Source organism: Malania oleifera, chromosome 10, assembly GCF_029873635.1.
Source record: "Malania oleifera isolate guangnan ecotype guangnan chromosome 10, ASM2987363v1, whole genome shotgun sequence".
NCBI lineage: Eukaryota > Viridiplantae > Streptophyta > Magnoliopsida > Santalales > Ximeniaceae > Malania > Malania oleifera.
This window is the reverse complement of record NC_080426.1, coordinates 47,696,101-47,758,637: the sequence shown is the minus strand read 5'-3', so window position 1 is coordinate 47,758,637 and position 62,537 is coordinate 47,696,101. Positions and strand designations below refer to the sequence as shown.

The following is a 62,537-nucleotide window of genomic DNA, read 5'->3' as shown; positions in this document are numbered from 1 at the left end:
GTGGCCCAAAGGTGGGACCTGACAATGGTTAGCCGACCACTGCCAAGTCAAAAGTATAGTCTGTAAGTCTGATGGGTCTGTCATACCTGGTCCGTACACCAGGGGCGCTCACACACTTATTATAAACCACATCGACCATCCAATCTCACTCCACTCCATACATCGGCGTTAACACAAGTATCATGATCATGATGACCATGGACACATAGCAACGGTACCGTGCAAGTGCTAGCCTAGACCAAGCCAACCAAGTTCTTATATCATATAATATATACTGAAACCGTGATACATGGATATCTCATATCATTAATTATCAGATCAATCATATCATTTTGCATATATACGTATATCATGAAAAATCATTGGCCTATACGCCAGTATTTCACATTTTACCATAGTTCGGCCCGTACGTCGGCAAATCATAGCACAACCCATACGCTGGCAAATCATTTCCATAGCTCGACCCATACGCCAGCAAACACATCCATAACTCAGCTCGTACGTTGGCAAATCATACACATAGCTCAGCCCGTACGTCGGCAAATCATACATATAGCTCGGTCCGTACGCCAATAAATCATACACATTTGGCCTGTATGCCGGCAAATCATACACATAGCTCGGCCTATATGCCGACAATATATCAAAATCTCGGCCCGTATGCCAATTTTCCATTATAAAAATCCGTATCATTAGCACATTCCCAGAAAACAGTATTTCATAATAATTTCTACTCATACCACACTAAATAGGTTTTTCACATATTCAACATACCATTATTTTCAACAGTATTTTTCCAAATATAAATCATATATAAATATATTTATTTCCTGAAATCAAATATTATAACAATATACATATTTTCATAAAATACTAGCTTAGTTTACCCCCTTACCTGATTCTTGAAAAGGCCCTAAGAAAATTTGTCCCGCACCCGCCAGGTTTCCCGTTCAACACCCTGAAACCGGAATTTCCTAGAACTAAAGTTCACTATTTCTACATGTATAACACTTCCTACAATTGTCAAATAACCAAATACTGAGTAGAAAACCTTACCCTGGATTTGGCATGGTTTCCAACTCAGCCCCACCGACGATCCACTCCGGCAGACTTGAAGAGAACTTTTCCAGGATCGTCGTGGTGGCTTTAGATCGTCGAACCGGCGAAAATCTGGCCCGAAATCGAAGAGATAAGGAGGAGAAACCAAAGGGTAAGAGAGAGGGAAGTTTTGCGCAGAAAAAATAACTAAAAATCAAATTTAATCCCTATTTATATTGCGAGATTCATCGACGAGCCACGTCACCTCGTCGACAAGTCCTGTAGAAAGTTCATTGACGAATTTCAACCCTCATCGACGAATTTCAGACTTCCAAAAATTATCTCTCGGTATCTTCTCGTCGACGAATCCTATCCTCGTCGAAGAGCTCCTGTTATACCCTCGTCGACAAGTCCCATGTATTCGTCGATGAGGAGCTGAAAAATTCATTGGGATTATCCTTTCAAAAATGCAACGTCATCGACGAACACAAAGCGTTCGTCGACGAAGTTGACTGCGTCCTTCTGTTCCCATTTCCATTTTCCTTTCTTTTATTATTTAAATACCATTATTCTTCGGGTCGTTACACGCTGACTCGGAAGCACCAAAGCACATCCTGAAGTTTTTATTGTGTATAAATTAATTGTAATAAGGGTTGTGTGAGTGAGTGCGTATTGTAACTCTTGCGATGTGTGTCTTGCATGATTTCTGAATAAGAGTTGAGTCATTACATAAGTATACTAGGACACATGAGCATATAGGATCTGCACAAAAAGTAACAAACTCACAATTCATATTTTTCTAAGTTAAAACAAGAGTTTGTCAAATGAATCCTAAAACTCAAATAAGTTTTCAAAGGGACAAGTTTTTAACATCCTAGTTTTAAGAAAATTTTTATACTTAGTATCAATTGTGTTAAAACAAGTTTTATGTCCTAAAGGTTCAAAGAAAGTCAAGTATATTTATAAAAGGACATACTAAGCATATAAGATATCAAAATGGGTTTTCAAACGTGTTTTATTACTTAGGATATCTTATATATAAAAGGAAACTTATTTGAACAAGTTTTAATCTTCATTAGACTTAATATATTTCATATACTTTTGTCCAAGAATGTTTTGAGTTATTAAAACCCTTTTTGATAAGGAAAAACAAAGCAATCGTCACTACCGTAGTGCAGCATTGAGTCCTAAACATGTTTCCATATTTTAGACATAACTTTTTTTATAAAAGTCCAAATGAGACGATATTAGTGTCCTTGGAAAGTTAAGACAAAATTCCACAACTTTTATGTTGATGACTTCTTCTAATTCAGGGACCTCGTCAACGAAAATAGGGGATTCGTCAACTAGTTACAGTATATGATTAGTCGACGAGTGCAGGGGCCTAGTCGACGAGTCCAACGGGCAGAATGACGCTAACGGGCAGAAAACGGCTAATTTTCCAAATAAAATATCTTTTCTTCCCCTCAACAGCTAGTTAATGGCTCCTAAGGGTCTTGAGCTATAAATACAAGTTATTAGACTTTTTGAAGGCTTTTGATCATTCTTAGTTAAAAATATCTTTCTACACCAAAACCTAAGCACCTAGCACTTTGCATTGTTGTTCTTCATTCACAAGTACTCATTCTCTCTTACTCTTTAATTGTGTTTGATTCATTACTTGAGAGATAGTGTGAGGTTTGCTTTGTATTTAATACTTGCTCATTTTAGGAGCATCATATTATATTTCCATTATCTTCTTGTAAGGTTCTTTGTGGACCATTTGGTGAAGGTTCTTTGTGAACCGAAGAGGCTCTTGGTGAGCGGGTAGGGATTTGTTCCCAAGTTGTAAGGCTTTTTCGCCGGTGAAGGAGATCGTATAGTGGAATCCTTGAGTTGGTCTCAAGGCATAGATGTAGGCTTGGTGCCGAACCATGTAAAAATACCGATGTTGATTTTATCTCCCTATACTCTTTATTATTTGTCTTGTGTATGATTTAAATTTCATATATTGTGATATAATTACTTGCATCTTGCCAAGTGTTTTATTTTGTAGAGAAAGTTTGTAATTCTGCAAAAGAGTCCATCCACCATCCCCCCTCTGGACTATATACTCCTGGGCTTGGATGTCTAACAAGTGGTATGAGAGCAAGGCGCTTGTATTTTTTGGAGTAAAATCCTTAGCGTAAACGATCAATGGAGTATTCGGTGAGCACCCCTTCGCATGGACAATCCGTATATCAACCACCGATGTTCAACAGTTCCAACTACCATGCGTGGAAAAATAAAATGACCGTCTTCATTCAAGCATACAACTTGAATTTGTGGGAGATCATCTCCAAAGGAAACTTCTCAATCACAAAGAAAAATGAGGATATTCCAAAGGCTTTATTGGAACAATCACCAAGCGAAAAAAAGGTTAGTTGAACTCAATTTTAAAGCAATGCATATTATTTATTGTGGTTTAAATGATGTTGTACATAGTTTTATTTGCGAATGTAGAACTAGAAAAGAAATTTGGGATGTACTTGAAAACATCTATGGAAACCCATCTCAAAATGAACAAACAAAAATATGCATGCTAATTAGAGAATTTGAGTTGTTTAAATTAAATGATGGTGAAGAAATTTCTTTCATGTTCACTCGGTTCACACACCTCATAAACAACTTGAAAGCATTTGGTAGAATTTATTCATTAGAAGATTATATTCAAAAAATTCTTCAATCTTTACCTAAGTCATCTATGACCATTGAAGAAGCAAGAAATCCATAAAAACCTAAGATAGAAAATGGTCTTGTCTTAGAATCATTGTGCTAATCAACAAAAAATAATTGAAGACAATAATATTGCATTCTTCACAAAAGAATTTAAAAAAATTTTAAGTAAGAGAATGCAACAAAAAGAAAAAGAAGAGTCATGCATTGAATGTTGTGATTGTACTAACTCTAGGCATGACATGATAAATTGCCCCCTAAATCAAAATGAAGAAAATTTTCTAAATGGGGATCATAATGCCATAAATAGTGTTACTTGGGATCAAATTGATGGATTAGCCACCGATGATGAAAATTAGAAAGAAGCACATCCTTGCTTCATGGCTAACGAACAAGAAAATGAAGTAAGTTCGGATGAGGAGGATTATGCACCTTCATATGATGAAATTGTGCATAGTTGTGTTAAATTGTTTGATGAATTACTTTTAGTAAAAAGGAAGAATAAAAATGTTGAGAAAAAACTTGCTTTGTCAAAACAAATGGAATTTTCTTTGAAAGAAGAAAATGAATCCCTTAAAAGGAAAAATGAAGAGATTGTTTTAAATTCTCAAAAAGAGCATGAAACTTTAAAATAAAAGATAGAATATTTGGAAGGAAAATTGTCAAAATCCAAAGGCAAGGAGTCTTGTCTTTGTTCTATTTTGAAAGAAGAAAATTGCTCCTTAAAAAGGGAAAATGAGGAGCTTATAAAAAAGACTCAAAAAGACCATGTATCTTTTCAAGTTGAGGTGAAAATTTTGAAAAATAAAATTGAAAATGTTTTGAAGGAAAATAGTATCTTGAAAAAGAAAAATGAAGATCATGGCAAAATAATAAGAGGAAAAGAAAACTCCAAGAAATCTTTGGGAGTTCAGAAAAATAATGTTTCCAAAAATAATTCAAAATCCTCTCAAAAATCAAAAGGTTATGCCTCAATAAGTAAAAATAATGCAAATAAGTCAAGACCGTCACATGAAAACAAGATTTATTTATATTGTGAAAGAAAGGGTCATATTAGATATTTTTGCCCCTATAGAGGAGAAAGAGGCAAAGAGAGGAAGATGGAATGGGTTGTCAAGAAAAGAAACCCCTTGGGACCCAAAGGAGAGTGGGTACCCGAAGTTACCTAGTCTGGTTAAACACAACTTCCTTAGAACCTAGGATTAGGAATTAGAATTTAGGTTGACCTAGGTAAAAAGTTAAAAGGGATATGGTGACTAAGTTTGTGCTTAAAATCTTAAAATCCTAACTTATGCATTTTAAACTATTTAAATTACTTTATTGGAAACTTTTGAAATCCATGCAAATATTGATCTTCAAATTTGAAAACCAATATAATGCTTTAATTGCATATATCCTCAGTTGTTTGGTTTATTTCATTTTGAAATATTGGTTATTGCTTATGGGATGAAATAGTGTGCAAACTTGTTATTTAGAAATATTTTTTTTTTTTTAGATAAATGGAAAAAAAAACCTTGTTCTTCTCATGTGAATTACTAAGGTTTTAAATATAAATTTCTGAAGCTCGCATGTTAGATAAGCCCATCTCTTATGAAGAAGAGATATTTTCGTAGTCACTTAACTTGTTTTGATGATATATGATTGTGTGGATATACAATTAGAATATTTAGATCATAGCATTCATGAAATTAATTTTTAGTAAAAATCATCATAACAACAAGTGGTATTCAAATGAAGTACTAACATGTAATATCTTTATAACATATGTTTTGAATACCTTCCCTTTAGTGGCAATTTGGGAGAACATGTCTCCTAGAGCATTATTAACTTAAGTCTAGTATACCCCTAATGCTATTTGCCAAGTAGTAAGGACATACTTGCTATGCTTAAAGTGCAAGTCATCTTGGACTTAGGACTATTTACATCTACCTTGGATAAAGTAGCATGCACACCCTCACAATCTCTATAGTTAAGTTTGTCATATAGGATTCGTAAGGAATGAAACAATATTTGCTATTGTAAAACATTTGACATCATTCCTCCAAAATGCAAGGCAAAGGGACTGAAAAAGCCTATTTTTAGGAAAAAGGTAGAAACCTTTAATTTCTGATATGAAAAACTTAGGTGTTGAATAAAGGTTCAGGAGCATGCTATAGTAGGTGGATCCATCTCTTATGGACAAGAAATATTCCTTAGTTATATAATTTATTTATTTTTTTAATGATATATGATAAAAATTTTGAAACATAGTAAGTACATCTAGACTATAAGCATATTTTATCCCTCCAAAAGAAGTTGAGTGTTAGGAAAATTAATTATAACAACATGAACACTACGGACCATCCAATCCTAAATTCATCTTTGAATATGAGTCATCACTGAGAAATCAAACTAGTAAAAAGTTTCTAGAAACAATCTCTAGTGCTTACCAAAAGATATCTCATCATGATCATTTAGAAATATCTACCTAGGGATTCTTAGTTATATTGACTCGAAGGTAGAGTATTCCCTCTATGGTTGATTAAAGGGAAACTTCTTAACCTTTGTTAATGCAAAAGCATTCCCTTCCCCGACAAAATGCTACCATAGAAAAATACTTTAGGACCAAATGACACACTTACCATGCTTAAATCTCATGCATGAATTCTTCATAGGAAAAATGTCAATTTTGATTGCTTTGGAACAATTTACTGCATTAGCAAAATAGCCTCGAGTTATACTCAAATCTGATAAGCATCCCCTACCAAGGGATGTGACTCATTATTTGGATGCAAATAAAACCAAAGTAATTCAAGAAGAGGTTTTCTTGACATTGGAATTATCTACCTCTTATCTTAGATTTACTTTGTTGAGATATTTGCTCAACAAAAGCTTTAAGCCCAACAAAATTCTTAGGAAAATTCAATATCATATATTAGAGCTGCTAAACTGCCACATAATTCAATGTCTCTTACCTTTAAGAGGAAAATTTGTCCTCTACAGTGGCAATAATGGAAGCTTCTTATTGACAAGTGATGAACTGACTAAATCTTATCCTTAACTCACTTGAATTAGGTCAAGCATCACTTTGAGATTCAAAACTATATATATATACAAGTCAATAGGATGAAAAGAAATTTTTTGAATAAACTGGGAATTCATCTTATCATTGCCTCAAAACAATAATGGGTTCTCAAAATGAACATTCATTCTTATCTAGGAAACCCACACCCAACCATGAGCATCAATGTGTTTGTGATATGCAATTTGGTTTCAAGCATTCACAATTTTTTTTGGTTGACAGAAAAAGAAGAAAGTTTCTTCTTATACTCTTATTCATCCATTGTTGAATTATCCTTTAATATAAAAGTATTCTACCATATTTTAGTATCAACTCTCAATCTTTAACAAATGGTAATAAACTTGAGAGATCATCATTTGTGAGTAAGTAAGAAAGCCAATGTAGGCACTTCAACTATTATGATTTAGCACCAATAAATTGGTTTTTATATATTTAGCACATACTCACCTTAACACCATGGAAACTAATCTTAATAGGCTCTTAGAGTATTTTTAAGTTAAAATGAATTGCATCTCTCTTTTTGATGATGATCAAAGGGGGAGAAGATTTTTTGTGTCCTATATGTTAGGAATAAGATGTTTGATGTTATGTGTGGGGGTGAAGTGAAATGCATGTGGGGGTAAAATGCATATGGTGATATGCTAAGTTCATTTTGCATATAGCTTTATCTTAAATGAACTATTTTATGGTATGCATGTTTAAACCTCTAATAGATATGAAAAATATAGATAAATATTTTTACTTTATATGCATATAATAAGGGGGAGCAAATGTTAGTCTTATCTAAGAATATGCATAAATTGAGGGGGAGCTTTAAAATATACCGAATAGGAGAACACCAATGGTTTGTCATCATCAAAAAGAGGGAGAATGTTAGTCTTAGAGGCTACATAAGCTTAATTGTCTTGTTTTGATGATAACAACCCATTAGTAGTTCTGAGTAAACTTATCTTTACACAATAAGCCTTAGTAAGAACAAACACAAATGCAAAGATTAAGTAGATTCTTAATAGGTTAGACATCATCAAAAAGGGGGAGAATGTTAGCCCTAACAGCTACATTATCTTGGTTTATATGTTTTGATAATATTAACCTATTTGTTGTTCCTAGTATTTTCCATCCTTGCAGATTTTATCTAGTACAAGTACAAAGTTTCTGATGCACGGAAGTACCAAATTAGAAGCAAAGATTGGCCCGAGTAGACATCAAATAGGAAAGATCAAAAGGACACTGACTCGGAAGCACCAAAGCACATCTGAAGTTTTTATTGTGTATAAATTAATTGTAATAAGGGTTGTGTGAGTAAGTGCGTATTGTAACTCTTGCGATGTGTGTCTTGCATGATTTCTAAGTAAGAGTTGAGTCATTGTATAAGCATATTAGGACACATGAGCATATAAGATCTGCACAAAAAGTAACAAACTCACAATTCATAGTTTTCTAAGTTAAAACAAGAGTTTGCCAAGTGAATCCTAAAACTCAAATATGTTTTCAAAGGGATAAATTTTTAACATCCTAATTTTAAGAACATTTTTATACTTAGTCTCAATTGTGTTAAAACAAGTTTTATGTCCTAAAGGTTCAAAGAAAGTCAAGTATATTTATAAAAGGACATACTAAGCATATAAGATATCAAAATGGGTTTTCAAACGTGTTTTATTACTTAGGATATCTTATATTCAAAAGGAAACTTATTTGGACAAGTTTTAATCTTCATTATACTTAATATATTTCATATACATTTGTTCAAGAATGTTTTGAGTTATTAAAACCCTTTTTGATAAGAAAAAACAAAGCAATCGTCACTACCGTAGTGCAGCATTGAGTCCTTAACACGTTTCCGTATTTTGGACATAACTTTTTCTAGAAAAGTCCAAATGAGGAGATCTTGGTGTCCCTGGAAAGCTAAGACAAAATTCCACAACCTTCATGTTGATGACTTCTTCTAATTCAAGGACCTCATTGTCGAACACAGGGGATTCGTCAACGAGTTGCAATATAAGATTAGTCGACGAGTACACGGGCCTAGTCGACGAGTCCAATGGGCAGAATGACACTAATGGGCATAAAACGGCTAATTTACCAAATAAAATATCTTTTCCTCCCCCCAACGGCTAGTTAACAGCTCCTAAGGCTCTTGGGCTATAAATACAAGCTATTAGACTTGTATTAACATGGTTTTGAAGGCTTTTGATCACTCTTAGTGAAAAATATCTTTCTACACCAAAACCTAAGCACCTAATACTTTGCATTGTTGTTCTTCATTCACAAGTTCTCATTCTGTCTTACTCTTTAATTGTGTTTGATTCATTACTTGAGAGATAGTGTGAGTTTGCTTTGTATTTAATATTTGCTCATTTTAAGAGCATCGTATTATATTTCCATTATCTTCTTGTAAGATTCTTTGTGGACCATTTGGTGAAGGTTCTTTGTGAATCGAAGAGGCTCTTGGTGAGCAGGTAGGGATTTGTTCCCGAGTTGTAAAGCTTCTCCACCAGTGAAGGAGATAGTATAGTTGAATCCTTGAGTTGGTCTCAAGGCGTGGATGTAAGCTTGGTGTTGAACCACGTAAAAATACCGGTGTTGATTTTCTTTCCCTATACTCTTTATTATTTGTCTTGTGTATGATTTAAATTTCATATATTGTGATATAATTTCTTGCATCCTGTCAAGTGTTTTATTTTGTAGAGAAAGTTTGTAATTCCGCAAAAGAGTCCATTCACCCCCCCCTCTGGACTATATACTCCCGGGCTGGGACGTCTAACAAGATTCATATTTAGTGTTTCATTTGCAACCAATATGGACATTACAGCACTCAGTGTGTCCAAAATCCTAGAACTAGGAGGGTAAAAAGAGAAGGCATACAAAAGAATGACTCAGTTGCCATCAACAAGAATGTTTCAGGATCCAGTAAGGATAGAGAAACAGTCGAAGTTGATTTGGTTATCGAAGATTTTCTGGGAAGGACTCCAGAAATCTCAAAGGAAAAAAGAAATATTCTAAAAGGGATAATCAATAATCCAACAATTCCAGCAAATACATCTTTTTCAGTTGGTCTAAAAGAAGTGGTCGAAATATTTTAAGAATTTGAAGTCATTATTTCATAAAACTTCAAAACTGTGAACATGGAAAGTACAACAAAACTCATTCATCAACAGATCAAGCTTAAAGTTGAAATGGATATTCAGCTTAAGAAATATAGCTTCACTACCAGGGCGATAGTGAGTATTTCAGAGTATCTAGAATTAAAACAGTTCTGGATGAGGAGTCGATTGTCTATTCCAAAATTACACATTCCCAGAAATATAAACCATGAATTGTTAATTGCAGTATAAAAGACCTTAAAGATAAGAGAAGTCTAGTTTTTTGGATTCAGCAAAACAGGACAAGCTTTTGATTTCCTGCCATCAATGGTAAAATATGTGTTAAATTTCACTAATCCATTACGGTTATGGTGGATTGGATACATTGAACCAATTGAACTGAAATCAGGAAGAGTTTTGTTTTGGAATCTTTTTCCAGAAGATTGGAAGGACGGAGCAGTCTCAGATTTTCATGAAAAAGAACCAGACTATGAGGATTTACAGAAACAAAGGAAATTCTATGAATTGGTTCAGAATTTGTAGGGAATTTATCTTCTTGAAGCAAGGATGGCTTTGGATTGTATATTCTTCGCAGATCATGAAACTTTGATTGCTATTGAAGGAAAGTACTTCCAGAAATTTGAAAAGGCAAATTTAGCAAAATTTGCAATTGGAGCAAAAAGAATAATTAATCAAATTAAAAATTGGGAGCATCATCTTCCTTCAACCTAGGCCATGAAGAGTGATCTTCAAATTGTACTTGCAGAGTTAGCAAGAAAAGAGCACGATGAAGAAATCATTGGAGCTTTGAAATATCTTTGAAGGTGGACAAGATCTTTATCAGATATACGATTCAGATGATAGTCCAAGTATCATCATATCCCAGGCCAAATTAAGTCGACTACTCAGAAGGGTCATATCAAACATTTATCCAGAACCATGTCATATCCCAAGCCTCGCCGAAAGGACAATTCGTCGGATCATATCAATTGCTTTTGTATTTGTATTTTTATACTTTAGTCAAAAGTTGTTTTATTTTAAGTTGTTGTATTTTGTTTTGTTTTGAAAAGATAAGTCAGCAAAGCATGTGTTGTTCCCTCCTTTATTTAAAGTAATTTTTGCTTTATGTCTACATCAGTTTGGCATCTACTTTTGAGAAAGCAAGTTGTGCTTATCCATTAGTAGTGTTTGCCTATACAAGGGAGCTCCGATCCTTATGTTAAGAGAGAGAAAATTAAGATACATTTATAAAAGTCTATTCAGTTCTAAACATCTCTCTTTAAGTCTTTCTTTTTATTCCAAACACTATTGTGTGAAGGTTGAAGCTCTAAGAAAGCCCAAGGAAGCTTGTTGGAAGGAGCACTCGTAGAGATTTCATTTAGACACCAAGCATAATAGTGAAATACAAAAGACTATCTGATACAATTTCGTACAAAATTAAAAGAGAATGAACAAAATAAGGTAATAAACTTTTATTAATTAATTTTTCTTTCCCCTTTTATCACTCTTATCTCAGTTTTGAGCCGAGGCAAGAAATTAGTAATAGAAAGTCAAACTAAGAACCAGAATTGACTCTGAAAGATGAAATGCACATTTAATATTCTTCAAAGAAATTTGGGCGAAAGTTTCCTGGAAGTATTAAACATGAAAACAATCATTACTTGAGTAAATCCTTTTTTTTCCTCAAGGAAATAAATTAATCCCACACTTCTGAGCATCAAATTTAAGATTTGAATTAAAAAATTTGAGAATTTATACTAAGCAACATGATTTAATTAAATTCACGTATTTAAACTTCAGACTCGGTAACTCGGCAACTGCACAGTAACACCCCATCTCCAAACCAGTATTTCAGACAACATAATCACACAGAATATTTTTCTGGGTTGAACAACTGCCAGTGAAACAGAACTTTTGAAGCCCATTTTTTTTCTTTAAAAAAAATAAAATAAAAGGGAGATTTCATTTGGTCTCCCGGATAAATAACAAACCCAGAACCCAACACCATGCCAATTGAAGATGAAATTCATAAATCACATTTATCTCCAGCTAATACTTCTTACAATCATGCACTTTAAACCCATCCTCCATGCAATGAGTTTATGATCTGCGCGAAAAGATGATTACATCGCCATAAACATGGTCACAATCACGATCCACTATCTATTATACCTAAAGCCTGTGTCTAGCTCATGACCGTATCCCTGGTTATGCCCAGCAATGGCAAAAGGGTTCACTTGCTTCGGGTTTGATCTGAGTTCCATCTCGAGAAGCCTTTGGAGAGCATCTGGATTATTACTTGCACCACCACCATCATGAGCTGAAATGCCATATGAGGGTAAATAAATAGAAGTTTAATAATAATAATTATTATTATTATTATAATAATGAAGTATTTGTGCAAAAAAAATAATAATAATTAAGTGATCCACTGCCTTGCTCAAGCCGGCATCTTCTGCCTTACAGGGCATCTCTAACAAAGCTTTCATCTCATTTTCAATGCAAATATATTCTCCAGATAAAAGTCTATTGAATCCAGACAAGCGATACAGACATCCAGACAAAACCCAAAACTAGATTGCAGCACATCCATTGGTGCTCGGCATTTGGCTGAAAAGTTTAATTTCCTCTGCTATAAGACACAATAACCCTATATTCGGAAGAGGTCTTGGATTTGCATTTGTATAGATTTAAATAAAATGTAATAATAAGTTGGAGAAGAAACCTCCCACCTCAACAAAGAAAAATCGAGCAGAAAGTACTCAAAAGGAAATAAATAGCCAAAGATAATCTCTCAATCTCACTTTCTCACCTAAATGTGTTTTTCAAGAATTAAAAAGACCAGAAGAAAGAAGCACAAACTTCACCAATATATGTGGAAAATAAATTAAAGAAAACCTGGAATCTTATGAGGTCAAACTAAAAATATCCATTACAGTTATATCTTCGTTCTTGATTGAAATTCAACCACTCTAGTACCATAATTGATGAAACTAAATATGCCAAAAGATTGTGGGTAATGGGAGAAATAATGAGCAATAAAATTGAGGAATACATAGGCATGACACTACAGAATTTGTGGCAAAAAAATAATAGCCCTCTTTTGATACAGATAGAGATTACTTAGATTTTTTTATGAAAGCAAAAACGATGGATTTCTATTCCAACTGCAAATTTGTAACTCATTGCGTGCCAAAAAGAAAAATGAAGAAACTGACAAAGCAGGCAAGGGCTTTTACCTGGCAAGGGCATTCCAAGGGTGCCAAAGTTTGGGTTACGGTGACCAAATGGAAAACCTTGCATTGGGTTTGCATCCTGGACAAAGCTAGCTGCATGATTGCTGGGCTGAGGTGGCAATGGTGCACCCCTGGGAAACCCATTTAGTAGGTGAGGTGGAGGGAAGTTGCCTGGCATGTGCATCTGCTGTAGCATTGCATGATGACCGGAAGGATCAAATCCTGATAGCCCAGTATTAGGGTGTTGGAAATGAGGCCGAAGCATATTTGCAGGAAGTTGGTGTGGTGGGGCATCATGATTGATAATGCTCTCTGGAGACGTGAATTTCAATTGAGGATTAATATGATGGGAATCAAATGGATGGAACAATGGCCTTCCATGATTAATCTGAGGATGATTAAACTGCGGAGAAGATGATTGAGGATAAACATTCTGACGTGGAATTTCAGACTCCATCAAATTGTAAGGACCACGCTGAAAAGGTGGACCTTCTTGACCTCTGACCATATGTCGTTCATCTTTAAGGACAACATTTAGAGCTGCCAATTTTTCAGCAATTTCAACTGGCATATTTGGTGAGGACAACAGTTGGGCTTTAGTTGCGTTCACTGGAGAAATAAATGATGAGCATGTAGGATTGACAGGATCACTAATCACAATCAAGCTCTCCTCTTCAGGCAACCTAATGTCAGCCCCCGCATCAAAGCCACCAAGTTTGGATCCTACCTCAGTTCCAAGGTTCATTGATCCCATTTCATGCTGATGATCATTGAATCCTAAGTTGCTGTACCAATCACCTTCTATAATACCCAAATTGGTTTCTTGTCTGTTACTTGACATTAGCAGACTGCTTTCATGACTGGTCTTGTTCAACCCACCAATTCCATCAACTATAGGAGGGAAGAGACCATCATCTACCATTGAAGAGGATAACCCATGAGGCTCTGAAACATCAATTCTTGCAGATCCAACTGAACCCTGCAGCTCCTTCATGAAAGCTGTCCCAAAAAGAGTTTCAAGAGTCAGTGTCTTACTAGGACTACGAACTTTCTCTGCATTTTCCTCCTTTGCATTGTTTGGTGCAGTTTCAATATTTCCTGCTTCAAGAAAATGCAGCTTGTCTGAGGATACCATGTAAACATTTGAGAAAGGTGGCATCTTTTGCATTCTGGTTCCCTTTTGCAGCAATGAGAGAAGCTGTTGGGATGCATGATCATCAATATCAGCGTTTGGCTGCTCAGTCTTTACATCAAGAACCCTCGAACCTTGCACAGATGGATGCAAAGGGGAACTATTTTTTCCAATTTCCGAAAGAATTGATTGCTCAAGGTCCTCACATGTAAGCACTGCTGGGATCGCCTCAGGTTTATTAATATTGTGCAACTGAGCAGAGATCCCAACTGTTGCAGATGACAAGTTAGATGTCACATCCTCGTTTGTAGGTTCAGAGCTTTTTAGGGGAAAATCTGATATGATTTGCTCAGTGGATTTCACATCAGACACTTCAGATAAACCTTTCTCGCCCCCAACAATTAATGAAAGCAAGTCACTTGACCTGCCAGATGAATAATCGTCCACTGGTTTCTTTTCTGTAATATAAAAACGAAAAGAACAAGAATGAGAGTATAATTATATAATTTCACGCACTTCAAGTTGGACGTTATCCAAAAACCAACAGCAAAATGTTAACCCAAACATGTAAATATGAAGTACCTTCTTCTAGAAACCAATGAGCAAACTTTGACGATTGGCTCGTATTGGGGCTCCACATGTCATCTGCTTTAATGTCATGATGCTATTGGAGCACCACAAATAAATAAAATAATAAAGTGTCAAAATTCGTTAACATAATAAAATTTCTACCGAAACTACAAACCAGAAAATATTCATCCAAACCTGTAGCTTTCATTCCCAAGAAGATAAACCTCCATTCCATATCAAAAATGTGAGCACACGCCCAAAAAATAAAATAAAATAATCACACAAGAATACTACACATGTGATCCATACAGTTCAAACTGATCATATACCTAATGAGTCCATGTGTGTGTGTGTTTGTGTACAAGGTAGCAATTAGATGACTAGAAACCAAGTCTACCAAGCTTTTGATACCTTCCCAGGCATCTTGGCTAAAATCAAGAAAAGATGAGCAATCAAAATGATAAGTAAACAAAGGCACAAGCCATTTCTTGTGGCAATTCCCAGTAACTCAAGGTCAACATCATCATCACCGTCCACAATAGCCATCTATTTTCCTCTTCCACTCCGTGCTTACCACCAGTTGTATTTTTTTCATCCTCAATTGCATTCTCTTCCATTCTTATTAGCATTCAAGTTTCTAGTGTACGATTTCTCAAAAAGGTGTAAGTTATTCCAGAGAGAGAGAGAGAAAGAGAGAGAGAGAGTCTGCTCAACTTCAACTTCGTCCACTGCCAGGCCTCAAACTCTCCACTTTGAACACAAGAAAACCCTAAATGATACCTAGGGTTCTCTCAACTAAAGGCTTGTCCATTCATTAGATGACCCACAGGTTTCAGCCCACTATGAAACTCTTTTAACATTGCCAAATGGACAACTGAGCAGAATCATACAATATAAATCATAAATTTGAACCACCTTGAAATATATACATATGTGGGCGCAATTTTTATTTCCTCTTTAGGATATAAAACTTGCATCTGTGAATAGTTGTCAATTTGAGATTGGAATTGTGAATTGAAATTCCAAATTTGGGAACCAAGAATTGAGAATCAAAACAAATTGAATCAAATCATAACATTCAGTACAAGTTTTCAAAATTGATTCCAAATGAGATGCATTAATGATATATGAATAGAAAGCAAACTAGTACAATATATTTAAATTTTGACCCCAAAAAAAGAAATGTATTTCATGTCTATGCTTTCCCTAAACAATAAAAAGGGATGGAGTCAAGAAAATTTAATAGGAAAAAAAATTTATTGTTTAAGGGAAAGGAATCAAGAAAAAATAATAAAAGACTGAAGTTTTGTTGTTTATTATCAATTTTAAGAAATCATCATGTGTATTGCTTCTCTGGTTAAAAAAAAAAATTAATCATCATAACTAAAAAACCACTAAAAAAAAGCCAACTTTTGAATTTTAACACCACCACAAAACATGGGTAACACCTTAGCCAGTGAATGTTCTGCCCCTCCTTTTCAATGGCTGAACATTATAGTCCTCCAAGAGTGTAGAATGATCGGGTGAAGGCATAAGACAAAGTTCTATTTTCTCCTCTTTTTTAGCACCAAACTGAGTTAGACAAGGTATAGAACATAATCATATTTAAAAAACAATAAAATGCGCTTTTTGGAGTTTTAAACCAGTCAGGTCCGTCAGGATGTGGTAGGTCTAGAATCATGTGAATTGATGAACTCAAATCGATTCTTAAGATTCACGGGGTGACTTAATAGATTTGGCAATGATTCGGTTGTTTTTTTACTTGCTTGTAAGATTTGGATCAGTTTGGTGTCGAATTGATATGAATTGAATTGAATCATGAACCTAAGATTCTGACAACTTTGCATGCGTGTAAAACTTGTAGGCATGATACTTACACATTTGACAGAAATTTTCATCTGCTTGCATTCATGATTTGATATTAGACATTCGAAGCACACGGAGAGGGGTGGGGGTGGGGGTGGGGGAGGAGGTGGGGTGGGGTGGCGGGAGGGGGGACAGGAGGTGGGGGTGGGGGTTGAAGCAGGCCAGAGAGATTACTTATTGGAGGTTAGCTGTGGTGAGCTCACACCATAGTAGTTAGAGGCGCAAGGCGAGCCAAGGCGCAAAGGGTCTTTGAAGCCGAGGCGCGAGGCGAAGGCGCGCGCCTCATGAAGGTGAGGTGCACAATTATTTAAATGGTGTAAAATGTCTATTTGGGGTAATTGATATATGAACATATGAAAATATCTAGTAATATTAGAATTTAAAATGCCAAAACATTCAATTACAAAATTGAAAATTTAGCCCAAAAGCATCAATAATTCAACATAGTTCAACATCAAAAGAAAAGAGTACAAATCAAAAAATAGTAGCTAAATTTCAATAAAATAAATAAATATTATGTATTAGTTATAATTTATAAACTCACATTAATTAAACTAAATATTAAAAATTAAAAAATAGTAGCTAAATTTCAGTAAAAAGAATAAATATTATGTATTAGTTATAATTTATAAACTTGCATAAATTAAACTAAATATTTAATTAGTAATTACATATAAAGAAGAAGAAGAAAAAGAGTGGCCAAATTTCAAAAAAAAAAATAAATATTATGTATTAGTTATAATTTATAAACTTACATTAATTAAACTAAATATTACAAATTTAAAAACAGTAGCTAAATTTCAGTAAAATAAATAAATATTATGTATTAGTTATAATTTATAAGCTTAGATTAATTAAAGAAAATATTTAATTTATAAGCTTACATATAAAGAAGAAGAAAAAGAGAAGCAGCAGGCAGCAGGCAGCAGCACGTAGCACACAACAAGCAGGCAGCAGGAAGAAGAAGAACTCACGAGGGCTCCTGCTGGTTGGAAACGAAGTCGCGAAGGGTCGTGCTCCTTCAAAATGTTGAAGACGAACTCACGATCCTGGTTCGAAGCTCGAAGACGAAGTAGAGAAGGCTTCCGGCTGGTTCGAAGGCTCACAGATGAGCTCACGTTGCTGGTTCGAAGGATCGCGAAGGCTCCTGCTGGTTCGAATGTGCAAGACAAACTCACGAAGGGCTTCGAAGGGCCGAGAGGGGCTAGGGCTATGTTTGTTTGAGTCGAATGAGGGCTACAGGTCTGGCTGTGGCTATTTCTCTACTTTAAATGACTAAAAATCCACAAAGCGCGACTCAATGCGCCTGTCGCCCCAATGCGCCTTGTCTCGCCTAGCGTCGCCTCTTGCAGGACACCTCACCTCACCTGGTTTGAGGTGCAAACCTCTTCACTTCACTGCGCCTTGCGCCAGGCACGCTTTTAACTACTATGGCTCACACAAAGACTGTCTCCAGTTAAGGCTCTAACTTTGGAGCCAAACCAAAATGATCAAAGGCAGAGGGATTAATGGTTAAGTTTATGAACATCCTCAGTGGCAGAGGAAACCCTACACGCTCACTGTCAAATGCTTTTTTTCCCACGGTGTCCAACATGTGTTGGATGCATCTACACACTTCCTCGTCTGTGACACAGTGGAGACCGACATCCAACGGAACTTTGAAGTTTCAGTGCTTCTTTGTTTGTAAGAGTCCAACGTCCACACAACTATACAACAACAACAACAAAACCAAGCCTTAGTTCCACTAGATAGGATCGGCTATATGAATCCTTTTCCGCCAATTCATGCGATCATGGACCATTTCTTTTGAGTCCACACAACTAGGTATGTGTAAAATTAATAGGCATGATACTTACACATTTGACAGAAATTTCCATCTGCTTGCATTAATAATTTGATATTAGACATTCAGGGGCTGGGGAGCTTGAAGCAGAGCAGAGAGATTACTTGCTGGAGGTTAGCTGTGGTGAGCTCACAGAGTCTGTCTCCAGTTAAGGCTCTAACTTTGGAGCCAAACCAAAATGATCAAAAGGCAGAGGGATTAACTGGTTAAGTTTACGAACATTCCAGCACCCCCCCACCCTCCCCAAAACCCCACTCCCCCCACTCCAGTCACAGAGGAACCCCTGCATGCTCGAAGTGTCACATGCATTTCCTCAAGGTGTCCAACATGTGTTGGATGCATCTACACACGTCCTCGCCTGTGACACAGTGGAGACCGACATCCAACGGAACTTTGAAGTTTCAGTGCTTCTTTGTTTGTAAGAGTCCAACGTCCACACAACTATACAACAACAACAACAAAACCAAGCCTTAGTTCCACTAGATAGGATCGGCTATATGAATCCTTTTCCGCCAATTCATGCGATCATGGACCATTTCTTTTGAGTCCACACAACTATGTATGTGTAAAATTAATAGGCATGATACTTACACATTTGACAGAAATTTCCATCTGCTTGCATTAATAATTTGATATTAGACATTCAGGGGCTGGGGAGCTTGAAGCAGAGCAGAGAGATTACTTGCTGGAGGTTAGCTGTGGTGAGCTCACAGAGTCTGTCTCCAGTTAAGGCTCTAACTTTGGAGCCAAACCAAAATGATCAAAGGTGATCAAAGGCAGAGGGATTAACTGGTTAAGTTTACGAACATTCCAGCACCCCCCCACCCTCCCCAAAACCCCACTCCCCCCACTCCAGTCACAGAGGAACCCCTGCATGCTCGAAGTGTCACATGCATTTCCTCAAGGTGTCCAACAGGTGTTGGATGCATCTACACACGTCCTCGCCTGTGACACAGTGGAGACCGACATCCAACGGAACTTTGAAGTTTCAGTGCTTCTTTGTTTGTAAGAGTCCAATGTCCACACAACTATACAACAACAACAACAAAACCAAGCCTTAGTTCCACTAGATAGGATCGGCTATATGAATCCTTTTCCGCCAATTCATGCGATCATGGACCATTTCTTTTGAGTCCACACAACTATGTATGTGTAAAATTAATAGGCATGATACTTACACATTTGACAGAAATTTCCATCTGCTTGCATTAATAATTTGATATTAGACATTCAGGGGCTGGCGAGCTTGAAGCAGAGCAGAGAGATTACTTGCTGGAGGTTAGCTGTGGTGAGCTCACAGAGTCTGTCTCCAGTTAAGGCTCTAACTTTGGAGCCAAACCAAAATGATCAAAGGCAGAGGGATTAACTGGTTAAGTTTACGAACATTCCAGCACCCCCCCACCCTCCCCAAAACCCCACTCCCCCCACTCCAGTCACAGAGGAACCCCTGCATGCTCGAAGTGTCACATGCATTTCCTCAAGGTGTCCAACATGTGTTGGATGCATCTACACACGTCCTCGCCTGTGACACAGTGGAGACCAGCATCAGAGGGAATTTTGAAGTTTCAGTGCTTCTTTGTTTGTAGGAGTCCAATGTCCACACTAATATTAGAAATATTGGGATCTGGATTTTTCATGGAAAATTATTTGGCACGCATCATGGTTCTATGAAGAAGTCTCCTCCATGCCAATAGCAACCCCAAGCCTGCAGGAAAACTCTGAAGAAAACCACAATAAGCACCTTGAGCGGCAAGGTCCATGGTTCTAATCCCACTATGTGCAGTTGACTCCCACCCCAGGAAACCAGAGGCTGCTTAACCTGGTGTCATAGTTGTGGCTACTACCATGGTTTTAAAACTCAGACCAGTGACTGACCCAGCGAAGCCATCAGGTCGGTCCGACCAGTCAGCCTGGTGGTTGAACCAATGGTCGAACCGACGATGTCAATATGTAATTATATTCCTAATATTATATGCAATAATATTTTCTTGCAAAAATAATATTACACCATTTACATATATAAATATTATAAAGATGTTAATTGTAATCACAAGTATTAGTTCCTTGAAAGTCAAAAAATAATGACTAACGGCCTTAATTAAAAATTTGAATTACATTTCTTATATTCATAAAATATTCTTTATAGTTTATTATTTTAATTTTGTCCAAAAAATATTAGCTGAAGTTGGTGAATTTGTTCATTTTGTTGTCCTAGTGTGCAGCAATTTTATTATTTCAATTTATTTTTTTATTTTATTGGAAAAATATAGAATTTATTAGCTTGGGAAAAGTAACTTAAATACATAATATATAAAATGTGCTCCATTATTAATGTACCAGCAAATTAGTGCAGTGGTAAGACATGCTCTCTTCCCCATGCATCCTGGGTTCAAGTCACAGGCCTCCTACACTTCTCTAAACATTTTTTTTCTTTTCAAAGCAAAGGACTGGGTTGACCCACCTTCAACCTGGTTCAGACCAGTTCGGACCGGTTTGACCAAGTCATTCCCAGTTTAACATATATCTGCTTCGGGTGAGCTAACCAGACCGGTCTGGGAATTGGTTCCAGTTGAACCGGCTGGTCCGGTCTGAGTTTTCAAACCATGGCTACTACTATGGTGCCCAACGTAACAGGTTCATTGCCAATCACCTTGGTGTTATTTTTTTTTTTTCTCCAAATCTCTTTTATACCACAACATGCAAGACAAACTTCAGTGCATGATACAGTTGACACATTTGATAACTAATACAAATGAAAAATTAAATAAATCTAATGAATCTCTATCTAGTGTCAAAGACTCAAAATGCAAACTCCCTCAAATTTGTAGTGAATGGAACTTGAGATTTTCTGAATAACAGACAAACAAGACAAAAGACAGTTGCTTCCTACAGAAAATATTTCCAAAGACCTTTTTCCAAACCTTCGACCATGGCCACCATTCCAACCTTGTTTCACTAATTCACAATAATGTTCTGGCATAAGCCAAGCCACTTCCAATCTGAAAGCTTTATTATAGGCAGAGAAGCTGCAACATTTAGATGAATGAGAATAGGATTTTGATTAAACAATTTCAGGGCAGATGAAACACTGATGCTTTGGGTCACTTAAAAATACAAGAAGTCTGACAACAGACTTTTCCCTATTCAATGAGAATTTAAAATTTTCAGCAAACAACACCTTAACTGAAGTCAGTGCAAGGTTGTGATGCTGTTCAGCATTTTCTATGGTTTGGTGTGTGGTTGGAGAGGAATGCTAACAATCAATGCTTGTCCCTGTCTGCTTTGGAAGAGGATTGCTTTTTCTTACTTCCTGTTGATCATATGCTACTGGAACCTTTGAAGAAGAATGCTTCATTGATTTCTTACATGATTTTTTTTTTTTTTCTTTATTTCACTTTAGTTCTCTTTCCCACCTCCCTCCTCCAATAAAAAATTAGTAGTAGGACAATAAATACTATCTTCCTTTTTGTATCTCTCTCTCTATATATATAATCTTTTCATTTTTATTTATGAAAAATGACCATAACAATAACAAATAAAATGAGAGGAGGACACACCTAGAAGGTTGCTCAAGCTGGTCAACCTAGGGTAATAGATTCACCAATACGGTGTAGAACAAAAGCACATGTGTGGTAGGGTTTAAGAAAGAGCAGGATTGAGAGTGCCCCTAGAGCATGTAAATAATAATATTGTTGAGAGTGCCTTGAGAGCATCTATATAATAATATTGTTTATGCTTCAATGTCAATATATAATTCGTACTTGTCATGTACTTTTAACATAATTACATGCTTTTGTAGCAATATTTAGGGCCCATTAGTTTTGAAACAGTTCTCATTTTCCATTTTAGCTTTCCAAAAAAATTACAAAAAAGTTAGCTAATTTTTCATTTTTACAACATTTGTATGAAAAAAATGAAAAATAAACAATTTTGACACTTTTTTCTTGTGAAAATAGTTTTATTTTTCATTTATAATTTTTCACATAATTACAAAAAATGTCTCTTCATTTTCCATTTCTCCAAATTTAAAAGTTGGAAAACATCTTTTCATTATTTTTCCAGATTTCCAACTCTTGCTTTGCATCTGAGAGCATGGAATTCGGATCTTGGAAATTAATTTGTACAAATTTTGCATAAAAAATCTTCTAAATCCATATAAATTCAAATTCAAACCCCAAATTTCATGATTCCAAATATTATAAAATTTGGAAAACTAGAAAACAAGTTGCCTTTTTTGTGATTATTTTAAAATCTAAAACTTAAAAAATTAAAAATTATTTTGCACATTCAAACAAATTCTTTATTTTCTACCTTTTTGTACAAATATTACAAATTTTAAAAATAAGCTAATTTTTAATAATTCTTTAAAACTAAAAATTGGAAAATGGAAAATGTTATCCACAACTAAACAAGCCCTTACTTTTTATGTTTCTACATTTTAATTATTTTGGATCAAAATAAAAAATACTAGGAGAATCAGCGTTGATATGCTGCCACATGACTACCCTCCCTTTATCACATTCCTGTACATATAGATTTTTCGTCGAGGACTAATAACAAGTAGTTGCCAAGTCCTAGTAGTAGGAGCATTGATCATGTTCATCACGATGGTTCTATTCTTCAGTTACAGCTTCAGTTCACAGGCTTCGAGCAAGCACGTCTTGAGTGAGAAGTAGTTTTGCAAAAAAATGATTATTGTCAAAATAATGAGTGGCATACAGTAATTGGCTTGACGGGTAAAAATTAAATTCTACCAGCACACAAATTTAGCTGTGATACTTGGTAGAGGTGACCAAGTTAATTCACAGGCACCTCCTGTAGAAGGTTTGGATGGAATTAATATTTTTAAGGATGATGTTTCTAATGAAAAGCAAACAGTAAGGGATGGAGTTCTGCCCACCCCAGTTCAAGAAATTTGTAGGAAGGACCATCAAACTGTTTGTTGGTAACTTGGGCCTCAATTATCTGATAGGAGGGGAAATGGAGTCAGGCTTGATGGTGGTAAATCTAAGGTAAACACGGGTCGGAGGGAATTAGCTAATTTGAAGTGTTACATGAACTATAATGGGAAGAGCTTAAAGAGGGGTTTTCTTGGCTTAATTTTGTTATTTATTTATTTATTTATATCTTTTCTTCTTATTTCCTTTTTATTTTTCCTTTTTCTTTTTGAATATTTAGTATCGTTGCTCTGATTGTATATTCTCTCTCGCAATTCATAAAAAAAATTTGCAAAAGAAACAATATGGAAAAAAAAAAATAGAAAAATAAACCCATAAGACAGCCAAACAGAAGCAACTACCAGAAGAGCAGTTATATTCTCAAGTCTAAAGAATATCCATTTAAAGGCACCATGAGCAAGTGGAGCTTAATGCAAGTTAAAACAGTATTTCTTTAGTAAACCTTTAAATGTAACATTAACAAGGAAGGAAGTCCAATGATTAACTATTAGCAATCAAAACAATAACCAGTGTTGAAAGTGAGTGTGGTACATACAGGACAACTATAGAACCGGCAAAATACAACACAATAATAACAACAAGAAGCCTTAAGTCCGTTACATGAATCCTTTTCTACCAATTCACCTTATTAAGGTCATTTTCCTCTACTAGATTACGAGCTATTAAATCCTTCCTCACTGTATCATATTACAATATTTTAGCCCTACCTCTACCCCTTTTCCATCCCCAAAATAATAACTAACTCACTACTCCTCATAGGTGCACTATAGGCCTAAGTTTCAAATGCCCCCTCCTTTATCTTGTCTTCAATTGGTACTATGCCTAATTTATTGCATATATGTCTATTCCTTAATTTATCTTTTAATGTAATACCACTTATCCGCCTTAACATTCGCATTCCGGCTACTTTTAGTGTTTTACTTTTTATACATGTTTTTTAGTTGCCCAACAATCTAAACCATAAAGCATAGCTGACCTTATAGCCGTCTTATAGAACTTTTCTTTTAATTTTAATGGTATTCTACAATCACATAGCACGCTTGACGCAATTTTGCCCAACCGGCTTTAACCTTATGTGTTAAATCCTCTTCAATTACCCCTTCCGCTAGCATGATAGATCCAAGATATTTATATCTAAAAGTGCTATTAATTTCTAGATTATCAAGTTTGTTTTTCTCTCCACTACTCTTTACATTACTGAAATTATGTTTCATATATTGTCTTATTCCTGCATCTTACTTCTAAAACCTTTAGACTCTAAAACGGTTCTCCAAAGTTCTAACTTAGATTCCACTCCACTCCTACTTTCATCAATCAAGACAATATCATCTACAAACAACATACACTAAGAGATTTTGTTTTGGATATTCCTAGTGGGTTAATCAATCACTAAAGTAAAAATATATGGACTCAAAGTAAAATCTTGATATGCACCTATTGTGATTGGAAAATCTTTAGATTCCTCTCCTACCGTCCAAACACTAGTCATATCATACATATCTTTAATGACCTTAGAATATCTAATCATTAGATTCCTCTCCTATAGTCCAAATGCTAGTCATCACTCTATCATACATATCCTTAATGACCTTATATCTACTACACACCCTCTTCTTTTCTAAGACCCACCAAAGAACGTCCCTAGGAACTCTATCATAGCCTTTTTCTAAGTCAATAAAAACCATATGCAAGTCCCTTTTCTTTTCCTTAAACTTTTCCATTAATCTTCTTAAAAGATAAATAACTTCTATTCTTAATCTCCCAGGCATAAAACCAAACTGATTATCTGAAATCCTTGTTTCTAGTCTTATTCTTTGTTCAATTACCCTTTCCCACAATTTCATTGTATGATTCATAATCTTAATTCCGCAATAGTTATTACAATTTTGAATATCACCTAGTTTTTGTACAAAGGTATTAACTTGCTTTTCCTCCATTCCTCCAACATTTTCTTGGTTTTTTATAATAGTGTTGAATAGATTAGTTAACCAAATACTTCCTCAATCCCCTAAACATTACCAAATTTCAATAAATTTTAACAAGAACTAGGCAGGATACGGACAAAGCATTAAAAGAAAATAAAATAAAAAGCGATAGGATCATAGTTACCTCAATAAAACTGGGTGAGCAACCATTATTTACTGTTATAGCCGTTCCGAAAAGCTTGTCTAAGATTGATGATGACTGATTGTGATCAGGTTCACCAATGAATTGAGTGCCTTTCTCCTTCTCAACCTCAAGCTTTAAAATGTCGTCGTCCTCTAGGGCTTCACAAGCCTCCAAAATATTTGAGATCTCGTGTGATTGGTTATTCATTCTAATTAACTCACTAGAAGCTTCTGAAGCTGACGAAGAGTTCACAATCTTTTCTCCCTTGTCAACAAGTGGAATGTGAATATTCATAGATTCAAATTGCAGCCCACGGAAGCCCATTTTCTGAGCTGGCTGTATTTCCTCTTGATTAGCAGAAGCCTCACTTATAGCAGGGTTATCTTTTGCATGCAGAACCCTATTTTCATGTTTAAGATTTCCTACCTCCTATAGAGCAAACAGTAGAATGCACCAAAAATTTGGAGGAACACAGAAGATGACAATTGACATTAAAATAATATTATGCAATAAAATATAAAAAGGCATTCATCAATATTAGTAAAATATAAGGCAAACTAGTCAGCAACTGATAGAAAACTAAAAAAAATGATGAAATATACAACAAATCAAGCCTTGAATTATCACTAGGTGGGGTTGCAACATGAATCCCTTTTCCGCCAATTTACATGATTGTGGGTGATTGCCTCCAACAATTTCAGGGCTATTAAATCCTAACCATCACATTCCAAGTTGCTCTAGATCTATCCATACCCCTACCCTCACCCCTTCTCCTGCTCCTAATAGTAACTAGCTCACTCCTGGTGGACTATCTGGCCTATGATGTAGAAGCCAAGACCATCTCAGCCCTCCACCCTCATCTTCTATAGAAGCTACCACAAATATGTTCATTTCATAATTCACCTTTTTAACTTTATACAAGTCATCCACCTTAGCATTCTCATTTTGGCAACTTTACATTTTGGATTTGTTGCTTCTTAGCTGCCCAACATTTTGACACATATAGCATAGTTGGTCTTACAATCATCCTATAAAACTTCCCTTCAAATTTTAAGGAAAGTTAGACAACATATAGAAATAAAACCCAATCCCATGGAAAATATCAATTCATGCCACAAATGCTTCTTCCAAAACTCAAACAAGTCTACTGAAGTTTACTCATGGTCATTTCACATTTATGTGGCTAACCTGGATATAAACAGTGAGTTAAGGTAAAGAAGGATCAAAAGCGAAGGCGTGCTCAAGTAAAAAAGTAAAAAGAAAGTGATGTGCAAATGGATGCCCTTTTTTTCCTACTTCTTTCACAAATTTTGTGAAATGAAACTATTAAAATGGAATCAAACACAGGATGAGGGAGGGCCACCTGTATCCCCTAGGCTGCCCATTCGGCACACATTTTAGCATTTGTAATTATTTGTTTAGTTGGGTCCTAATATGTGTTAGTTGTATTAGTGGTATAAGCGCTGAACATGCAAATTATTGTACAGTTATTGTTTTGAATCAGATTGCAGTCTCCCTTTCTTCTTCTTCTTCTTCTTCTTTCGGCACACATTTTAGTATTTGTAATTATGTGTTTAGTTGGGTCCTAATATGTGTTAGTTATATATATTCTAACATCTGCCCTACATCAAATTGCCCTATTTCCTGCTTTTTTTTTTTGCTACGTCTCCACCATCACTGGAATCCTTAGCCCCTGATCCACCACCAGCCAGAATCCCATCGCCGGAGGTCCATTTCTGGCGGCTCATGCACTCCACGTGCCAGCCATGCACGTGGGGAAGTTGCTAAAGTTCCCCTGTTTTGCCCAGACTCGCGAGATACTGCTTCCTGCTTTGAGAACTTTGACTTGTTTCCTAAGATTATGAAGCTTTCAGAGGAGAAATTGAGTTATCAAGCTTGGTTTGCATTCCTAAGATCACATACACCTAATATTAGGCTGCATGAGCAAATTTCAGACTTTTGAAGTGTCGTCAGCATTCAGATCGAGTTCCAACTACTGCTTGAAAGTTGTTTTCTTGAGAATCGGGAAGTAGGGACTTGAGAAATTGTTGGTTTAACATTGGAATTCGATGGCAAACTCAAGTTGTGTTCCAATTCCTTGGCAGGGTGAACCAAACTCTTGCTTTTTCTTGACTATTATTTGTATGACTAGTGTAAATTCGTAGTTGCATACTTCCAAGTTTCTTATTACTCAAAAAAAAGAAAAAAGAAAAAATCTGCCCTTTGTTCTGTAAATTCCCCTAGCTAACTCATCATTGCATCCTTGTTCAAATCCATACATAGTCAATCCCATGTTGCCATGTTATGTGTGACCACATACATTCATATGCATTATGTTCTACAGCTTTCTGTTTGTGCATTGTAGTAATTTTAGGATTCATATCACTCATAGTCAAGTTTAGTCCTCAGCATAATTGTAGCATATTGCATTAATCATGGTCACCAACAAAATCATTGACCCCAACAAACTTGCACCCACTTACACCCAGTCCTTGTCTACCTGCTTAGACACTCTTCAGGAGTCTTGCGGACCAAAATTTTGAGCACCTCACACAACAGTTTGATCAAGTTTTGAGGATGTTAGGTAAACGCCCTGTTGTGGTAGACATAAAGCCATCTGTTAGGCACCCTAACGACTCCCCATATTCAGTAAGGTCAGCCCGGGGTATCCTTCCTACTCCAGGGGTTCCTTTAGTACCTAACAATATGAGTCAGGCTCCAAAACAGACCGGTAGGCCAGTTCAGACCCCCCAGCCTCAAGTTAATCTAGAGTCTAGGTTTGGGGAAGGTAACCTTGAGAAGTTTAATGATGCAGGGTACCAACCTAACCCCAGGCATGCTCCACATTCCCCTATGCAGGGTTGGGAAGACTATGGAGATGTGACCAAAAAAGGTCAAGGTGGATGTGTATGCTTATGATGGGAAACTCGACCCAAGCTCCTTTTTAGACTGGGTATCGGAGATGGAGGACTTTTTTAATTGATAGTATATGGGGTGAGGATAAGGTTCAGCTTTCCAAGATGAAATTGATAGGGCCGGCAAAGAAGTATTAACAAACTGTACAACAAACCCTAGAACAATTAGGTGAACCTCCTATTACCCAGTGAAAAGTGATGAGACAAAGATTGAAAGAAAAATGCATCCCTCCTTCCTTTAGGAGCCACCTGTTCAGCGAGCTCTTGAACCATAAACAAACCACTACTATAGCTAGCTACATTGATCCGATTTGAGGAACTCATGCTCAGGAGTGATGTTGTTAAGGTCACAAATCACAATGTAGCGAGGTTTGTGAATGGTCTTAAGGAGGATGTCAGGTGAGAGGTTGAATTGTTCTATCCAGAGACCTTAGAGGCAGCCTATCAAAAAGCACTTGCCATCGAAAGATACCTCAAAAGCTCTCGTAGTTCTTCATCCAAGGTGAGTGAGTCACGTCAGTCCAAATCCTTTCCTCACCCTAGGCCTACCATCCCACAATCTACCCCTAGAGAGAGTTCTGCGAAGCAAATAGAGTCACGTCATGTTGTTTGCTCTAGTGGACCCAATATTCCTCAAGCTAGTAGTTCATTTGTGCAGTGTCATCATTGCCATGCTAGAGGTCATATTGCTGCCCATTGTCCCAAATGAGCTTTAGCTTTAGAGCGTGTGACTGATGATTTGCCGAATTATGAGGATCAGGTTGTAGGTGTTGTTGAGTACTCGGGAGATGAGGGGGAGCTTGTAGATGATTTTTAGGAGGATGACCACCATGTTAGTGTGGTTAGGTGTCTTATCCACTACCATGGATAGTGAGAAGTGGAAATGGACCACTATTTTCCACACTTTCATTCGTTGTGGAGAGACAACATGTAAGCTTGTTATTGATGGGAGTAGAAGCATAAATGTGATCTACAAGGCTGCTCTAGGAAGATTAAACCTTAAAGGAGAGCCATGTAAGCTTGTTATTGATGGGGGTATTAGCATAAATGTGATCTCTGAGCCTGCTCTACAAAGATTAAACCTTAAAGGAAAGCCATACCCTCAGCCTTTTAAGGTGAATTGGGTAAACAGGACAAATTTACCCATTAGGTGTCTTGTACCTATCCGGATGGGAAATTATAAGGACGGGGTCTATTGTGATGTACTCCCGATGGATGTGGCCCATAACCTGTTAGGGCAATCGTGGTTATTTGATCATGATGTCACTAGTCATGGTAGGGAAAACACTTATGTGTTTAGGCACAAAAATGAGAACATCATTTTGACCCCTACCAAGCCCACACCCAAAGATCCTAAGTGAAGGAACAAGATAGTCCATCAAGCCCCAATTCAAAGAAATGTTCACTTGCTTGATCGTAGGACTTTTGAGCAAGAGAGCTTAAAAAACAAGTGCATTTTAGTTGTCATTGCTCGAGAGGTTCCTTCTGAGGAGCAAGCATCTTTATGTGAGTGCCCACCTGAGGTAAGAGAGTTGCTAGCTGAGTATCCTGATGTTGTGCCTAGTGAGTTAGCTAGTGAGCTACCACCTATGCAAGACATTCAGCATGACATAGATCTCATTCCAAGTTCAAAGCTACCTAACTTGCCCCATTATAGGATGAACCCTAAAGAGTGTGCTGAATTGAATAGCCAAGTAAGAGAACTCCTTGACAAGGGCTTTGTGAGACATAGCCTTAGTCCATGTGCTGTACCAGCTCTCCTAACTCCAAAAAAAGATGGATCTTGGAGGATGTGTGTGGATAGTAGAGCCATAAACAAAATCACCATCAAGTATAGGTTCCGTATCCCTAGACCCAAGGATATGCTTGACATCCTAGTTGGCTCTAGTTGGTACTCCAAGACTGACCTGCGTAGTGGGTATCACCAAATTAGAATTAGACTGAGAGATGAGTGGAAAATGGCTTTTGAGACTCAGGACGGTTTATTCGAGTGGTTGGTCATGCCATTTGGACTTTCTAATGCACCTAGCACTTTCATGAGGGTTATGACACATATTCTACAGTCATTCATAGGAAAGTTCCTACTGGTCTACTTTGACGATATCCTGCTCAATAGTAAATCTAGGGAGGAGCATTTGATACATCTTCATGAGGTCTTTGCCACCTTAAAAGAAGCAAAGTTGTTTGCTAACCTCAAGAAGTGCAGCTTCCTACAAACTAGTGTGCTCTTTCTTGGTTTTGTGATTTCTGCACAGGGAATAACCACAAAGGTTAGAGCCATTAGAGAATGGCCTGAGCCTCCGACTATTGCTAAGGTTCGTAGTTTTCATGGCCTAGCTACTTTCTATAGGCGATGCAAAGGGCATTTTGGCACCATCATGGCTCCTATCATTGAATGCTTGAAGAAAGAAGGGTTTCATTTGATCCCATCAACTGCTAGAGCTTTTAGAGAGGTAAAATAGAAAATGACCGAAGCACCTATACTTAGGCATCCCGGACTTTCGTAGAGTTTTTGAGGTGGCTTGTGATGCCTTTGAGATAGGTATAGGTGAGGTTTTGAGTCAGAAGGGACATCCTATAGCATTTTTCACTTTCAGTGAAAAACTCTCTGATTACGCGTCAAAGTTGCGAAATTAAGTATTTAAATGCATTAATTAAATGTCACTATTTTAATTAAATAATTAATTATGTCCCATATTTTAACCAATGAGCTCATTTGATAATTTTAAGATAACTATCCTATTTTTGTCGGAGATTTACGAATATTCATGTTTAATTATCGCAAGATAATTTTTCGAAAATTTGGAGAGGCCATGCATTTAATGTCTCGGGCCAAGCATGCAATAACAAGGAGACCGGACCATGCAAAATGATGTAAATTGAGGCTTTGAGTGCAAAAACAAAGCTAATTGGACGATTGTGGACAGTTTCGACTCTATTTCATAATTTGGACATAACTCTCATCCGAGCTCCAATTAAGACGACTCGAGATGCTACGAAATGCTAAGAAAAAACTCTACAACTTTCATGTTTTGTGTTTTGAGAGATACATACTGTATAAATGTCAAAATCAAGCTTGAAAGTGCAGGACAGGCCATGTGCTTTTGAATTAAAAGGAAAAGCCCATGTGTGAGGCCCATGATGTGACCACGTGGGAGGCCAAACGCATAAGACATGCGTTGGAATGAAGGGTCAGCCGTGCCTGGGGGGTTCCCTGTTGGTTTGGAAGGCATTGAATGTAAAGGCAATTTTGAAAAGTCAACAAAGGGGGGCTTTATTAGTTTATTATTTCTTTAGGTTTAAAGGTAGGGTTTTTCTTTTGGGTTGAAAGGAGGTCTTGCTTTTGGCTTAGGAGGCCATGTGCAGCAGGAGAGGTTTCTCCAAATTTCCACTCACACGGCTTGCTCTTCTTTCTCTCTCTCTCTCTCGCTCTCTCTCTCACGGCTTGCTTTCTTTCTTTCTTCTCTTCTTCTCTCATCTCTCTCTCTCTCTCTCTCTCTCTTTTCCTGGCATTTAAATACTTGGTTAAATCATTATTGTTAATTTTCAGTTGTGCTTTTATTTTGTCTTGAAATCTTAAATTTTTGTTGGATTATCTTTAAGTTTTTGTCCAAAATTTCAAACGTAGGATTTATTTCTCGTACGAATGTTTAAACGTTGGATTATCTTCCGCAGTTAAATTTGTTATCGTCTATCTTATTGTTTACTATTTCCCGTTTCTTCTCGTTAATTTGATGCGTGTTAGATTCATAGTTTAAGTGTCACGTTATTTAAATTTCATCACAATCATTCAAAAATCTCAAGAAACCGAATCTGAACCATGTTCAGTAGCCTGTTTACACGAGTTTGGAATTAAACTACATTCCCTGAGGAGACGATCTAACCCTTGGGCTAATTATAACACGACTGAACTCCTATACTTGGGATAACCTTTGCGCTGCTCATTTTTTGAGTGAGTCAAGTTTTTAGCGTCGTGAGAGAGAGAGAGAGAGAGAGAGAGAGAGGAGCAAGCCGTGGAAGTGGAAATTTGGAGAAGCCTCTCCTGCTGCGCACGGCCTCTCAGGCCAAAAGCAAGACCTCCTTTCAACCCAAAAGAAAAACCCTACCTTTAAACCTAAAGAAATAATAAACTAATAAAGCCCCCCTTTGTTGACTTTTCAAAATTGCCTTTACATTCAATACCTTCCAAACCAACAAGGAACCCCCCAGGCACGGCTGACCCTTCATTCCAGCGCATGTCTTATGCACATGGCCTCCCACGTGGTCACATCATTGGCCTCACACATGGACTTTTCCTTTTAATTCAAAAGCACATGGCCTGCCTTGCACTTTGAAGCCTGATTTTGACCTTCTTAGCACGTATCTCTCAAAACTCAAAACATGAAAGTTGTAGAGCATTTTCTTAGCATTCCGTAGCATCTTGAATCGTCTCAATCGGAGCTTGGATGAGAGAGTTATGTCCAAATTACAAAATAGTGTCGAAACTGTCCATAATCGCCCGTTTTTGCACTCAACGCCTCAATTTACATCATTTCTCCTTGTTATTGCATGCATGGCCAGAGACATTAAATGCATGGCCTCTCCAAATTTTTGAAAAATTATCCTACAATAATTAAACATGAATATTTGTAAATCTCTGACAAAAATAGGATGATTATCTTAAAATTATCAAATGAGCTCACTAGTTAAAATATGGGACATAATTAAGTATTTAATTAAAATAGTGACATTTAATTAATGCATTTAAATACTTTATAACGCAACTTTGATGCATAATCACTCTCTAATGGCAAACAGAGATATAGCACATATGATAAAGAGTTTTATGCTGTAATGAGATCTCTCCAACATTGGAGATTCTACTGGTTACCCCAAGATTTTGTACTCTTCCCTAACCACCTTGCTTTGCCATATTTGAGTTCGCAAAAGAAGTTGAGTGCAAAGCATGCTAGTTGGGTGGAGTTCCTTAATGAATACACTTTTGTTCTTAAGCATCGTTCCGGTGTTGAGAATAAAGTGTCGGGCCTTAGTAAGGTAGCAGTTATTCTCCATATCTTGAAAGCTAATGTCATTGGGTTTGATTGTCTGAAGAATAAATACTCCACTTGCCCTGATTTTGGGATTATCTTTTAGGAGGTGAGTGAGGGCCCCCGTTACATCATTCAAGAAGGATACCTATTTAAATGTACTACATTATGCATTCCCCGTACTTACTTTAGGGATCTTTTAGTTCGAGAATTGCATGCCATGGGTTAGCTGGTCATATAGGGAGGGATAAAACCATTGCCCTTTGTTGAGGATAGATTTCATTGGCCTTCCTTAAAAAGGGATGTTGCTAGGATAGTGTCTTAGTGCCACACCTGTCAGTTAGCCAAAGCTAAGAGACACAACACTGCCTTTATACCCCTCTACCATTGCCACGCATGCCTTGGAGAGACCTAAGTATGGATTTTGTTCTTGGACTCCCCAAAACAGCCCGGGGACATGATTCAATATTTGTTGTTGTTGATAGATTCTCCAAGATGGCACATTTCATTCCATGTAATAAGACTTTCAATGCATCGCATGTAGCTAAATTGTTCTTTAGAGATGTCAAATTGCATGGGTTGCCAACCTCCATAGTGTCTGTTAGGGATATCAAGTTGTCCAACTACTTGTTGTTTTCTTCTGCATGCCACCCTCAAACTGATGGCAGACTAAGGTTGTCAATCGTAGTACAAAGGTTGTCAACCGTAGTCTTGATGACCAACTTAGGGGTGTTGTGGGAGAAAAACAGGGCAATTGGGACTTGATGCTGCCTACTGTTGAGTTTGCTTATAATAATTATGTGAATAATTCCACAGGTAAGAGTCCTTTTGAGTGTGTATTTGGTAATAAACCATGTGCAACCATTGATCTTGTTCCATTGCCACCAGATGCCTGTATTTCTGAGACTGTTGAGTCTTTTGCCCATCACATTCATGAGCTGCATGCTGAGGTTAGGCAAAAACTTGCTATGAGTAATATGGATTATAAGCTTGTTGTAGATATACAGCGTAGAGCTAGAGACTTTAATGCGGGTGATAGTGTCATGGTTCACATAAAACCTAAGCACTACCCTAGAAATTCATTTAAAAAGCTCCATGCTCGTGCCATTGGCCCTTTCCTCATCCTTAAAAAACTTAGACCTAATGCATATTTACTTGAATTACCTACTCATATGACCATTAGTCCAGTTTTTAATGTAGAGGCTTTGACACCTTACCCAAGGCACTTTTGAGCCTCTTGGTTTGCCATTTGATGCCCATGCAGGTTCAGCCGCTCCTCAGCCACCCTCTATTTCTCGACCATAGGGAACAGTGGGGTCTATTTTGGATGATGAGTTTGTGGCATCTCCTCATGGTGGTTTTCATCGCTACTTGGTTCAGTGGAGAGGTCGGCCCGGGTCAAACGCTACATGGCTTGCCAAGGATGATGTTCGTGACAGCGCTCCTGACTTGCTGGAGTCATATTTGCAGTCCCACTCTAAGGAGCAGAGTTCCTTTCAGCCTGGGGAGAATGATGAAGGACCACCTGTATCCCCTAGGCTGCCCATTCGGAGCACGTATTTTAGGCTGAAGGTTTAGGAAAGACTTCTTAATATTTTTTAGGGATTTTAGTATTTGTAATTACATGTTTAGTTGGGTCCTATTTGTAAATATGTGTTGGTTGTATTAGTGGTACAAGTGTTGGGCATGCAAGTTATTATACAGTTATTGTTTTGAATCAGATTTCAGTTTCCCTCTCCTCATGGTGGTTTTCATCACTACTTGGTTCAGTGGAGAGATCGGCCTGAGTCAGACGCTACATGGCTTGCCGAGGATGATGTTTGTGACAGCGCTCCTGACTTGCTGGAGTCATATTTGCAGTCCCACTCGGCGGCGCAGAGTTGCTTTCATCCGGGGGAGAATGATGGAGGACCACCTGAACCCCCTAGGCCGCCCATTTGGCGCATGTATTTTAGGTTTAGGGAAGACTTCTTAATACTTTTCAGGGATTTTAGTACTTCTTCTTCTCCTCCTCTCTTCTTCTTCCTTCTCTTATCTCTCTTCTAATTTTGTCTCTCACCCCTGTTTTGTTCTGTCCTGTATTCCTCCTCCTCCTCGTGCTGCTGCTGCTGCTTCTTTTCTTCTTCTTCTTCTTCTTCTTCTTCTTCTTCTTCTTCTTCTCCCTCTTCTTCTTCTAATCCTTACAATTATATCTATATATATATGTATGTATGTATGTTCTAACAACTGTCCTACATCACAGGACCTCTTTGAAAGTCTCAACAGAAAGCACAATGGGAATCAAGATTCTGTAGATGGAGGAGGAAAATTCAAGATGTGTTCCCTTAAAAGGTGAGAGAGTGAGTGAATGCACATGCACATACGAGAGAGAGAGGGCAACATGCACAACAGTCATCTCGTTCTTAATTGAGCAGCTTGAAAACAAAGTAGTTGACATATCAAATTCCACCCACTGAATTTAATACAATAATCGTGCTAGCAGAAAGGCATAATTGCAGGCACATATTTGACAAGGGAAATTTTAAATAAAAAAGTTAACCGGTTCACATAGTATGTCAGGACTCAGGAGCCAATGCTAGAATGCCTATTTGTCAACAGAATCTCATGACTTGTCAAAACAAATTTTATAGAACAAGGCAGCAATAACTTACTTCGTAGCCCACTTTTCAACATGGAATTTCTGAAGATCACTCTAGTGGAGGCAAGCATCATCACTTGGAAAATTGAAAAACAAGATTTATACCAAATTATGAAATTTTCCTAGTTAAGAATATGCTTTAGCCCCCACGGTGATAGTATAAAGTGATGGCCATGGAAGAGAGTTGGGTCCAGCCTGTTTAGTGAGAGACTTGTTAATCACTTCTTTTGCAGAATATGAAAGAAGGATAGGGCAGCTCAATGGAAGTGTAGCAAGTATGCAGTTTTATGGGGTCTTAGGTTGGAACGTAATACGCAGATTGTTTTGAAAAGAAGTCGAATCCGTATTTGGTGTGGGAAAAGATTCAGTTCTTGACATCTTTATAGTGTATCAGGTTTGGAATTTTCAGAGAAGCTAGCTTTCAGGATTTAAATAGGGATTGGAAGAATTGGTTGGTTTGATTTCTGTTTTTTTTTTTTTTTTCTTAGTTTTTTTCTGGTTTGCTCCAGATTTTTTTTGGAGAGTCTTATTCTCCCAACTTGTAAATTCTCTTCCTATTAATGAATTTCTTTTGCTATCAAAAAATAAATAAATAAAGTAACAGCCGTTACACAAATCCAGTTATGTTAAAAAAACAACCATTCAAAATACATCACTTGATCAAACAAGAAAACTGCACCCATGTTATAATAAAAGCATTTATTTTTGTTAAAATTACGCTTTCAGTATGTTTTCTATTATTCTTCCATATATAAGACTATCAAAACAAAAATGCAAAATCAGCAAGCAAATTTCAGCGCGTCACAAAACATGCAGAGTCGCAGACATTACCTCTTCTGGAATGGGATGGATTGAAGGTTTTGTCTCAAAATTCCTCTCTAAAACTGTACTCGTAAAACCAGGGGGTACAAGTGGTCGAGGTGCAGGAGCTTGGGAGACAAAGGAAGACTTTCCAGAAATATTGATTGGAGCTAATTGTATCTCAGACTCATCCAATACATTGTCTGCACTGACAAGTTTCTTCTGGTCTTTGGAATCCTCAAACAAAGCAGTAATATCTGAGACAGACTTTTTTTCAGGCTGGTCTAGATTAGATTTCTGCTTATCTTGCCATGCTTTGTGTTGTTCCTTCCTCATCAACTCAAAGGAAGCTGAAAAAAAAAGGTCAAATTAGATCTTGATTAAGCTACCAAATCATTAGTTGCTCAAACTAGAAAATTGTTGAGCAGGGGAGATTCAAAATTGCACACTGAAGGTTATTATACAATCAGTGGCTCTAACACAATCTGGGAGAAAAGAATACTACCTCTTCTCCTTCTCTCTTCTTCAGCTCGATCCTGACTTGTACACTCAGAAGAACCAAAAGTTTCATCATTAAACAAGTCAGTATCTCTTCGTGAGGGAGGGACCGCCTGGGAGAACAAAAAGAAAAAAGAATATGTATTAGTAAAGATTTCCAACTGAACCCATTCATTTTTTCTTTAAAAATTATCTTCAAGAATCACATTGCTAAGCATCTTTAAATTGATACAGAACATCAATATCCAGGACCCAATATATGATCGTTCAGAAAAATAGACCTTGTAAGGGCGAGGAGGATGATAAGGCTCACTGCTCCTGTTGAGCTGGTAGTGATCATTAGCTCGAACTTTTGGAGCTGATGATCCTGCAGAATATCCAGATGGTCTTGGAAAGGATCCACTCCCAAGAAGCCCATCATGCTCAGAAGTTTGCCAAGACCGACGAGATTGATTGCCATAACGCCTTCCTGAATCTTTAAAATAAATAAATAAATTATACACAAGTTTGCAATATATGATGCAATATTTATAGATAAGTAGGCCATCTAATGCAGAAAGCAGCAGCAGGACTTCAGCCAAATGGATGCAAATTACTTCATGACACTGGCAGAATTCAACAATTAATTGACAGAGCATACACAGAACAAAGGCAGGAATGTGCATAACAGATTTATAGAATGGAAAGAAGTCGAACAATGTTTTACTTGAAAGTAGATAACCTAATTTCTTCCTAATCTGCATAATTGAAACTAAAAAGTGGCACACAGCATGGTTTTATGGTGAATGGTCAACCTAGGGATTGGTTCAAGGCTACTTGGGGGTCAAGGCACGGGGACCCTCTTTCATTTTTTGTTCACTTTGGCAGTTGATGTGTTGAGTAGGTTGATTAGCCATGCTCAGGGCCTAGATGTGATTCGCCGTCTTAGGATAGGTAGGGAACAGGTGGTTGTGCCCCATCTACAGTTTGCGAATGACATCATGATTTTCCTCAAAGATAGTGTCGTGAAATTCCTTAAGGTATTTACTTAAAAATTTTTAGATAGTTTGGGGTTGAAGATCAATGTCTAAGAGCGAGATAGCTGGCATAAACAAAGGAAGAGATGAGTCAGGGGTTTGCTGTGTCAGCAGGCTGTACGATGTTAAACTAGCCTTCGAGTTTGGGCCTTCCTCTTGGAGGCGATACTAGCTCTCCTGCTTTTTTGGAGCCAGTGGTGGATAGAGTGGGAAGGAGGTCAGGAGGGTGGAAGAGGGCATATTTGTCCTTAGGAAGCTATATTAATGTGATAGTCTGATCAAAGCAGTTCTTTCTAATCTGCCTGCCTATTTGCTCTCTTTTTAGAATCCCTGTGAGTGTGGCTGCTTTCTTGGAGAGGCTTACGCAAGATTTTTTGTGGTCAGGTACAAGGGAAAAGAAGCTGGCCATCTTTTTGGTTGGGATTGAGTTAGAAAACCTAAGCTAGATGGGATTTGGGTATTGGTAATGTGGTGTTCAAAAACATATCCTTAGTTGGAAGATGATTATGGGTTAATTGGAAGTACGGCATGCACCAAAATGGTTGGGATACTAAAAATATGGTAATGCTTCTCATTCGAGCCCTTAGAAATTTATTTCACAGATTACTCATTTCTTTTAGCCTCTTACCTGGGTCAAAGTTGGTAATGGGAATTCCATTCAGTTTTGGGAGGATATTTGGGTGGGTTGAGGCCTCATTGGAGTTGTAGGTTTCTTCTCTTTATCAATTTTCTTCAGTTCATAATGCATCAATTAATTCCTTTTATTCTTTTGAGGCGGCTCTCTTTCTTGGAATTTCATTTCTTCAGAAATCTCAACAATAGAGATGTTGATGGCTCACTATTCTGTTGAGTGCTGGATTCATTTGTTCCTAAAATGAGGAATGATTCAAGATTTAGGATCCTTCTGGTTCTTTCACTATGAAATATTTCTTCTCTCACTTGTAGAGTTCTTCTAGATATCCCTCTTTTCCTTTGAATAATCAATCATGTTATTAGGAAAGCTAAGGCTCCTTTCAAAATCAAGCACTTTCATATGTAGGAGAAAGAAAGGAATGGTGTTATGGAAGTGTGTTGTGTTTGCTCTCTTTTGGACTTTGCGGATTGAGAGGAATGCTAGAATCTTTCACAGAAATTCAACTTACTCCCCATTTATCGTGGAATACCATTCTTTTCTTGCTTCAATTTGGGCACACGCTTTGGGATTCCTTTGGGGACTTTTGTTTTCTGACCTCCATCAAGACCTTGGGAGAGGGAGGGTGTGCTTTATTGTGACCATTTGTTTGGTTCCTTTAGGAGGATCTCCAATTTTCAGAAGTTTGTAATTCCTTCTCTATTCTTTTAATGATATTCTATTTCAATATTATTTATAAAATAAATAAATAATAACTAAGTCCTACATCTTATTCAACTTATGGGGCGACCCCTCGTAATGTCACTCTCACTCGTTCCTGCTCTCTTTCTCTCATGCAAGATCCTTCCTCCGTCTATGGATCTGATCAAACGAAGGTATGGAGGAGAATCTCCTCACATCATTGCACACCAAAAGCAAGACTTTCAATCAGCATTTGGAAAAGATTGGGGAAGGAGGTTTTGTTCATTTGGAGGAGAGATCCCAAGTCAACTTTGTGGATTTGGATCACTACTTCAACCACATGATGGATATGTGGCTTGTCTTCCTTAATTCACAGCTCGGAGCATTTCTCACAAAACATTTGGTAGATTGCTTTTTTGGGTGGCGTGTAGTTCAAATTGCAAAAGTAATTCTTGGGAGTGGGAGTACAATTGAACAACAAAAGAAACCCTACATTTATTCCAAGGGGCTTGAAAGGGGGAAATTGGTGTAGCTTCAATGAAGCCTTGGAGTCGGTGGGAGGTAAGTAGAAGATTCTTATTCCCAAGGGAGGGGTTGGGAATGAGTCTACACAGCCAAACAGTCATCAAAGTTGGAAGGATGCCTTGGTGGGAGATTATTGCCAAAGGTCCAGCAGGGGGGTGGTGCTGCAGCAACTGTGGAGGTACGGTGCAATCTCCAGCAAATTTGGCAGCAGTCACAGACTTAAATTTCCACGAAATTGTCAAAATTTCCGGTTTCCATCACCTCGAAATCGAAATGGCAGTCAATTTCCGTCTTATATAATTTCCGTCAAAATCTCAACGAATCATCCAAAATTTATCAAAATCTCAAAATTTTAGCGAAACTTGTCGAAATTTGCACTATGCAATGAAATTTCCTCGAAATTCAAATGAAGGATTTAGGAGTGAAGTGAAATTTCTCTCTTAATTTATTTTATTTATTTTGAACAAAACAAAATATTATTACAAGTGATTTTGAAATTATATGAAAAAATAAACTTACAGCAACATTTTATTTAACCATTCATGTCTAAATTATCATTATTTGTATAATAATTAATATTTAAATGATTTATGAATTTCACTTGTATTAGCTGATTCACTAAATATGTTCAATGTACATTATCTTACAAATATGTTTGATGCACATATTATTAACAACTTCTCCACCTCATACACAGCATAGATGCATTTACTTGTAATATATTAGTCCTAAAACTTACATTATTATGTCTATTAATCATTTCTAAAACTTCATAAAAGAATTCCATGCTTTACTACTGATTTCCAATACTTTTTCAAATCAAAATCAAAATTCACATCAAAATCAAAATTTCCATACTTTTGGAGCTTTAAAATTCGAGTCAAAATCGAAATTTAAGACCTTGGTAGCAGCAGATGGTTCAGAGGATATCCCTTCAGCTAGGGTTTGCAATATGGAGAGGACGAAAAATTGAGAACTCAAAACTAACGGAGTGAGCTTAGGGCTGCATGGGCTGGGAATTGTACACGTTACTTTGAACTTGGGTCAGCTGTTGGATGCTTTAGGCTTGAACTATATTTAAAGAGCAGACTGTTCCAACGAACTTATTTTCTCCAAAGCAGGTACAAGACTACCTCAGGCCTTGCACAAGTTCCTTCTGTTGGATATCAGGCCCAAAGCCCATTGAAGAACTTCAATGAACAGCCCATGGTTTCAAGCATGGTATTAAATAACGGCCGTTACGTAACAGAAAAACAGGTCTCCGATACCGTTTCAGGCCGCATTAGCGGCGAGCCAAAAATTCACATGGGTAACGGCCGTTACGGAAACGTAACGGCCGTTACACTAACGTTATAGAACGTAACGTCTGTTACGCAGCTTCGAGCCTTCGAACCCTTACATCTGTTGTCTGCAAGCTGAGTTTAATTCCCTCTTCACTTGAATCACTCTTCGATTCTTCGTCTCCTTCATACGTACAGCTTCGATCTACTGATCTGAAGCTTCGAAATCCCTAAAACCCCCAAAATCTGCCTCGTACAGCTTCGTCTCCCTCAGTCCGTCATTCGTCTCCTTTGTCCAAGAACCCAAAAATCAGCAAGCCTTCGATTCCTCCATTCGAAGCCTTCGATTCCTCCAAAATTTGGAGGCTTGCAGGTTGCAGCTGCAGCAGGCCAGCAGCTCTCTCGCAGTCGCAGGGTCGCAGCTTCCGTGGGAGTGGGAGCCAGGAGTGGGTAAGTGGTAACTGGGAAGTGGGTGGTGGCCAGTGGGTATGTAGTATGTTTGTTGTTTTATTATTTCAATTTATGCTTTATTGCTTAATAATTTATTCTGTTTTATTATTTCAATTAATGCTTTATTGCTTTGTATAAATTGTAAATTTCAGTTTGTTTTAAATTTCAATTTATTTAATTAGTATATAAATTGTAAATTTCAGTTCATTTAATTAGTATATAAATTGTAAATTTCAGTTTTAAATTTAGTTTGTTTTATAATTTCAATTTATAGTTTATATAAATTATAAATTGAAATTTTAGTTTATTTAATTACTAATTAGTATATAAGTTGTAAATTTTGTTTTATAATTTCATTTTATAAATATAATTGGTATATAAATTTAGTTTATTTATTATTTAATTAGAATACAAATTAACAATTGCAAATTATTAATGATTGTATAAGTAGAATTTTTTAATTAAAATAAAAAAATAGTATAAAGTTTTTAAAATATAAAATTTATAGAGTTACTTAGACTCTTAGAGAGTTAGAACCTAGAACTTAGAACTTAGAAACTTAGAGTACAGATTTAGTAAAAAATTATTAACTAATATTCTACATATTTATTTTTTTTAATACCTTGAGGTCCTTGACAATTAATAATTTAATATTAGATCTACAATTTATAATAAATTCTAATTTGTACACAATTAGTCAAGTCTCAACTCTTAAGTGACTCAAGTTCAAGTCTATTACCATTTAAATAATTAAATTGTAAGATTTACAATTTCATATTTATTTTGTTAAATTGTAAATTTTAAAGTAATGTAAATTATTAAAAAATATGTTTTTTTTTTAAACAACGCACTAAAATTAATATAAAAATCATAATGCCTATTAAAAAACATTTGTAGGTTGAATGAAGACCTTTAAAATTCATTAAAAATCATGTATTAATGGATTTCATGCTATATTTTTTGATTTTGGCATGGTTGTGCATGCGTGAAAAAAATTCACAACCGTTACGCCCGCTTCCCGTTATGTAACACTCACGTCTCCCGCGTCCCGCGACACCCACGACCATTACGCAACGTTACCCGTGACCGCGATTTCGAACCATGGTTTCAAGTAAATCTCCTTACAACCAGGCAAAAGCTTGGGAAAGGCTCCAGAGGAGATGTCTGTTGACAGTTGACATGGATGGACATAGCAAACTTGGAGATAATTGTATGACTGTTCAAATCAGGAATCAAGATGATGCAAGCTTTAGTAATGATAAGGCAAGGAAGGATGGGGGAAAAGTCCTAGGTCACCAAAAAGGAAGCAAAACCAAAGGTTTGTACTCGTGGGAGGAAGAAGAGTAAGAAAAAAATGGAAGATTCAATTGAGAAGCATCTCAGGGTAGATGGGAGGCGAGGTAATTTCCTCAAAAAATACCGTGATCGTAATTTTTACATTCGAGGATTCAAATGGGTTGAAAACATTAAATATGCGTATTAAAAAAAGGGTAGTGGGGAAATTCGATTGGAGAAGGTGGGGGGTGATATGATTAGTGATTTTAATTGTGACAAAGGGCTACACATAAATGAGGTTCGTGAACAACTTGGTTATGGATCAGATAATTCTAATTCTATGGGAGCTCATTCCTGGCAATCTTCACCCCCAATGGAGGGTATAGAAAGAGTTATTTTGGTTCGAGGAATGTTGAACTAGAAGAGGCAAAAAACAAGATTGTACAAAATGAGACCATTACTGATTTCGTGTCTCGTATTCAACATATGCTGTATAAAAAAGGTATGTGGTCGGCTGACTCAGAAAGAAAGGGAGTCATCTTGGATGGTGGCATGATTAAGGATAGGAAGGGGCAACAGGAATTGGCTAATTTGCATCATTCCATCAATTACGATGGGAAGGACTGAAAGGAGGTATTCTTAGGTAGTGTTTTGCCTTAGGATTATGTCGGGCTTTGAGTGGTGGGTAATAGTGGTTCAGATTGTGGACAGTTATGGTTCGGGTGATCTTCACTCCTTGTTTTTATTTTCTTTGAGGATTCCTTTCTTGATTGTATCTTCTTTCTCTCTTAATATATCTTCTATTATCTTTAAAAAATAAAAATAAAAAAAGCTCCCAATTATGGGCATTTCTCACAAAGGGAATGTCCTAGATTACTCCATTGTCTACAAGCTGAAATTTTGTACTAGCCAGAGAATTCTTATCCCCAGCCAAACTCAAAATATCAAGAAGATTCGTGCTGAGTGGAATGAGGCCACATCATGTATTATTACAAAAGAAAGTACAGTCAATAGAGGTGAAGAAGTCATTCCAATCTTTCCAGATCCATTTCCAAGCTCCAACCCCATAAGATTCCAAGACTTCCATAGAAGTCCATCCACTACGTTCAAGGCCATATTTTGTAGCAATAGCCTTTCTCCAATGAAGATGCTTTTTCATTCATGAATCTGCAAACCATTTGTGAAGAAGGCTTTGTTGAACATGGTAAGAGATGGGAGACCCAAGCCACCAGTTTGAATAGGTTGCTAGTGGTACTTAACTCCACATCCGTGTTTTCTGACAAGAATCTTATTTGAATATCCTCAAGTCTTTTTACCGCTGAGCATGGTATGGGGAAGAGTGACATATAATACACTAGACTTTTGAGACAAGAGTCTTCCTCCTAGAGGTAATTTCTCTTCCAATCAGCAAGCTTTTTTCACAAATCTCTCAATAATGGGTTCCCCCATTCTTCTATCTTTTAACTTGGTTGCAAGAGGAAGACCTAATAGTTGCAGTCTTATTTCTATTTAGAATCACAAAACCAAAAAAAACAAATATTTTAACAGTCATGAGCTTCCTTTTATCTTTTACTTTTTTATTTTTTATTTAACATTTTTCATTTTTTTGCAATTTTGAAGTTGTTAGAGGGAGGGAAAGGAGGGTTCATAATTTATTCATATGAGGCTTAGGCAAAAGAAACTTGGCCAACAGACCAGCTTCACTGGCAAGTAAGCAACTCTATAGGACCACATGGATATGCTCCTGACCTCTTCTAAAGATAATGAAGCACTGTCAACTCTAATTCTGCTATATTTTTTATGATTGAGGAGAACAAAAATTGCACTAAAGACCGAAATGAGACTCAACACATGTACATGCACACATAAAGAAAAAGAGTGTATCAGGATCTAATCTCAACAAGCATAAAAACAAAAAAAACAGAGGAGCTAATGCAAAAGGATAAAAAGGAAGAGCTCAAGCTAAAGATCGTAGATGAAGTGGTAAATTTTAAATTTGTACATGGTTTCAACATTATAAAACATTCTTATAATATGTTCCTTCCAAAGGCTCCAAAAGACACAAGAATGGAGGAAACTGCTTTTTCAATGCTAGGCGCAAGCTTCCAGTCTATCCTTTCAGGCAGCATCATTCACCGCAACCATACCCCATGCGCGCGCGTGCACACACACAGAGACTGCTGAGTTATTAAACAACGAAGAAGTGGAGTATTGGTTTAGCACTCCTTTATGATACGAAACCCCCTCATGATCGGTTCAACAAAAAAACAAAGGGAAATTATTAAAAATAAAATAAAAATAAAAAAATAAAAAAGAAAGGTAATTTCAAAGGAGCCATAGAGCACCACGTCACTTCACCTAGAATATCAATCATAGTTTCACCCACCAAGGATTGAAGTAGGCTAGAGAAATTCCCATCCTTCATTCCTCCTCACCTAATTAAATTTTCTAGCAACGTAAAGATGCCAACCAAATATAAATGACTCAAGAAAGCAACATAGGCTCATTCCTGATTATTTATAGCCATAACAGCCTCATAATTCCACCGCATCCTAGCCTCTTCACATACAATGTCATCCGAGATCAAAGCACCATCATTACAAATCATAGAAAAAAAGATAAGGGAAAGTCATCTATAATGGCTCTCCTCTCCATGCCAAATATAATGCTAGAATCTCACTCTTCCACCATCAGCAACCTTGAACTCGATATTCTTTCAAACTCCTCTAAAACTCCCAGAATTCCCTTCCAAAGAGTTGCCGCAGATGTGCCGTGCACCTTCAAATAAAATCAATCCCATCACAAACCTCTTGACATGTACTAGGTGCGAGAGCCCATCTCCACCCTCTCTCTCTCTCCCTCCCTCTCTCTCTCTCTCTCTCTCTATCTCTCTCTCTATCTCTCATGGAAGAGCAAATCTCCACGATAGCTTATCCAGCAGAGCTTTATTGAACTCTTGCGACCTTCTAATGCCCAGCACACATTCCTGTGTAAAGCTACAGCCAACCTCCAATTGAATGGATAAATTTTCCTCACTTCTCCCAATCCTCATCAAAAGAAAATCTTTCTAACTCTATACATGCTCCATCAAGTCACCAGGTCAGTGAACGCAGACATGATGTAAGCATGCAAACTAGACACAGTGCTTTTTGTAAGGGTATTGACCTTATAAAACTTTCAAAAGATTGATACCTAAACTCTCCAATAATAATATCACAATCCTTACCTATGGTTCATTCCACAATAGGAAGCTATATCTAAAGACAAACATGGAGACAGAAGTATTCCCTTCATTTCTCCATGGTGAGCTAAGACCAAGCGAAGGAGCTTATACTAGGTCAGAACAAGCTCAAAGTATCCCTCTTTTAACATCTCCATGTGGGAAATCACAGATATGCATTCCCAATCACTACTTTGTAAAACTGAAGCTTCGATTGGAAAATAAAGAACGACAAGTGTTCGCGAATAATTATAAATCATCCACTATCTAAGAAAAAAACAACCAGTGATAAACTTTTCTGAGCTCAAAACAGGTTTCTCTCAACTGTCTTAATTTAAGCTCCATGGGTAAAGCCTTGTGAAGTATGAGATAAATTTCCATACACTTTTTTTATGAAGTTGAAACAAAGTAACGATAATTTTTGGTATCAGAGTACAAATTAAAGAAAATATAACCTTGAATTTTACCTGAATCCCAATCAGATTGGGGGTCGCTATCTCTATCACTTCGTCCAATAGAGCGATTGTCCCACCTTCCATGGATTCCCCGAGAGAAATTACTTAAATCCTCTCTAGCCGGTGGAGATGAACCATATTCATTTCGTTTGAAACTTTGCAATGAAAAACTTCCAGAAATTCTTTGCCGATCTTGTACATTGTGGGAAGCGTCATTGAATTCACTGATTAAAAAGAAGCATAAGCACAAGAGCATAGGTAAAACTAGAAAAGCATAAAACAATTCTGCAGACTGCAAATTAGACATACAGACATTTGACCACTTAAAATTTTGCAGAATACCTTAGAAATGACTGGTCAAATCCACTTGGTAATTTTTTGCATACATCCAACTCACCAAGTGATAAAAGAAAATCCCTTGAGTATGAAATTTTACACTTCCTGAAACATAGCAACAACTTCTTAGAAATGGAATAAGGTGCCAAACTGAATGATATCAGAATTTAAAGAAAACAAAAATCCAACAAAACTGCTTAATTACTTCTGAGGATCGTGATCTGTTTTGAGAGGCTGATCCAGTGACCATTGGTCTTCAATTTCTAAACTCATTCTGCGATGCTTAATAAGAGAATATCACGCTGTGGGCTAATTAAGACACCCCCTTAACCTTTATTCCAGTTCTACAAACAAAGGCTGACTAAACAAAGCTTAAAAACAGGTTAGTCGCCAAATAGGCCCAAGCCCCTTCATCTCCAATCAATGTCTTATTCACAGCATTCCAGCTCATGGACACACAAATTGCACTGATATAACCACTATGCACACCAAGCAAAATTTGCAATAGCACGTTCAAACAACACAATAGTGCTTCTCACCGCCACTAGTGACACATCCGCATGTTTGAGCATGTTATATAAATGACGGCTAACATAAATCAAATAAAAAATAAAATACGATCTTTACAGACTCATATCAAGCAATCCCATTTGATCCACCACAATCTACAATCAAACCCAACAAATATTAATGATTAAATACCACGCGAATAGCCTCTTGCCTAAGTGTCCAGATCTCATCAACCAATGAAGATCCTTAAGATTCGAACACAAATATATATCACCTTTTTCTTAACTCAAGCGTACGAGCAAGAATATTCAGGTACTAAAACGGGAAGTTATCGATGAAAGTTGGTGAATTTGAATATAAACAGCTTCAAACAATTATTATGTGGGACAATTCAGGGTGTTGTTCTAATTCACTAACTCCCAAACTAGGGTTTTGTTGTTTCCCACGCAGAGGCTACCTAAATCATGCAGAGAGAGCCAGAGAGAGAGAAAGAACCACAAAGAGTGTCACGATCAAGCGTCGTGAAAGTGGAAATTAGGGTTCCGATCGCGTTGCTTAATCTCATTTCGCTGGCGACCGGAGGGCGGGGAGGAGCGCTGGACTGTAATTGGGTGTCTCTCTTCCTGCTGCAGAGACAGAGGAGGTAAATTGCAATAAAACAAATAAAAGGATTGAGTTATCGCCACGCTCGTTTACTGTGCGTGGATTGCACGCTTCGCATTACAATTGCATTTTTTTTATGCCATTAAAAAAGCAAAAATGGTTAGATCACCGTGCACACATCGCCGGCCCATGACACAAACCTTTTTATTTTATTATATTAATTAAAAATACTCCATCCGCATTCTTATGAAATGGCATTACTAAAAATTTCACTCTACTCATGAGAATATTTTTATCTCATTCATTAAACTTTTTATATTAATATTTAATTTAATATAAAAATTTTGACAAATATTTTAATAAAATGACAGTTATAGGTCTTATGAATGGGATACCCTTCACGACTTATAAATTTAAAATATTTAACGCTTAGTAGTTTATTAATCGGAAAAATTGAGGCCAACATAATGTCTAAATATTAATTATTATACTAAAATTTTATAAAACAATACTACTATTATATTTATTTAATAAATTAAAAAATGTTAATTAAAATTTTAATTACCTTAAATATTATCACTTTTAATTGAAATTTTAAAATAATTTATATCTTTAACAAACATTATATATTTTTTAAAATAAAAATAATTAACATTTATACTAATCAAAAAATTTTACCTTTATTTTATTAATAATTTTAAGGTTGTGACTAAACTAAAATTTTGGTTTGTTAAAAAAATGTGAATTGTAATTGAATTGTTTTAAATAATGAAATAAAAATTTGGATAATCACCCTTTAGGCTAATATCCAAAAGTTACTTGAACTAAACCATTAGATTTATTCTAAAATTGTAAAGTCATTACAAATTAACATTTTTATTCTATTATAATTATTAATATTGGCACAAGTGGCTAATTTGGTTGCCAACAAGTTTGGTGACTATTTTTAAAAAAATAAGTATAGGCAATCACATTGCAATGTCCCGGAGGACCACCTCTTGCAAGAGGGGAGTATCTCCAAGTCACCTAGACCAAGTGGTGATACAAATACGAAGTAATTATGTAATGTATGAGGGTGAGAAATGGGTCAAATGTACAATACATGGACTTCCCACTAACCTATTTCATGTTATGTGAGATTAGAACATCTATTTAATTAACTATTAATTCATTAGTCTCTAAACTTAAGTCCAAAGGAATTGGAAGTTAATGATTTGTACTATCAAAGTCAGGCTCAAGAGTGCGCTTGTGCGAGGGAAGGATATTAGCACTCCTTACACACTTGTATTCTCAAACTGTTACCAAAGTAATATCGGGTTATTTCAATTTGAGACAATTGATAAACAATTTGCTCCTATTTACCATGATTTGTCAACCTTTGTATTGAATTCACTAGTTTCCTGTATATAATTCCATTTAAAGACATGAGCTTCATCTCTAGAAACTGGAAGAGACACAAACATCTCTCTTCGGATTTTTACTCATGGACTCATTGTGGGTTTTTAGTTATTCAGGTCGGTCCAATAGAGGATGTGTATTTTAACTTTCAAAGAACCTTAAATTTCATGTCAAAGCTTATTCATTTTTAATTCTTTTGTTGCATCCATTTAACCTCCTACAACCACCACAACCTCCTATAATTTCCCTAGGACCCTCTTGACATTGCAAATTGTCCTCCAACTCATAAAACCATCTCTCTCTCTCTCTCTCTCTCTCTCTCTCTCTCTCTCTCTCTCTCTCTTTACTTATTATTATTATTATTATTATTATTATTATTATTATTATTATTATTATATAATCTTCTAGGGCCTCTCGTTCTTTTAAAAATGGCTCACTCTCCCTCAACTCTCAAACTCTATCACCCTCTCTCACATGCTCCTATTCTTACTCCCCGCAATTTAATTTAATTCTAATATATTCCCAAAAACCCAATATGATCAAATCCCCGCAGTTTAATTTAGTTAAGGCATTTGGAAATAATTAAATTTTCATAATTAATTTAAATCCAGGAATATATTTAAAATAAATCCTGACATATTCTAGTACACTTACCCTAACTTTGGAGTGGTGTCTACGACATACAGATTACTCTAACTCTAGAGTGGTGCCTACGGTATGTAGAAGATGAAATTTTCTCGATCAAATCTTTGTAGAGTGGAATTGGGATCCGGGAATGATGTCCATTCTTCAATTTCGCAGAGAAATAAAAGAGAAACTGAGAGAGAGAGAGAGAGAGAGAGAGAGAGAGAGAGAATGGAGAGAGTAAGAGAGCACGTCTGAGAGGGGGGGGGGAAAGGAAGAAGACTTCCTGATTGATCAGGAAGTCTTCTAATATTTTTAATATTATATTATATTAATATATTATTATATTATATTATATTATTCAATCAATAATTATTATTTATTTATTTATTTAAGAATTATTACACTAATCATGTATATATATTTTTGGGGTCGTGACTCTCTCTCTCTCTCTCTCTTCATCTTTTTTCACAATTTTCTCTCTTTAGACACCCTTTCTATGACGACCCGAATAATAATGGAATTTAAATAATAAAGAGGAAGGGAAATGGAAATGGAAATAGTAACAGAAGGAGGCAGTCGACGACATTGCACTTTGGGAGTATTAACCGAGGAAATTTTATCAGGTCCTCGTCGACTAACACAGAGGATTCATCGACGAGGATATAAGAGGGTCTCGTCGACGAAACCAAAGTTCGTTGACGAGAAGATACTGAGAGAGGATTTTTGGAAATCTGAAACTCGTCGACGAAAGTGCAGGTTCATCGACGAACTTTCTACAAGACTCGTCGACGAGGTGACGTGTCTCGTCGATGAATTCAATTTTATAAACAGTGCAAAAAGCTTGGATTTACGCAGAAAATAAGAAACCCTCACACTCTCTCTCTCCCCCTTCGATTTCTCTCTCCTCTCTCTTCGATTTCAGGCCGAATTTTTGCCGGTTCGAGGATCTGAAGCCACCACGACGCTCATGGGGAAGTTCTCTCCAAATCTGCCGCAGCGGATCGTTGGTGGGAGCAAGTTGAAATTCGCCCCGAATCAAGGTAAGGCTTTTTATGCCAAATTTGGTCTTGCTCTGTAGTTATAGGAAATGATATTCAAACGAAAATACCGAAGTTTAGTTCTACGATTTTTTGTTTTCAAGGAGTTGAACGGGGAATCTTGCGAGTGCAGGAGCGAAAATTTTAGGGGGTTTTCTTTCAGTGTCAGGTAAGGGAATAAACTAAAGCAGTGATTTTCCATATGTATTATTATTATTTATCAGTAAATTAATTTTCAGGAAAGCATGCATGATATTTGAATATTATTGAGAAAATGTATGTTATTAGGAAAATACTACTATTATACGGAAAATGTGATTTTAAAATAAAATGTACGAAATTATTCAACTTTGTGTGGCATGAATGTTATTTTTCATGAAAAGTAATGATATGACAAATTTTACGAATAAAGCATGTTTTCAGGAGTTATAAAAAGATGCAGTATATTATGATGATTTTGATAAATACATGATAATTGATTATTTTCAGAATGATATTTATGAAATGATTTTGTCGTGAGGTCGTATATATATATATATATATGAAATGATTTCAGTGCGAGGCCATATTTATGAAATGTTCGGTGCAAAACCGTATTTATGAAATGTTCGGTGCGAGGCTGTATTTATGAAATGATGTTCAGCGCGAGGTCGTATTTATGAAATGATTTTCGGTGAGAGACTGAATTTATGAAATTATGAAAATGCTATAATATCGTGTATTATATGTTATCAGAACCCGAATGTTAGTTTAGTTCAGTTCAAGAGCATGGTACCGTAGCTTATAGATCAAATATCTATGATCAGATTGGTGCTAACCACCCCACGAAGGGGTGGGAGATAGATAGTCAATGTGGCTTTCAATATAAAGTGTAGACGTCCACCTGGCAATCCGGACAAGGGTGTGGCGGGCCCATCGTACTTACAGATATTTTTTACTTGGCAGTGGTCGGCCAGCCATTGTAGGGTCCCGCCTTCGGGCTGCACAACCCGTCATGGGGGGTAATACATGACACCAGCTAGCTATTCATCCTAGGTATGTTTTCAGTATTATTAGCTATAACATACGTTTTAAGAACGATATGATTTATTAGCAAATTTGAAAGTATATGATTATTCAGTATGATATGATGAATGTTTACAGATATATAAAATGTACTGTATATGTATAATTGCATTAAATGTTCATGTTGCCACACAGTTGTATTTAGTTTATTTTCCCTTACTGAGAAGTGTCTCACCCCTGAATTTAATTAATTTTTCAGGAGACCGTGAGAGACCGGCGGGTCATGGCCGCCGTTGAGTTTATTGAGTTACCCCACTAGGAGGGTAAGATTTTGTACTAGGATCAGGATTATTTTGTTGTGAGATCCTAATTATATTTGGAATGTTATAGGAGATTGAAAATAAATGTATGATATTTTGGTGTAAGTAGACTCTAGTATTATGATTTATGGTTGGATTGTTGTAATTTTATACTTACTGCTGCTTAGGTTTCCGCTGTGAATGACAGGTGTCCTCGTTACCCACGAGTTCAGGTTGACTATTTTATTTATTGTGTTTATTTATATATTAAGATAAGCAAGTTGTTACACTTTCTCTCTTATGTTTTGGGCTTATCTCCTAACTGCTGGCCATCTCAAAACTAGAAATCTACCTTCCTTTTTGTCGTTCCATCTCTTTATATATATATATATATTATGGCTATTCCATCCCTATCTAATTCTAAAGGATAAGCTCAAGTATAAGGCTTGTGATGTGTGTATGAATCTTATCCATGAACCCTAGCACATGCAACCAATCAAGAGAAAGTAACTACACAATCACAATGTGGAAGAATAGAAAACCATGCTTGATTTTTTGTTTGAACATATCCAAACTGTAATGCCCCGAACCCAAAACTAGGGTTTGGAGTGTTATACAAATTATATCTCCTGTATCTAATATCATAGTCTCAATCACGTAGCAGAAATAACATCATATCCTCAAAAATATATACCAGAGTTTCTACATCTATATACACCTAAAAAACATAACCCAACATCAAGTATTCCCAAATATTCACAACTCTGAAAACATAAATATAATATAACCCCTGAAAATTTAAAACCACAGTTTATACCCTCTATCTCAAAAATGTTACAACAGCCTCGAGCTCTCTAAGTTCGATCCTGCAGAGGTCTTGAAAAGATGAAATTCAACTATGGAGTGAGACACATCTTAGTAAGGATGGAATACATTAAAGTAGTATGTGGCTAACATGAGATTTGTGTACAGTATACATACATACATATATATATATATATATATATATTCATTACTTTCAAATGAGATCATAATTATAAAACCATTCTTTGCTCCTACTCAAACACATGCGGTATTTTGCCAACGAGAGTTCCCAAGGATTGGGTGATTACCCACCCATACAAGTAGCACCCCTCTACTTTGATACTTTAAGCAACTTACGGTCACATCTGAAGCATATCAGGGCACTTATCTTACTCAGTAAACCCTCAGGTGATTAGTTTATCTCGTACTCACACATCACACAAAGGTTTACTGGCAGAATTTCCCGAGAATAGGGAAGATTACCGCCCATACAAATAAGTTCCCTTTACCCTAATACGTTATGCAACCCACAGCTACACTTGATACCTATCAGGGCACTCGCCTTTCTCAGCAAGTCCTTGGGCAAAGGGTATACCCCGCCCCAAATATATGTAATATTACAATATAGAATACATTTCTTTCTTTACTCTATATTTGTTATCTCTGTATCGTTCATTACATTCATATTCATATTCCATATTCTTATAATCTGTTTTCAAATCATTCTTGTCCATATCATTTTTATTTGCCAATTTCCATTTCTATTGTTCTCTTATATGCCATTTCCCATATTATCAATGGTTAAAATTAAAATTATGCATTTAGAACTCTCTATACCTATCACGACATCCCGAACCTGGCTTAAAGAAACCACTCTCTGGCGAAAATGGGTGCTGCTGCGAACTAGGAAAAATGGATGTGTGATTTTGAAAAACGATATTTTCGTGAAAAACATTGTGTGATGGAGTCGCCACTAACCTTTTGGAGTGCGGTTAGAATATTTGATTGCTACGCCGTTAGGGGTGGAATCGGTCTGCGACACCAAAGTTGGGATCGGGAGTACGGTTACGCTAGGGGAAGGTGTTAGCACCCCCTACGCACCCGTTCTTACGAACGATACCAGATTAATTGAAAATCATCCCCAAAATAAATCTAATAAGCCTGTCAAAATTACTCCCTTTCAAAAATCAAAAGAATGAAAATATTATATAGGTATTCCCTCATAACCGGGGCAATCCAATACTTGGAAGAGTCCATGCCTTTGGTTACAATCATCGGGAAGGAAAATCAAGAAAATAAGGTACAAATTACGCTCCCAAGGGTTTTGAAATCCGTAGGTTTCTCTAAGTATGAAGATACTATTCTGAGAGGTTTTTACAGTTTGTTTGGGATGAAAATGATTTTCTATGCCTAAAAAATATTTTTGTGATTTTTCCTAAGTGTGAAAACATTTTTTTGATTTTTTGTGATTTTTCCCGAACTTTAAAATAGCACAAAATAAAACCATGAAAATCAAAGTATGAAAATATTTATTTTGGATTTTTTGAGAATTTTTGTGATTTTTTGTAGATTTTCTGGATATAATAATAATACACAAGTGAAATGGAGAAAACCGGCGTGAACCGATTCCAGGAATGATGAACCGATCAAACATTGACTAGTTCGGGGAAAAATCAATTTAAGGTCTTGGTCGAAACCATGAATCAACATGCGTTGCCTTACGCGTGGGCTATGTGTGTTCAGGTGTATGCTAGTGCGCTTGAATGATGCATGGTGCATGTGTTAGCATGAATGTATGACCATGTGCATGCATGGATGAGCACGTGCATGAACGCAGGTGCATGTATGAATGAGCATGTGCACAAATGTGCTTGCGTGCATGATGGGCATGTGTATGAATGTGTACGTGCATGAATATTCACGTGTATGAATGAGTACATACATGAATGTGTGTGCACACCGGAATGAGCATGTGCACGAAAGTGTGTGCGTGCATGATTGAGCACGTGCATGAATGCGTGTGCATGCATATGCATGAATGCATGGATACGCACGTGCATGAATGTGTGTGCATGCATGAATGAGCACGTGCACGAATGTGTGTGTGTGCATGATGCGCACGTGTACGAGTGATATGCACGCGTATGAATGATGAGCACGTGTATGAATAAGTATGCATGAACGAATGAGCAATGACACATACGATGTGTGAATGAGCATGCACATGCATACCGACATGGATGGAAAAAAACCTAGATGATAATGTCATGGGTGATATCGGAATGCCTAAGTGTACGTGTGCATGGATGGGAATGAGCATGTTACTACTTGCATTGCATGCATGTGCGTGTGCCTATGTACATGAATGAAAAATGACACTGACGCATGAGTATGCGTATGCGTGTGAGGCACGAATGGTCGTGCATGTATGCATGATATGTGATGGATGGGCGCACGTATGAGAATGCGTAAGCACGCATGCAAGAATAATGATGTAAGTCCTGGACTTGAATACTCATGCCATGCATGCATGAATGGGCAATGACCTACGTGATGATGTCATAGGTGACATCGGAACGCATGAGGTGGGTTGCAAGCACGTAGGTGTATGAGTATATGATTATGTGCATTACATGCATGTACATGCGTATGCACGTGCATGTGTGTTCGAGTGTGAGTGCATGCATGCATGTGCTTGAATATGAATGTGTGTGTATATGTGACCGCATGCATGCATGCATGGGTGTGGGAACGCATATGCATGTGAATGCATGTTTGCATGTGTATGCATATGCATGTGAGTGTATATGAATGCATGCATGCATGTGACTGTGTGAATGAGTGGAGTTACGTGCATGTATATACATGTATATGTGAATGCATGTGTATGTGTATGTATGTGCATGTAAGTGTATGTGAATGCATGTGAAATTGCATGCGTGTATATGTGTGCATGTGGATGTGGGTGTATGTGAATGCATGCACGCATGTGTGTGTGAGTGTATATGAATGCATGCATGCATGTGCATGGATGTGAATGTATGTGAACATGCACGTATGGGTGAGGTCATGAGTGATGATTTACCACATGAATGTACGTGTGTATGGACAAGAAGGATCATGCATGCATGGTGCGTGTAAGTGCGCATATGAATACGCAGAGGTGCTTGTGTGAGTGTGTTCACGCATGCATATGCATCTATATGTGTGAATGAACCATGACAAATAATGATGCAATGCATGAAAGGGCATGCACGTGCTCGGTGTGTGAACGGACATACATATGTATGCATGTATGCATGTATGAATGAATGATAACACTAAATGATGATGTCATGGGTGATGGTGCAATGCATGCATGCATGCACGAATACATGTATATATATGCATGCGGGTATGTGAAGGTGTATGAATGTGTTCAAATAACATGTGCAAGATGTGTGTGCATAAATGTGTGTAAACGACATGTGCAAAATGTGTGTGCATAAATGTGTGCAAATGAAATAATATACAAATAAATGTTAGTATGCAAGTTAGCATGTGTTAGTATGCAAGTTAGAGTACAAGGAATTAAATGTTAGTATACAAGAAATTAAAAGTTAGTATATAGGAAATTAAATGTTAGTATACAGGAATTTAAAAGTTAGTATACAGGAATTTAAATGTTAGAGTCCAGGAAATTAAATGTTAAAGTGCAAGAAATTAAAATGTTAGTATGAGTTAGTAAATGCATGAGTTAGGGTTAGTATGAATGCAAGCGAAGAAATAAAATATTAGTAAAAGTTAGTAAGTTAGTTTGTGAGGGTGTGTGAAAAAGTGGGTGAGCAGTGTGTGTAAATGGCGAGTGAGTGGTGTGTGTAGTGATGTTGGGTTAGTGATGTAACACAGGCATGGTGATGATATTTGGTTGTGGTGGCAAAACCATGACATTAATTTAGCCTATATAACCCCTTAAGAAGCCAAACCTTCTATTGATATTGCAGAAAGCCAGCAGTGTCTTGGGCTTTAGTAACCACAATCAAATCACACTTACTTCATTAAGGCATTTTTGCAAACATCTCATATGCAAACACAACCTATCAACACATTCACTTCATCAAAGCATTTTCACAAACATCTCACATGCAAACACCAACCACCAACACATTCATTTCATTAAAACATTTTGACAAACACCTCGCCTGCAAACACAATCCACCAACACACTTCACTAAAACGTTTTAACAAGTACCTAACATGCAAATATCATCAACAAACACAAGAACCTCATTAAAACATTTTGATAAACACCTAACATGCAACACCAACATGCAACATAAGAGGCAGAACCTCCTTGTAACCCCATGGAATGTAAAGGGGGAGAAGGAGAGCCCACCAAGAATGCCGTGAGTACCGAAGGGGGTGCCGGTGTGGGTTTCCAAAGCGGAGATGGATTTGGTGGTGGTTCGGCGGTTGTGTGGTGCTGGGGGCTTTGGAGATGATGAGCAGAGGGAGAAAGCCGAGAGGTTGCAGCTGGTGGTGCGTGGTTATAGGCGGTGCAGGGATCTGGTGGAGGAAAAGTTTGAGGCTCGGGGCTGTGAGAGAGGACATGAGAAGTGAGGGGTAGATAGAGATGGATTTGGTCGCGGAGGTTTGGAGATGTTGGGTGGTGTTACTGAGGCTAGGGATATGGGAGAGAGCTGCGGAGAGTGAGGCTGTGTATGGAGGTTGGATGATGCTGGTATGGTGGTGATGGTGGGTGGTCGGACCTGCTGGTGTGAGCAAATGGAGATGGCTGAGAGGGGATTGGTGGTGGCTGGCTGTTGGGCCTGGGTTGTACCGCTGCTGCTTGGGGTGATGGAGCTTCAGATCTGGCCGTGGAGGTTCAGGTGGTAGCTGTTGGTGGTTATGGTGGCTGCAACTAGTGGTTATGAAAGGGAGTCTGGATGGTTGTTGGGCTGTGAGAGAGAGATAGAGATGGTGATGAGCGGAAGTTGAGCGCCTGAGAGTGAGCGGGAAAAGAGACCAAAGAGTGGGAGAGAGAAAAAAAACGAGAGAGTTCTGGTAGTGGAGACTGTGAGATCATCGTGAGTGAGAGAAAAGGGGCGAGAAAGAGGTGGCAAGATGGAGCGTGAAGGCTGTTTTAGGGGTGTGAGAGTGAGCGGGAGAGAAGAGGGAGCGAGCGAGATGGAGAGCTGAAGAGACTAGGAGAGACCAAGGGATCCAGAGAGCGCCCGATGGAGAGAAAGAGAGTTGGGAGAGATGATGAACAATGCCGCCTCCCCCCGCCCCCCCCCCCCCCCCCCCCCCTCCCCCTCTGCGTGTACCAGTGAAACGTAGCCTTTATAGGCTTCTTTATTTTCTTCTTTTTTGTGTCTTTTTGTTTGTTTTGTTTCTCCTTTTTGGAGTTTTGGTTTGGCTAATAATAATAATAATAATAGAACTAATAATAATAATAGAACTAATAATAATAATAGAACTAATAATAATAATAATAATACCCTAAATTGATAATAGTAATTAGTAATAGTAAATAATAGTAATGATAATAATATACTAATACTAATTATGATTATAGTAAAAAATAAACTAATAGTCATGAACCTTTTTTTTTTGTATTATTATTTTTTATTTTGTATTTTTTATCGACCCTATCCTCCGAAAAGAGAGACTTGACCGAAAGTTAAACATGATTTCTCAGAAAAAGTAAGACCCGGACTCCATTTCCTTAAAATGCCCAGAACTCGGTCAAAACAAATCGGGACTCGGTAAAAACGACCAGACTTGCTGAAAACGAACTGAAACTCGGTAAAAACAAACAGACTAACTGAAAACGAACCGAAACTTAGTAAAAACAAACAGACTCACTGGAAACGAACTAGGACTCGGCAATGACACCAAGATTTGGCGAAAACGGATCGGGACTCATTGAAAACAAATTAAGAGTTGGCAAAACATACTGATACTCAACTGAAACTCCGAGACTCATGGAAAACAAATCAGGACTCGGTAGACACACCAAGACTCGATTGAAACTCTGAGGTTCTTGGAAGACAAATCGGGACTCGATAGACACACTAGGACTCGATAGAAACTCCAAGGTTCCTGAAAGACAACACGGGACTCAGTAGACACACTGAGACTCAACAAAACCAAACCGGGATTCTGTAAAAATGACAAGACTCATTGAAAGTGAAATCGGGATTTGGTAAAAACAACGAGACTCATTGAAAACAAATCAGGACTCGATTGGGTCTCTCAAAAGGGTCCTCCAATTTCCGGGGCATGAAATCAACCTTATGTGCTGGGTCTTCTTAGGGTAGCCTGGTTAAAATTGGGGTGTCGACAATACCAATTATATCATAATCATGCTTCCGCCCAATGACGGATTGTGCAGCCCGAAGGCTGGAATTAACTCTGGTCAGCCCACCAGAGCTCAATCAACCACACTTTACTGCCTGTAGGTCCGATTGGTGCTCCCACACTAGTCTAGACTCCAGGGGGACACTACCCTTCCCAACACAATCGACTATCACATCTCCACACTCTATCTAAGATGTGTGGGTGCACTAGCTCCCCCAAATATATCTGCAACAGTACTGTGCCCATTTTCCAGTTTACTAGTTTCCAGTTTACCAAAGTTCTCAAACCATACATTGTCATTTAACAATTCCAAACACATGCAGAATAAACCATATCACATTTTTATTCTCAATACATTTCCAGTATTTCCTGCATCTTATATATATATATATATCATAGTTCAACACAGAAATTTCATTTTACTCATGCCACACAATTTATCAACATAATTCATACATTTACCGTAAAATAAACCAATCCACATTCTTCGTGAATATACTGAAAATATACTTTTAATTTCTTACACAATTATCTAGAAAATCTATCATTTTATTCTTCCTTTTTTACAAATAATAACTAGCAACATGACCCTAGGCTAAAAAATTTACATTTTAAACAGTTGGCTTTTTAGAACTCACATAAAAATCATATACATATATACGTAAATTTTCCATTTTTACCACTTAATTTCATAAAAAATCCTAATTTAATATATTCTCCTGACCTGCTTTCCTGAACTACGCCAACATGAACCCCAAAATGATGCATGTGGCGCTCACCCGAATCCTGGACCAAAAACCCTAATTTAATCAAATAAACCCCAAATAACCTACTATTTCAGCATTTCCTCAACCTATAAACCTCAAATAAACTTTTAAAACCCCAAAAATTAGGAATCCTAACCCTTACCTCAACCTTAAAGTGTTCCCTGAAAAAACCCAGTTTAGAAATCTTTTCCGCTAGATGTGTAGAGAATCACCCCTAGAACACCGTAGCGGTTTCCGTTTGTTGATTCGGGCTGAATACGGGCCAGATTTGAAGAGAGAAAGCATAGGAAACCATTATAGAAAGAGAAAAATGGAGAAAAACGAGTTTCTTCACGAAGAAGCAACTTTGGATCTTTTTATACACGATGTTGCCATGTGGCTTCGTCGACGAAAAGACAGGATTCATTGACGAACCACAAAAGGGACTTCGTCGACGAGAGGATTCATTCATTGATGAAACTTAAAATCTGAAATTTGCTCACTTAGGATCTCTTCATCGACGAGGTACTGAACTTCATTGACGATCTCTAGAAGAACACTCGTCGACGAAGTCATGAGATTCGTCGACGAGGTCTGCTGTTCTTTCTTTCAAAATTTTCCCTTTTCCCTTTATTATTTATTTATCTACTCTATTTATTATCTTTCCTAATTATTTTAATAGTTATAATTTTCTAGGTCTTTACACAAACTTATCTTTTGGCTTGACTCTCTACACTCCCCAATGGAGTCACCAACCCATCAACACTTGCAAATCGAGATTCAATGCCTTGATGGGGATGAGGACCCTAAAAATGAATTTTCGGTAAGAGTTTTAATCATATTGACCTATTATTTTCCTAAGTGTGTTTGAGTTCACCTGATTACTACATATTAGTTAGTTTCTAGCAAAACTTAGGTCCTTTTGGGAGTATAATTGTGTGATGGAAAGGTACTAACACCTAGGGTTGCAAACGATCCTAGTTAAGCCAAGCTATGGTAGGCATGAGTTCGAGATTAACTCGAGCTTAAAGTTTCCTGCTCCAGTTTGGCTCTTTTAGCATATATATATATATATATATATATATATATATATATATATATATATATATATATATATATATATATATCTCAAACTCGACTTGACTAAAGCTTATTTAGCATTAATAAACAAATCGAGCTCGAACTCAAACTTGACTCAATAGAAGCTCGTTTCAAACTAATAAAAGAACCAAACCACTAAGCTAATTAAATTAATTGATATTTAATAAATATAATTTGAGAAAAATATATTTTTAAATTAAAATTTTAAAATCAAATATTTAATGGGATTAATATCGAGTTTTTTAATGAGACTAGTATCGTGTTAGTTCACGAGTCTAATATTGAGTTAGTTCACCAGTTACCTAAAAACTAATAAATGAGCCAATGAACAAGTTAATAAATGAGTTAGCTTGCGAACCTAACAAGTTGAGTGTTGAACCAACTCAAGCTCGGCTTGTTTAGTTGACAAGCTTGAAATTTGAGATTAAGCTCGACTTATTTAACTTAGCAAAAGAGTTTGAATGAGTCATTATCATGTCGAGCACCAAGTAGCTCATGAGCGGCTTGACTCATTTACAGCCCTACTAACACCCCTAAACACTTGTCTTTCTGAGCGAAATCATGATAACTTTGGGATGTTCAAGCAATAATTAAATAAAGATTTTGATTCTTAATTTTCATTAGATTACCTTCCATTAAATATCATTCCATCCTATGACCATTAGGTATCCTACCGAGGAACATAGGGCTTCCCTCACCTCGAGAATCCTGAAAGAACATTATCATG

The 62,537-nt window shown here is 36.9% G+C and overlaps 1 protein-coding gene across 2 annotated transcripts; it reads right to left on the bottom strand.

Moving 5' to 3' along the window:
- Positions 1 to 11,889: 11,889 nt before the first annotated feature.
- Positions 11,890 to 48,486, bottom strand: LOC131165954 (uncharacterized). Of its 2 annotated transcripts, none has more exons than XM_058124140.1 (10): positions 47,544 to 48,486; positions 47,345 to 47,443; positions 47,015 to 47,226; positions 37,751 to 37,944; positions 37,477 to 37,582; positions 37,002 to 37,321; positions 25,591 to 26,019; positions 14,827 to 14,908; positions 13,116 to 14,702; positions 11,890 to 12,196 (listed from the first exon to the last, which is right to left on the bottom strand). In XM_058124140.1, exons 1-10 carry the CDS (start codon positions 47,609 to 47,611, stop codon positions 12,036 to 12,038), a joined length of 3,258 nt encoding a protein of 1,085 aa, XP_057980123.1. In that variant the 5' UTR covers positions 47,612 to 48,486; the 3' UTR covers positions 11,890 to 12,035. The 2 variants fall into 2 exon arrangements, with proteins under 2 accessions (XP_057980123.1, XP_057980124.1); XM_058124141.1 differs by having other exon boundaries at positions 25,591 to 25,926; positions 47,544 to 48,484.
- Between the last annotated feature and the right edge of the window lie 14,051 nt (positions 48,487 to 62,537).

Bases quoted from the DNA above. Each gene is read 5' to 3' on its own strand.
- LOC131165954 (XM_058124140.1), bottom strand. From the start codon at position 47,611: ATGAGTTTAGAAATTGAAGACCAATGGTCACTGGATCAGCCTCTCAAA. The intron at 47,444-47,543 runs GTAATTAAGCAG...GCTATGTTTCAG, and splicing joins ACAGATCACGATCCTCAGAA to GAAGTGTAAAATTTCATACT. The intron at 37,583-37,750 runs GTCTATTTTTCT...TTGTTCTCCCAG, and splicing joins ATCCTCCTCGCCCTTACAAG to GCGGTCCCTCCCTCACGAAG.